At 40.2% G+C, this 72,089-nt stretch overlaps 4 protein-coding genes and 1 long non-coding RNA gene across 5 annotated transcripts in view; all 5 read left to right on the forward strand.

The window, feature by feature from the left end:
- Positions 1–12,842: 12,842 nt before the first annotated feature.
- LOC126016066 (caspase-1-like) lies at positions 12,843–20,410 on the forward strand. The gene is made up of 6 exons (XM_049778590.1): positions 12,843–12,864; positions 15,224–15,333; positions 16,158–16,334; positions 16,739–16,973; positions 19,725–19,834; positions 20,312–20,410. The coding sequence occupies exons 2-6, from the start codon at positions 15,232–15,234 to the stop codon at positions 20,408–20,410; spliced, it is 723 nt and encodes a 240-aa protein (XP_049634547.1). The 5' UTR covers positions 12,843–12,864; positions 15,224–15,231.
- A 4,307-nt stretch (positions 20,411–24,717) lies between these two features.
- Positions 24,718–45,595, forward strand: LOC126016054 (caspase-13-like). The gene is made up of 9 exons (XM_049778572.1): positions 24,718–24,762; positions 29,734–29,976; positions 35,178–35,293; positions 36,301–36,474; positions 37,502–37,736; positions 38,468–38,608; positions 40,255–40,364; positions 43,615–43,717; positions 45,442–45,595. Exons 1-8 carry the CDS (start codon positions 24,756–24,758, stop codon positions 43,711–43,713), a joined length of 1,125 nt encoding a protein of 374 aa, XP_049634529.1. The 5' UTR covers positions 24,718–24,755; the 3' UTR covers positions 43,714–43,717; positions 45,442–45,595.
- Positions 45,596–49,963: 4,368 nt separating this feature from the next.
- On the forward strand, positions 49,964–60,063 carry LOC126016453 (caspase-13-like). The gene is given in 8 exon segments (XM_049779023.1): positions 49,964–49,970; positions 54,847–54,962; positions 56,015–56,068; positions 56,070–56,198; positions 57,224–57,458; positions 58,168–58,308; positions 59,836–59,945; positions 60,043–60,063. Coding segments are annotated over 8 exon segments (813 nt in total).
- A 7,428-nt stretch (positions 60,064–67,491) lies between these two features.
- Positions 67,492–69,205, forward strand: LOC126016084 (uncharacterized). Its single transcript, XR_007498255.1, has 2 exons — positions 67,492–67,591; positions 69,004–69,205. It is a non-coding gene; the product is annotated as an uncharacterized LOC126016084 (long non-coding RNA).
- Positions 69,206–69,566: 361 nt separating this feature from the next.
- LOC126016454 (caspase-12-like) overlaps positions 69,567–72,089 on the forward strand; it is a 20,162-nt gene continuing 17,639 nt past the window's right edge. The window contains exon 1 of the mRNA XM_049779024.1: positions 69,567–69,654. Coding sequence (XP_049634981.1) covers positions 69,567–69,654 — 88 coding nt within the window. The remainder of the gene's footprint in view (positions 69,655–72,089) is intronic.

Genomic DNA, 72,089 nt, shown 5'->3' on the forward strand with positions numbered 1-72,089 from the left:
TACTGATGACCAAATATATGTCATGGTAGAACTATTAATTGAATGATAGATATTATAACTAAAAGACTCAGTAGCATGCTCTCTATCAAACATCTATTACATATAAAACTAATAGATTAAAAATACATGCAGTGAGGCAGGAGAACAACAAGTAAGGCTCTTGAGTTGACCTAGGTTAGATCCCCATCATTCTATATGATTCCCAAGCACAGTAAGCCCTGAGCATAGTCAGGTCAGGTGTGACCCCACCACACTAAAAAAACAATTTGTTGTACATTTCAGTAAATATTTTCTTTTCTGTTCTTCTTTATTTTTCTTTTTTTTTTTTTTTTTTTTGGTCCCAAATCATGATCTCAGAATCAAAGTACTGAATAATAGAGGTTTATGGCTACTTCATTAGGACTGTTAAAACATTTAGTAGCTTAGGTTGTTAAGGTCTGTAAGACATATTAACAGAACTTTATACTAAATTTAAATTGTGTAGCAGAGTTCTCATATTTGGGGTGATGCCATTGCTAGGAAGTCTGGCTCGCAGACCAGCAATGCCTTCCTGTTGTAGACTCATATCCAGATTCCCTCTTGGGACAGCACAGGCAATATTGGATTAATGTATAACTTCGTGGCCTGATTTTCCCTAACACTTTATAATACCTTGTCTCCAATTTGCTTATCACCTACATCCCTAGGAGCTGTGATTTCAATGTTGATTAATGGGGAGAATAGGGTGGTGAGTTCATATATGTAGAGTCCTGGATGCACTGGAAACTTGTTGAAGGCCAAGTTTAAGTTCTGACTTAATAGTGCCAGTGGGTGTTGTTATTTTAATGAAGGATATTTATTCTTTTTTGAAAATGATGTATTTCTCTTTTTTCTTGTTTGTCTCTAAAAGTTTCCACAGTTCTAATCATCTTCATAATGTTGGGGCCAGTGGTGCAAAGGTCAGGACCTGAGGTTTTCTCTTTTTAAAAAAAAAAAACTCCTTTGAAAACTCAGATTATATATAATGAAGATGCCCACAATGACAGAGAAAGTATGACCAAATGATTTTACCTTTTTCTGGGCAATTAAAAAAAAAAGTACCTCCAGTGATACTAACAAAGACATCAACACATCATTGCATAGCAGTGATGGCTGTTGGCCCAGGTGACCCAGAGGTAAATACTATTTGTTGTTTTATCCCTGCTTCTTTCTAATCTCTATAAAAAATAAATAACCACTTTGTATTTAACCATGAACTAGTAACTGATATTGTATTTCTGCCACAGATAATTTTTAAACTAGATAAAAATCTGAAATTGGACAACGAAAGGAAAAAGACTGCTTTGCTAAGAGAAGGGAAATAAATCCAGTAAGCCCTATGTCAAAACTTTTCTATATTTTCCAGCACAGAATGTCTGTATTTTTGGCAAGAATACCAAGCAGAATTACAATTTTAGCTGGACAGTGGGCCAGGATTTGGTCTGGCACACTGCTCAACCAGGCTAAATATCCATCTGGTCTCCAGAGATCACCAAGAGTGATTCCTGAGTCCAGAGTCAGGGGTAATTCCTAAATGCATCTAGATGTGTCTCCCCAACAAAATTTAAACAAAACAAAAATGAATATCATACGTCAGAATTCAGGGATGTCAAGGCATATGAATTGTGAGAGAATAGATTCCAGAAATTCAGTAGAATAACAGATTACCAGAGAGCTTCTGGTATAAAAAGACCAGTCTCGGGGCCGGGTAGGTGGCGCTGGAGGTAAGGTGTCTGCCTTGCAAGCGCTAGCCAAGGAAGGACCGCGGTTCGATCCCCCGGCGTCCCATATGGTCCCCCAAGCCAGGGGCGATTTCTGAGCACATAGCCAGGAGTAACCCCTGAGCGTCAAACGGGTGTGGCCCAAAAACCAAAAAAAAAAAAAAAAAAAAAGACCAGTCTCCATTGGCTGAAGAAGACACAAGTTCTTTTCCTACCTAGCTCTGCCCCTATAGTTCTATTAATGTAACTTTCAGAGTATTTAATGGTAGTAGCGTATGGTTTATAGAGCATGTTGAGTCTTCCATAACAAGTATATATTATAGAACCAACTGTACTTACATTGATTCACACAGAATTTCATTTTTTAGTTAACATCTTTGCTTTTAATTTTGCTAGATAATTTTTCCTTTTACATGATGCTAGTCTGGAGCTGGTTCTTAGAGGTCAAATACCTTCCTTGTAGGTCTCCTACAAGAAACCTTGGTGGCCTACCAGATCCATCTATTCTTCTAGTCAGTTGCACGCTTCACAGGATGAGGATAAGATCTCTTTCGAGAGTTTCACAAAACACCAGCCTTTCACAAAGACACTTCATGAAACATTTCACTCGGTTCCAAGGCTGCTGGTCAGTCTCTTGTTATCTTTCCCAACATGAGATTGTGGGATTAATCGGATCATGGGATTGATTCGATCCCCTGCCACTCAGTATAAGCCTTGTTACTCGCTGGGTGGAAATATCTTTAAATGTAGCACCTTGGATTGGTGTTTCCTAATCGCACTTCTGGTGTAATCTCTTTCTTCTTAATATACCCTGATCATTAGGAAAAAGCTCTTTTGTGTTTCCAGGTTTCCATGGAGTTTGCTGCTTCTTAGGGGCTGAAGGCTTACATGTTGGAATTCCTGAATCCATTTCTCCTCCACGTCCCCCGTGTGTGTGTGTGTGTGTGTGTGTGTGTGTGTGTGTGGGTGTGTGTGTGTGTGTGTGTGTGTGTGTGATTTCCTAGATTAATGTTTGCTTCCAAACCCACATCTCTCCAGTGTTCTGGCTTTAGTACATGAGGATTAATTCTATCAATAACAGGATAATCCATCTATACCACTAAAATCTCTAGATGGTTGTGGACTATTTTAAACCATCCTCCCAATAGACATAGAGTGATCACACTTATTTGTAGGATATTAGCAAAAAATGTATTATGGTAGTAATGTCCAAAGATAATAGAGATGAGGGCCAGGAGGATGGGTATATGGTACGAAGTTGCCATAAAGAGCAGGGAGCACAGTAAGGGCAGAGAGGGGACCAGTGTGACAATGAGAGTTGCAAATGATCCCTCTGGACAAGAACTGGGTGCTGAAAGGGCATAAAGTGATATGAATGATACCCCTTCCACAACAATATTGCAAACCAGTGTTACAAAGAAAGAGAAAAAAGGAACATGTCCACCATCTAGATACCCTAGTGGAGGGGAATGGGGAAGATGGGAGGGAAACTGTGTATATTGGTGGTGCAAAACATGCGCTAGTGAAGGGAAAGGTGTTGCATAACTGAAAAGCATGAACAATTTTGTAACTGTGTCTCTCACAGAGATTCAATAAAATAATTTATTTTTGAAGATGAAATAAGAAATTCTGTCCCCTATCTGCTGCTGTATGTATCTTTCCCTTGCATTTCAGTGGACATGCATATAATTTATCTCCAAATCTCGGCTTCTGCTGCAGTGGGAATCAAGAAAATTCTCATCAAAGTTTTCACTAGCACTGCCTTTGTCATGTGCTCACAGCTTCCCTGTTTCTCAGGGCTAGGTGCACTCAAAAACTCAGCCAATGTTGGATGCCAAGCTTTCTTGCGGGATGAATGCTCAAGAAATGCCCTAGATAGAAATTCCATTGCTGGAAATTCTTGAGGAAAGTCCTGATAGTAAACATATCATTTTAAGTTTGAAGGTAACAGAAGAACGAAAAGGTGGTTCTTGCCTGAACAATGATTTGTGGAGTCCCTAAGCATTCAGGACATGACCCTACTTGGCCTCCTTTAGAGCAAGGAAACAGCCTTTCCTTCTATCTGTGCTGAATTTCTCCTATCCTGCAGGAAGCCTAATCTTCAAAACTGTGGCCAAACTTCAATTGTCATATCACACCAGCTCCCCAAATCTCTGGCACTGATTGTATAAGACCCAGGAATTAAGGCCAAAATATTTACTGGCTATTCCAAGCTTGTGGGCTATACCTTGTGGGGGGGGGGAAATAAAACAAAAAATAAGTTATGTGAACAGAGCCACACACAGAAAATGAGCAAAGAGGGAACGACTAGCGAAAGAAAAGTGTAAAATTGTATTACAATAATTCTTTGAGCTTGTGGGAAGGAGCAAAGAACAGCAGACAGAGGAAACCCTAAGGAGAGAGACCAGTTATCAATATTTTTCATTTACCTGGCAAGCTAAATAAGACCGCTTATTAAGATCTTCTTTTTTATTCCTGACCTCTCTGATTCACTCTCTACAACAGTCTCAATTGTCTTTCCAAAGTGCCCACTTCTGTTGGCCACATCCAGTTGATGATAAGATCCTTGCTTCACAAGGCTCACATTGGAGGTACCTTTTATACTCCACAACATGTGTAATAGAATCTTCTGGAAGCTCAGAGAGAACAGTCTGCCACAATAAAGAGTGTGAACATCTTTCTCTGACCCTCATTGTCAGCACCCATGGCAGCTCTCCCAGCTGTATCCACAAATTCTGCCTCAAATTTTTGCTTATAATTATCCTCAGAGCTGGAGGGCAAAGTTTTCTCTTTGTAATTTCTCCTTTTCAGATGCAATTGGAAATGGGATCTTTTTTTTCATTTCCCTTTCTTCGGATTCACTATGTGTGTAAAAACCTTCCAGAACAGTTGATATTGACTTCTGCTCTTCTCACTTTCTAAGCCCACTGTTGTTCATCAAATTAAGTACAAATAAAAATGTTGAGTGTACATTAAGAATTTTAAGCACATGAGAACCAAAATATAAATAAAACTAAAGAAAAACTATTTGCAGATGATAATACCAGACCTCTAGTGAGAAGAGAAAGGGTATTTGGGATTCCTTATGTAGAGAATCACAATATTCCATTAATCTATGGACACATTCTACTTTAAAAGCAAGCTAAATTCAAGAAGTAACCAGAATTATAGTCTGAAACATAGATATACTACAAAATAAGAAGTCAGGACTGACAGAGGAAAAGGCCCAGGCAAGCCAGGAAACTAAAGAAACTCAGTGTATTGTCATCAATGCTGAAACCAATGACCAGAATAGAGGAGGAAGAGCCTAGAGTAAATCTTGCCCAGGCTCTGGGGTCTGAGAGTTACAGAGAAGGAACTGTGGCTCTACCTGCCTTGGGAAATTTGGGGTATCTTCCTGTTTCTCTGACCTTTTCCTGTACCTAGATCTCTGGAGGAGCACAAATTTAGAGATAATCCAGAGGCCGCTGGGCTGCAGGGACAAGCCCCAGAATTAGGCCTAAACTTGGCAGCCAGAGCCCTACTCTTTCAGTCACTTTAAGGGCCTTACTGATTAGCTAGCTGCATGGGAAAAAAAGCAGAGAGATGGAGGAGGTTGACTCAGGCCACAGGCTGTTCCCAAGGTGCATCTGAACCCCATTAGGCTTTGCATTTCCAGGCCTCATTGAATCTCAGGCATTGAAGGGCCTGGGTGAGGAGACACAGCCAGCATCACACTAAGAAAGGGGAATCTGACCACTGAGTCTGCCTCTAAAAATGAGAACTGGATACGGAGACAGCTCCTTGAAGGGGAACATAGAGGAATAGGGAGGGAGAAAGAATTGAGGTCACAATGCCTTGAAATTTCATTTTTCACTCCTCGAACATGAAAGCATTTTTCCTCTTAGGTCATTTCTCCTAAAAGGCATGCGTTACACGTGAAGAAATACATTAAGGTAAGTATGGCTACTGAATGTGCACACATTAGCTGGAAGCCCTGATTTTCAGGCAATCAGGATTCATTCCAGGCAGAGAATCACAAATAAAGAAGTTGGCAGTGAGATCTCTGATAATGACCTCATCTGTCGTAAACCTACCTGTTTTTAGTCCAGATTGGCCTTTAAGACTCTCTCGTGGGGGTGTGAAGAAAAAGAATGAAACAATGGAGTATCACAGACCCAAACTGCCCCCCAAATTTGTCCCCACAAGAACTGTTGGGTGAAAGATTTCCTTCCTTTGAAATTACCCTGACCTTTGCACTTTCTCATTCTTACCAGCAGATAGCTGTTAATGTTGCTCTCTGCAGGTGACAGAGTTGGCTTTGGAGCAAGGTGCTTATGGACTTTTGCCAGTGAGGAACCAGCCTGGGGCTCACTTCTCTAGTGCTTAAAAGTTGATAAGCTCATTATGCTAGAAATCTTTGGCCAGCATTGCTGAGAAGGCAGAATCAGTTTCTAGAACCTAGAACTATCCCAAGAAGGAACAGTTTCCTTTCCTCCTAGTGTCAACACAAAACCCTCTCTCCTGCAACCCATGGAACTTTCTCTGCAACCCCAGTCTATGTGGAATTAATTGATTATATTCTTAAAATCTTTCCCAAGCCTTTGTTTTTATACGTCAACTTGCTGCAATAGTTTCCCCCAATATTTGTGTTTTCTCTCACCAAATTTTATTTCATTTCATGATAACAATCTATGGATCCAGCCCTCTGTTCCTCAGCCACCAGGTCCCCAGAAAGCAGTGTCAGGTTGGGGCATTACACCCAATGAGTACTGATTGAAGCAGAGAATTTTGCCACACATGCAGCATGATCTCAGAGCCAGCTGTTTGCTGCTTGCCTTCTTCATCTGAGCAGGCAACCAGTGCGCCCTTCACCCAGGAGCTCACAAAATAAGATAAGAATAAATTAAAAAGTCTTTGAGAAGAAGTTTGCATTGGTCTTATCTTGCTGCCAGGATGTGATTCCTGGATTCTGTGGGCAGGATATTCTGTTTCAGGTCTACACCTGTCCTTGAACCCCAAAATGGAAGAATCACCAGCTGAGAAAAAACACTGCAAAAATTCTCCAAGATCTACAGCTAATGAAGTAATGGAAAGAGACTCCCTGTCCATGGGCAAGGCATAAGGCCTCGAACAAAGGAAAATAAAATGTCATGACATTGTTTAGTGCTCTCACTAAGAGATATGAATTACAGAGTCCCACAAATAAAAATAAAATGAGATTCTAGTGAGCTGAGAGGACATATCACAGCACATAGGAGCTACCAAAAGCTATTCTGACAGGAGGACTTGGAGATCTGCTCATGAATAGACATACTTTCTTTCCAATTGACTCTCAATTAATGAGAATGGAAATCAGGGGACACCACCCTATTGTGTCCAGTCAGTTTACCTCATAAAAAAGGCTCAGTTTCCATATACGGGATTGCAGGTATATAGCATTAGGTCATTCCCATGCTGAGACATATTCTGACTTGTATAACATTCACTGTGCTTTTTTGTGTATGTTGTGTGTGTTTGCGTGTAGTTTCTGCTCTAGATATCTCTGATTTTTTAAAATACAGGTCCATGTTGTGTGGATGCATTTCCTGAGCTAGCTCCCCAGGATAAGGTTATGGCTCTGTGTGGACCGTGTCTGCTGGACTCAGATTTCCCGGGCTTGTGTTCTTACTGTGTTTGCCTGATAAAAGACTCCCACGTGACACACTGGTGTTGCCGAGGGGGTAGCAAACCACAGATATGGAAGCAGGTTTGCACAGAGTTCTGCTTTTTGTCTGTAGCCAGACTCCTGAGGCAGAGAGCACAAATGGGCACACACACTGAATGGAATGAGGAGTTAAGAAAAGCAAAGTGAATGAAATCCTCACAGATAATTTGATTCTGAATTTGAATACATTTGACATTCAGCCCTCAGGTCAAAAGGAAGTATGTTTTTAACTGATTGGCATTAAAGCACTCTATTACTTTCATTCTCAATATTTCGTAGAGGCACTTCCTCTAGACGTGAGGACACAGCATATGGAGAATACACTCACACACACACGTGCAACCTTGGAATAGCACTGTGTCTCTGCTCTTTCTTTGTGCAACACTATTGCTGCTGATATTTAGAGGAGATTAAATGTAAGTGTGAAAGATTATGATTGGTATTTGACTATGACTCACTCGTTATCAGATACATCTAGAAACACAAGCTGATTACATGAAGTTGGTTTCCAGAACAAATGGTTGACTGTAAGTTCCAACAAAGAAGAGCAGTGTTGGGGTGCTTCTTTGAATGAACAAACAGGATGGGCAATGATTAATTTAGTATGGACATTCATACATTTTTAGCTATTGTTCTGTAGTTCAGAAAGCAAAAGATGGCCTTGCCCCTCCCAATGACGGTCCTGCCAGATGGCACTCACTGTGGCAAGATAACTAAGATTTGTTTTTCCTTTCTTAACTTTGAAGTCCCAGACACCTTTTTCTGGAATGCAGTGGGATCTAAGAAAGTACATTACAGTGGTGAACAGGAGACCCAGAGGCCCTAGGGTGCTGCTCAAGGCGCCCCATGGTTCTGAAGATTAACAGGACACCAATCTTGGCTTGGGTATAGACAAGGCTGTGCACAAGATCCTTAGGGGGCACACACGTATGCCCAGAGACACTCAGGAGGCTCCAGAGTATGCCCAAATATACTTGGGGTCACCCACAGTATACCTACAGGTACTTGGGGGCTCCCAGGGTGTGCCTAGAGGTATTCAGGGACATCCACACACTTACTGATGGCCTCTAGGATGTACTCAGAAGTACTGGGGAACTACTATGTGCCCAAGGGTACTAAGGGGCATCTTGGTTGTGCCCAACAGTACTAGGATGCCTCAAGGGTGTGCCCAGAGGTACTTAGAGGCCTTCATGTTGTGACTAGACATACAAGGGGCTTTGTTTTGTGCCCAGATGTACATGGAAGCATCCAAGATGTGTGAAGAGATTCTCAGGGCCTCCAGCGTGTGCCAAGTGGTACTCAGTGGATTCCAGAGTACACTCGGAGGGTATTTTCTTGTAAGGCCCAGGTGTGTCAAGAGGTACTTTGGGGTCTCCAGGTTTTGGCCAGAGGTAAATGAAGGCTTCCAGATTTTTGTCCAGTGGTACTCATCGGCCTGTAGTTTGTGTTCAGAGTTACAAGGGGACCCTCAGTTCAAAGATGTACTTGGGCCTCCAGGATATGCCAGGTCCTAGGAGGCTTCTTGGGTGTGCCCAGAGGTATGCAGTGGCTTCCAGGGTCTACTCAGAGGTACTTATTGGGCCCCCAAGTGTGCCTAGAGGTACTTGGTAGCCTCCAAGGTTTGCCAAGATGTAATTTTGGGTCCTCAAAGGTGCCCAGATGTACTCAGGGACTCCTGATTGTGCCCAGAAGTACATGGGGCCTCCAGAGTGTACCCAGATGTACTTTGAGGCCTCTAGGTGTTACCTAAAGGTATTCGGGGACCTTCAGAGTGTACCTTGAGGTATTTGAGAATCCTCAAACATATGCCCATCAGTACCTGGTGGCCTCTAGGAGTATTCATAGATACTCATTTGGCCCTGAGTATGCACAGAGATATTTGGGGGCTTCTAGGGTGTGCTATGAGGTACTCAGAAGCCTCTAGATTGTGCCAAGATATACATGGGAGTCTCCAATATATGCTCAGATATACCTGGGGTGCCTCCAGGGTATATTAAAAGGTACTTGGGAGGTTGCCAGCTTTTAAGTAGAGGTACCTGGAACCCCCACCCCCCACAGTATACCTGGATTAATCAGAGGCTTCCAGAGTGTATCCTGAGGTACTCATCAGCCTCCAATGTGGCCAGACATACTCGTGGGTCTCTTGGGTGTATCCACAGACACTGAGGGGCCCCCAGTGGGTGCACAGATGTGCTCAGCAACCAACAGATTAGGCCCAGATTTACTCAAGGGCCTCAAGAGTGTTTCCTGAGGTACTTTGGGGCTGCCAGGTTTTGCCCAAATACTTGTGAGCTTTCAGAAGTACCCAGAGGTACCCAGCTAACTCAAACATGGACCGAGAGGTACTCTTTTGGCCCCAGGTGTGCCCAGAGGTACATGAGGCCCTCCAGTTTATGTTCAAAGATACTTGGGTACCTCCTGATTGCACCCAGAAATACTCAATGGCCTCTAGATTGTCTCTAGAGTTCCATGGCAGCATCAAGGTCATATCCAGAGGTAATAGAGGTCCTCTGGGGTGTACCTAGAGGTATTTAGGGGCCTCCACTGTATTCCCAGAGGTACTTGGATGACCCCCATGATCTTCTGAGACATACCACTGTGGACCCCCAGTGTATTCCCAGTGGTACTTTTGAACCCCACTTCATACCTTTAGGTACTCAGGAGATATGCTGAGAGGTGTTTGGGGACACCACTTTTATAGGGCTTTTCTGCACACTATTCTCTGTTGTTTGGTTGTATTGACTCGGTTCTCTAGCCTGAGACATTTCTCTCCAATCCCTGTGCTGGAAGTTTCTTTGGGACAAGAAATCTTTCCAGTCTAAGGTTCAGAGCCTGGAGGATATAAAGCACTCATAAACAAGTATAGTGGGTATTTCTCAATCTTCTCCCCACACACCCAGCAGAACAGGAAGAGGCCCAGTTTCATTTCACAGCACACAATAAGGCTCACAGACCTGAGAGATGGCCGGTGAGTGTCTCTGGTGGAGAAGGAATTGCTTTGGGATTGCTGGGCATTTCTTACTGTTATTGTTAGTCTGTGGCAGTTCCAGAGAGCAGAGGAGCATGAGGAGGGTGAGCAAAGAGAAAGAGGGGAGGTTTTCCAGCAGACACTGATGGAAGTCAGAGAGGAAAACCAGGACCCAGAAAGGGAATGGAACTTTACCTTTGTCCTGTGGTGATTTGCAATATCCCCTGATTTCCTCGGGGCTCTTTCATTCCTGCTGCCTCCCACGTGTGCAGAATCCACACAAGATGGGACCATTGACACCATCCCCAAAGTGGGCATCTACCAAACCGGGTTGTATCCTACAGACTGAAATTGGAATGGGTTCTTGCTACTGGCTCAAAGGAACCTGAGCCATCAGCACAGAGCAACCTGGGGAGGCATGAGGGCCACGCAGTACACTCAGAACTCAACTGTGCAAAGCCAGACAAGCTGGTGATGAAGGATCCTGGTAGCCTTTCACCCTCCTTGAGCAGTCCATGTGCTTCTAACAGACGAGCTCCTGAAGGACAAGAGGAGGCCATTCATCCAGTCTGTGGGCCAGGAAACAATAGATGGCCTTCTAGATAAGCTCTTGGAGGAGCGAGTGCTGAACCAGGAGGAGATGGAGCAGGTGAGAGTGGAGTACGCCACCGTGATGGACAAGGCCCGAGCCCTCATTGACAATGTCATCCGGAAGGGGCCCTTGGCTTGCCAGATCTCCATCAACTACATCTGCGAGTCTGACTCATACCTGGCCATGAAGCTGGGCCTCTCGGGTGAGCTCTCGGCCTGGGCTCCTGCCAGGCCTCCCGGGTCTTGTTGGTTTTTCTCGGGTCATCGCGGTGCAGGTACCAGGTGTGGGTGCCAGGCACCATCTCTATGCCTGTGGCCCTGAACTCGTTCCTCTCTTTTCTCTCATTTCAGCTCCTCTGGGCCCAGGAATTACACTAAAGTCACCCTCAGAGGAAGAAGACATTCTCTTTTACCCTAGGGTTTGAGAATCTGAGTGGGGTGTTCTGCCTCAGGATGTGGGTGACAGATTTCTTGCTTGTCTTTCAATCCCTCTTTTCCCCTCTGCTACCTCTCCAATTTCACACGAGATCAAATTAATTTATAATGGTACAGTCAGAGTGTGGGAAAGGTCTGGAATCACAGGAAAGCATCTGTGCTTTCCTCTTTGTCCCATTCCAGACTCATGGAAATATCTCCCAGAGAACAAAACCCAACATGACAGGTTTGACACCTGGGTTCCAACTTCCTGTCTGGGAAGATGTGTCCTCAGCCTGGTGGACACATGCTTGGTCTTGTCCCTCACCTCTTCCCAATTCCCCCAGGACTATCTACAATGACAAGGGGAACATGTCAGAGTCCTTTTTATGGGAAAGCTTGGTCAGGGCATTTTCTTGCCCATTGTTTGGCCCTTAGATCAGGACTCCTCTTGGTCTTCATGCCTTTGTCCAGCAGCTGGAAGGGCCACACTGCAACCTTTTTCCTGGACTTTGAAGTACTGGGAGGGGCATCCTACAGCAGGAAGCTGAAGCCATATGTTGTTGAAGAAAATCTACTACTATAAGATTGTCTTCAATAGGCACCTATAAGAGAAAAGCAGCACTATTTCTCATTCTATAGATCACACAAATTCTGGAAGTTTCCAGCAAAACTCAGAAGGAGATTGATTGGTCTGAATAAAACCAGTGGCTCCACAGGATGTAGCACCAAGAGTCTTAGTTGGGACACAAATTCCTTGAAGAATTTTCCCCCTGGAATGTGGCTTTTGTCACTGGGTAGGGAGAACATGCATCACAGAGGCCATGAGCATCATTCCTCCAAATGGAATGATGACCTCAAGTGACAGCCAAGGCAGACCTTTGTCACACCCTGGCTTCAGGAGAGGTTTGCCCTCTCTCCTTTCCTGAACTTAGAAAACTCACTCAGCACTGATTGGGGCAGGCCATTGGGATCTCTCTCCATCATATTTGACCCTGATCAGTTTTGACAGGGTTAGGAGCCTATCTGCAGCTCTGGTCTTTTCTCCAAAGTCCTGATCCTCATTTACTTGGACACGAGTGCCTGTCATACACCTCCCCTCAGGAACCTCCTGGAAACATGCATATTAGCAGCATCTTCCAGGCTAATCCTATGCTCTCTTCCAAAGTTGTACCAGTTGGGTTTTGCTCTGTTTTCAGTCAAGAATATGACTGCTTCGGTCAGTCTGAATGTGGAGACTCTTTCATTTCCCACTGAGGACTGTAGCTATAGGTCAACCAATATAGGTCAACCAATCCTGGCTTCAGGTCCCAGGAATGTCACTCTGGCAGGAACTTCCTGCTCAGCCATTGGGAAAGTGCCTGAGAGATGACCAAGGTCAGTTTTAATGTTTGCATCCTTTTTCATAGGCCCAGAAGCTGTGATTCCTACGCAAGATGCACAAACACCTGCAAATGTCTTGCCAGGTAATGGGATTTTCCATTTTGTTTGAACTAATCCCCCTCCAGTAATAGGATAATTGTTCAGGGTATCAAATCTCAGATCTGGATGGATTTCTGAGCTTGGCTAAGGTTGTTCCTTCCTGAGACTCTGATGACAGAAAAGAAACGCTCTTCTCACTTTAATGACCTCATTGGTATTTACAGGGCTTGAACCTGTGTCTCAAATCCTAAATCCCCACAAGGGGCAAAGCCTTCACAGACTCTGCTGTGTGTGTGTGTGTGTGTGTGTGTGTGTGTGTGTGTGTGTGTGTGTGTCTGCATGCAGGGCCATCAGTGTCCCCTGCCCCTTCCACTTCTCCTGTAGTGTCCTCTTTCTTAGCCAGTAGCCAAACTCTTCCCATTACTCAAATCAGAAACCAGAAATGATCCTCAATGGTACTATCTCACCTCCAAAATTCAATCTTTCAGAGAAACACACAGCATCTTTCTATGCTCCATCCATGGAAGTGCTTCAAAGTCCCTGCTCACATCCCTGTGAGTCTGAAGCCATGGATCCACCGTATTTTCCTTGTAATTCTGTGTACATTCCTGGTTCACCTTCATCTCTTCCTCTTGCTCTGGATTTTACGTTTTCTGAAAAGTCAAACATGGCTGATTTAGTCCCAAATGGCACCTGCAACAAACAGTGGTTTCTCTCATGTGCATGCAAAAAAATGTGACTCAAAAGACCCTTTCCAGAAGCCTTTTATCACTAGGGCACTTATTCACAGCCATTAGAAAAATTCTAAGCACATGCCAACGTTGCACAGCCTGTTCTGTGGGTATGTGCTCTATGTCATAAGCACTCCAAACAAGGTCATGAGCACTCTATCAAGGCCCTTGCTCTGACTAAGCTTGTGTAAATATGTGACTGATGGTTGAATGGGTACTCAGGAATCTCTGGCATGAAATTTAGGCTAGTCAAAAATTTAGTCATGAAAATGACAACTCATTTATGCCTATTAGTTGGAATGTAAAGAATATGCCAGAAAGATAGTACAGTAGGCAGGGTCTGGCTCTGTCACCCAGAATTCTGCCAGGAGTGATTCCTGAGCACAGCGATCATGTCTGGAGTACAGCCAACTGTACCAAAAGACAAACAAACAACAACAACAAAAGGATGAAATAATGTTGTTTTTTAAAAATAAGGGCCAATCGTGTTTAAGTGCACGAAGGATAGAAATTTCTAGTCCATTGAGATTTTGAAGTAAGCAGCTGTTCTCTGTGTGTAACTCACATCTCAGCCACACTTCCATTCTTGAATGAAAAATGCCTCCCATGCAGTTGGAATATTTCCTCCAACCGTTCTTTTTCTCTATTGTTTCCGTAACTCTCTTATGAAGAAACTGAACATTTCTTCCCCAACATTTCTGCACCTTCCCTTCTCATTATCTCTGCTCTCCTCACAGCTCACTACAAGCCACTCTGCTTCCTCAACTGATTAATACTCACCTTCAAATTCTTCTTCAAGAATGAATTTAATTTTTACTTTTGAATATTCTATTTTTTCTGGCAAAAATACCTCTCAATTAAAATTTCAATTTAAAAGGACTACCTTCATTTCTTCAACCAGTGCTTAATGCTCATCTTGTTGGGTACTCTATCCCTTGGAAACCAACATTACCTTCTCACCCCTAGCCATCTCACTTGAACCACTGTAAAGAATTCTCCTCCTATGTGTGCAGTGGGTGTTGAGTTGCTGGGAGCCCCCCGGCGAGGGCCCTGGACTATAGCATTTATTATACTCTTTCACATATGACTTACTTCCTCATCACTCCTCCCGGGCTTGCATTGTAGCAAGATCTTAAGAACCAAGCAAAGGTTTGCTGTTGAACCTTCTCTGCTCTGTCTCTGTTTATCTCTGTCCTCAATTTCTCCCTCTCTTCTCCTTCCTCCTTCTCTCTCTCCCTCTCTCTTTCTCTCACACACACTACTAACTCCTATGTCTATTAAACAAGTGCATCCTTCCAAAATGTAGCAATCCAGTCATTCACACCTACCTCCATTAAATTTTATCCTTAGCTTTAAATCACTTGGAATTACTGTGAATAGTAACTGTCTTATCTCACCTACTGATTGCCAAACATAAGTCTCACATCACTCATGGTCTTGAACCCTGATCTTTAGAGTAAAGACATCTGCAATAATTTAGACCCTACAGTCCCATGGCCCACGAATAGCCTCTCCCCTGTTTACACTGAGTTGCATCAGCAGTGCATATGCCTCACTTAGGGCTGCTCTTGGGAATGATTACTCCTTCCTCCTCAAGTTCACACAGAGCTAATGTATAAGGGGTACCAGGAGGGATCCTAAGGCCACTCTTCTTGTTTCTTCTCTCTGGCAGCTTCTCTCATGGTACAAGCAAAAGAGACCACCAGCTGTGAGCCAGGAGGAATCCTCAAGCTTTGTCCTCTTGACCAAGTCCAAAGGATACAGCAGGAGAAGGCATCCGAGGTGCTGTCCTCAGTTTACAAGGAGCAGGGTGAAAGGCACATGGGAATTTTTTCTCTTTGTTTTTTTTTTGGGGGGGGGCACACCTAGCTGTGTTCAGGGGTTACTTGTGACTCTGCTCTCAAAGATCACTCCTGGTAGACTTGGGAGACCATATGGGATACGGGGGATTGGACCCGGGTTTGTCCCTGGTCAGCAGCATGCAAGGCAAATGCTCCTACCACTGTGCTACTCTGACCCCGTATGGGATCTTTTCACAGAGCCACAGTGCATCCTTGAGAGACTGAGGAAAACACTCTGATTCTTTCCTTCTGCAATGGATGTTTCTTCCCTCAGCATTCCTGAGTTACATAAAAAAATCCAAGGAACTGGATCAAAATGGGTTTCATCTAATTACTTAGGGAATAAGTATAATTATGATAAAATATTTGATTATTGCACTAAGCTGGACTCTTTCCTAAGCATAATGTAATGAAAATAGGTCTTCAAAGGAAACCATGCTAAAAGTTAGAAAAATGAAGACCTGGGTTGGCAAATAGTTTGGACAAAACAGTAAGTGGAGGAGTTAAATTCCAGTCATTTTGGATTTAGAGACTGATCATCTCATAATTTCACCTTTCAAAAATAGATATGGTAAGTGCTCTGTGACCATCTGGATTTGAATAAACTCAACTATCAGTCTAAGGGCAAGCCTTGTTTTCCTTCTCTGCTTTTAGCTTCAGTTTGGGGACTCAGTTTCTTGACCAGACTGAGAGAGTAGCAGGTGTTAGGTTCCGGAGATGAACACTGAAGTGCAGACTTAATCTTTCTATCTCCATGTTCCACAGATATATCCAATCAAGAAAAAGTCAAGCCAGCGTACACGACTTGCCCTCATTATCTGTAATATAGAGTTTGAGAATCTCTCTAAGAGGACAGGAGCTGAAATTGATACGAAAAACATGACAACGCTACTACAAGATCTGGGATACAGTGTGGAAGTGAGAGGAGATCTCACCGCTCCGGTAAATCAGTGTAGAAATGTATTCACATACTTCATGTTTCTAAGACATGTCAGGAAAAAATAGCCCCAGAAATGAAATAACACAGATAGTCAACAACCTATGTTTACCTCTTGCAGATGATTATTACCTTAATCCATTCTAACAGAGAGCCTTGTAGCAAAACTGTAACAGGACTGCTTATTGAGATATCAACCCCATCACACCCCACTGTTTCTACTCTATGTCCCTGAAAAACACCTCATAAGTTCTTCGTTCACTGTTCTCTGAATCCAAACATCATTTTTCTTTTCTTTTTTAAGTTCTACTTGTTTTCGTGGTCAGCCAGTGTATGTTGAATAGATTCCCCAGAGGTGCCATGAATGTGACTGAATCACAGTCCAACATGGCGTGCTGGTCTCTTCCAGGACATGGCCATGGAGCTGAAGTCATTTGCTGCCAGGCCAGAACATGCATCTGCTGACAGTACTTTTGTGGTGCTCATGTCTCATGGGATTCGAGAGGGCATCTGTGGAAAGAAATTCTCTAAGGATGTCAATGATCTACTAAGCATTGACCAAATCTTTAAAAGTTTGAACACTCAAAATTGTCCGAATTTGAAGGACAAGCCAAAGGTGATCATCATCCAGGCCTGCCGGGGTGGTGAGTACTCTTTTCTATTAGAAGACAAGCCACTCTGGTACTCACCTTAGCAACCATATGGGCTGGGCTGCATCTAATTTCTTTGTATTTGTTCCTCAGTGTTGAGAGGCATCTACAGTCAGTAAAATAAAAATAATCATAATAAAATAAAAATGTAAAATGTGGTAGACTCTTTGAACTATAAGACTAATGTCATGTCATGTTTCAATTTACATTTCTGATGCCTAGGTATCTTTAGGACTCATGCCAGAGTTGGGAGAGACAGGAGTTATTGAAAAGATAGTTCCTGAGATTTGGGAAAAAAGTTAGTGGAGAGATGAATATAAATAAAAAGATGTTCCGATGATTACAAATAATCAAAATTAAATCTTGTTTTCCCAGTCAGAGAAGGAATGACGTGGGTAAAAGATTCAGCAGAAGATTTTGAAAGAAGCTCTTCACTGAATTTAGAAGATTTAGAGGATGACTCCGTTAGCAAAGCACATATAGAGAAAGATTTCATTGGTTTCTGCTCCTCTACACCAGGTAACAGCTGTCTGTGTTGGACATTTCTGTGAGAATAACTGTCTAGAAACTTCCATCTGCCCTAAAACTTTTGGGGAGCTCCAACTTTCCTTCCGGTTAAACTCAGGTATCAGCAACAACAGAAAACAAAGGTATATAAATATATATATATATATGCATGCATATATAATTTAATTAGCAATTAGTAAAATCCTTCATAGTGTAAAATATTTTTCTGAAATGATAAGGGATAAATAGAAGAGTTATCTACTGGAATAAATTCCAAACCGATGGATGCATATAGAAAAGACTCAGTGTTAAAATCATTTATTACATATCTATTTTTATAACATTTATAAAATTCTTATTTTATTTTTATAAAATTTATAAAATTCTCATTTTTTCTTTTACATCACTTCTAGGCTTATATTTTTTAATCTTTGATGACAATTTTTACTTTTACTTTGTACAGTTTATATTTTTAAAATAGTTTTGATTTGGACCAGAGAGATAGCATGGAGGCAGGGCATCTGCCTTGCATGCAGAAGGACAGTGGTTTGAATCCCAGCATCCCATATGACCCCCCAAGCCTGCCAGGAGCGATTTCTGAGCATAGAGCCGGGAGGAACCCCTGAGTGCTCCTGGGTGTGACCCAAAAACCAAAAAAATAAAGTTTTTATTTGTATATTTTCTGATGCTATGCCATACCCACCAATATGCAAGACTAACCTGTGGTACTGGGGTTTGAACCCAAGGTGGGCCATAAGCAAGGCAATCCCATTAAACACTGCACTCTCTCTCTAGCCCAGAATTTAATAAAATTAAATAAATTATATTTTCTTTCTTTCTTTTTTTTTGTTTTTTTTTGTTTGTTTGTTTTTTGTGTCACACCACCAGTGCTCAGTGGTTACTCCTGGCTCTATGCTCAAAAATTGACCCTGGCAGCCTCGAGGGACCATATGGGATGCCGGGATTTGAACCACCATCCTTCCGCATGGAAAGCAAATGCCTTACTTCTGTGCTATCTCTCCAGCCCCAATAAATTATTTATTAAGCAAAACATTTGAAAAGTTATGAATACACACACTCTGTATTGACTGGGTGCTATATAGTCTATATTCTTCCTGACACTGGTAAAGCATCCTCAAATATACCTTATGGTTGAAATGATTAATTAAACCTTCTATAGACAAGACCATTTTCTTTCAGGGTTTTAAAATGAACATAAATCAGAGTCAATAGACTGCACCCTTGGGGTCCACACTCTGGTTATTTCTTGTTTTTGTTTTGATTTGTTTTTATTTATGATTTTGGGGTATCACCTAACAGAATTCAGGTGTTACTACAGGCTATATGCTCAGGAATCACCCCCAAGATACTCTGGGCACTGTGTGGTGTCAGAATTGAAGTCATGACATTTTCCTATACATGGATGTACATGGAATCTATGATGCTGAGTGACATAAGTCAGAGGGAGAGAGATAGACACAGAATAGCCTCACTCATTTATGGGTCTTTAAAAAACTTAAAAACATTATTGTAATAAGGCCAGAGATAATAGAGTTAAGGGCCAGATGGACCAGCTCACAATATGAAGCTCATCTCAAAGAGTGGTGAATGCTGTTAAGGAAATAACTACACTAACAACTATCATGACGGTGTTAATGAATGAGAGAAGTAGAATGCCTGTCTCGAATACAGGCTGGGGTAGGGGAAGAGAGATGGGGGCATTGGTGGTGGGAAGGTTGCGCTGGTGAAGGGGAGGTTTATGACTGAAAACCAACTACAATCATGCTTGTATTTATGGTGCTTAAATAAAAAAATTTATAGAAAAAAAAAAAGAACACAGAAGTGATTCGGATAAAAAGAAAAAAAAAGTATATTTTTCCATGATAAATGCCTCCCTGAGTAAAGAAAATGGAGCCCAGGCCTTCTGCATGCTTAGCCTGGGTCCATCCCACTGCACTAAACTGTCTCGTGCCCTCAGGTTATTTCTTCCCCAAGCCCCCGTGGAATCTCTCTGCCTATCAGATTTATTTCATGAACTCAGAGAAACGCTTGCACCTGAACATCTGCACCTTATGGCCCACTAGAGGGTTGGTTATTGGTAGAAATACCATTGGCTTGTGTGGTACAGAATGCAAGAGAATAAGCAGCATGCACCCACTGGGGTGAAACATAAGCACCCCTATCTCTGTGCTAATCAGGAACCCTGGCCTGAGCTTTAAAATATCTCTTTATTTCCAGACAATGTTTCCTGGAGAGACCCCACGAAGGGTTCCCTTTTCATTATAGCACTCATCAAGAATTTAAAAGAATATGCCTGGTCCTGCGACCTAGAGGAACTTTTCCGAAAGGTAGGAATCAGGATATCCAAGTTGCCTGAGATCTACTTTCCTAGGCATTGGCCTATTCAAACTAGAACTCTAAGAGCAGTTTCAGAGAATTTCCCCAGAAAGACCCCCAATTTTCTTCTTTCCACACCACCAGTATCAGGGCTTACTCTTGAGCTGGCTGACCTGAGCAGAATCTTCTCATCTGATACAAAACTCTCAATAAACAGGTTTTCTGTGTTTGGCAAATATACGTAATAGGTAAATAGGTGGACCATGCTTCACCTGTTCCCAGTTATCAGATTCTTGAGCAGAACCTTAAAGTGTGTGTGTTAATTCCCTTTTTTCACTGCACACATTGCTATTATTCTGACAGCAGAAGTAGATTCTTATGTGGTCAGTGATGCTGTGATGGTCATTACTCTCATTTTCCTGGTAGAGACATGATCTGCCTTCAGCTAGAGAGACTCAGGCCAAACAAGCTTCCCTTTTTCCTTTTAGGTCCGGTCCAGTTTTGAGCATATAGTTAGCAGGGCCCAAATGCCCACCACCGAGAGAGTGACATTCACTAAAGCCTTCTACCTCTTCCCAGGATACTGAATAAGTAAGTGGTGCCTCTCATATGTTTGTGTTTGTGGTGGTGGTGGTGGTGGTGGGGCGGATGTGAGAGCAAGCGCAGGTGCTGAAACAGTTCTGGGGGAAAGTATGGGGGTTCAGGGTCATAGCAGGTTGCTGCCTCTCCTGAGCCTATCTTTCTCCCTGACTCTTTTTCGTTTTGTTTTTCCGCCACACCCAGTGACATTCAGGCTACGTGACTCCTGGCTATGCGCTCAGAAATCGCTCCTGGCTTGGGGGACCATATGGGTCGCTGGGGGATCAAACCTCGGTCCCTCCTAGGCTAGCGCACACAAGGCAGATGCCTTACCTCTAGCGCCATGACTCCAGCCTCTCTCCCTGACTCTTGTTCGTCCAGGAATGATGGTTCTTTCTCCTGGTCTTGAAAAAAAGAAAAGACTATCTGTCTGGCTATGGGGTTTTCCCCTGCCCTGGGTCAGCTCTTCCCTTCTGAGTGATCGCACAACCCACAAAGGTGGCCATATCCTTTCTCTGTGGACTCTGTGTTTTTAATTCTCTTTCCTTGTTTTAACTTTTCCTCTAGGAAGCAAGGAGTCCCCTTGTTTGGTCCCTTCTTCTGGAATCATTTCTGCGGGAAATAGACATTTCTTCAGACATTCCAATAAATCAAATAAAAGTACAGGTTGTCATGTGTTATTTTGTCTTGTTTATCATCCTAAAAGGACAGGTAATAGGTTTGGATTGGGTGCTTCAGTCCTACTAGCTGACATGAATAAGGCTCCATTCTTTTGAGTGATTTAAAGGTCTCCTGCCCTGGGTATGCAAGTGGGATTCCTCCAGTGGGCTCCTCACTTCACAGATTTCTCCGTCAACCAGAAAGACACAGAGCTGCGTGTGACCTTCCTAACTCTCAGAATCAAGACCGCTTTGAGCAAAGCCAAGCAAGTCCATAAGTGCATGATTCTGTTCCAAGACACTAATTAGAAAGCAGATTTGATTCGAACCCAGACCACAAGCTATTTCCAGTGTAAAGGGACAAGAGGTTGTCGACAGCATGAAGTAGAGTAGATAGTACTTGGCAGCCTAGGAATAAATAACGTATGTGTGTTTGTGTGTATAGTATGCAGGACTAAGGCCTGGTGGTGGGTGGGGAAGAGAGAACTGGGGTGACCTCCAAGTTAGACTCGGGAAGCACAGGAGAGCTCAGGGTTCGACTTGGGAGCACAGGATGGACCAGCTTTCTTTTGGGAAGGCCATTTTCTGACCTGTGGAGGCTTACAAAGTTGAACTCTTTCTCTCCCTCTTCTTTCTCTCTCTTCTCTCTCTCTATCATCTCTCTTTCCTCCCTCTCCCTCTCTGGACATGTCCCCCTATCTTGTGCATTCACCCACTGCAGCCCAAGATGGTTCCTTTTTTGGTCACTGCTGAGCACATACCAGAAAGGGAAGTGAGTACTGAGTTTGGAGGAAGTGAGGAAGCCGTCAGTTACATATGAGGGAGTGCAGGTCAGAGACATTCAGGCCTTTTCTCCAAATTAAAAATTGTGATCATATGTCTTGAAAAGAAACCATGATGACAAGGATAGTCAGAAATGGTCACTTTAAACTGGGTGTTGAAAGGAGGAAAAGAGATAAACATCATACCCCTTTGAGTAAGCATATTGTAAACCACAGTATGTAAAAGGGGAAAAAGAAAGAGAGAGAAAGAAAGAGACAGAGGGAGAGAGAAAAGGCCTCCAACAGAGGGAAGCAAAGGAAAGGAAAGACAGATGGAAAAAGAAACTGGGGACATTAGTGGCAGGAAATGTGCAGTGGTGAAGGGCATTGAACATTGTATGACTGATTGAAAACACATTGGTGGTAGGAATGTTGCACTGGTGAAGGGGGGGTTAGTCTTTTTTTCTTAATAATTAAAACCCAACAACAAACATGCTTGTAATCATAGTGCTTAAATAAAGATATTTATTTAAAAAAAAAACACCTTTATACCTGTATCTCATGGTGACTCAACTAAAAAGTTAAAAATTCAATAAAAAATGAATGCTGCTGGGTGTGACCCAAAAACCAAAATAAATAAATAAATAAATAAATAAATAAATAAATAAATAAATAAAATAAATTATGATGACAGGATGATAGGGAGATAGGGAGGGAGACCATGGCAGTTCCTGTGAAAAACAGAAAACAAAGGTCATTTGGGTGGTTATTACCCAGAAACTTCTTTTATTGCCTAGAGGTGACTTGTTAAAGGAGGAAACTAAAGTGGGATCCAAGGAAGGAGCAGCTCTGCCACTCATGGCAAGGCTGACATGGGTCAGGACTGCCCGGTTGGCTCTAAGCTCCCTTGTAGCACAGACACGCACATACCACCAGGTCTATGAGGCAGCTGCCAAGCTGTGCTCAAAGCCCAAGTGTTCTGCTTAGCACTGAGAAGCACCCGGCATGCTGCTCAGCATAAACTCCTCTGAGCAAGGAACTGTTTTTCGTGTGAAATTCAAGTCAGTCCTAGTCTCACAAGCATCCCAGGTCCATTGCCTCCCCTCACTGATAAGAATTTCCAGGGCTGGAGCAATGGAATAGAAGGGGGAGGCACTTACATCTCATTTTGGCCACCCAGCCCATCAGGAAGAATTCCTGAGTGCAGAGTCAGGAGTAATTCCGAAGCACTACCAGGTGTGGCCCCAAATCAAAATAAATACATAAATATGGGGCTGGAGTGGTGGTGCAAGAGGTAAGGCGTTTGCCTTACATGCCCTGACCTAGACAGACCAAGGTTCTATCCCCAGCATCCCATATGGTCCCCCACGCCAGGAGTGATTTCTGTGCTCATAGCCAGGAGTAACCCCTGAGTGTCACCAGGTGTGGCCCCCAAACCAACATAAATATATAAATAAATAAATAAATAAATAAATAAATAAATAAATAAATTTAAAATAAATTCAGATGGAGGCAAAATAGAAAACAAGCTGGTTTTGGTTGAAAGAAAGTTACTTAGAAAAGTGTTAAAGCAGAGGAATGGAGGGATGTAAAAGAGTGTTCTTTGCACACAGCTTCTCCAGAGTGGAAATAAAGAGATCTGGGGAGAAAGAATATTAGGATTCCTTCAAAAAGTCCTGTTCTGGAATTTTTTTGCACACAGGAAAGTTAATCTGGGTGTTGTCACTGGGAAAACCTGATAAACTCTTGATGGTCCTTTCATTTGGGGGGTAGGGCGGGAGCACACCCAGTGTGGTGTTCAGGAGTTACTCCTGACTCTGTGATCAGAAATTACTCCTCACAGGCTCAGTGGACCATATGGGACGCCAAGAATCGACCCAGGTTTGTTGCATGCAAGGCAAATGCCATCCCTGCTCCACCACAGCCTTTTACATTTTTGTTGTGATTTTGGTCCATGCAGGATGGAGCTCAGAGTTTACTCCTGGCTCTGTATTTAGGGATCACTCTTAGGGATGCTCATGCAACCATATTGGATTACGGGGTCAAACCCAGGCCAACAGTGTATAAGGCAAGGACCCTCCCTGCTGTACTATCTCTGTATCATCTTTCCATGACCTTTAGTGTCTCTTGATCATCTTTATTTCTGGGGGTGGTTACCCTTCTCCGAATGGTGCCTCAATTTCTCCATCTTCTTGAGCTCAGGATTTGCATCTCAAAGGAATGCATGTGGTCTCCAGACCTTCTTTGAGCTACTTCAGATTTGATCATTTCTTCTTCCCTAAAGCTCGTTACCAGGGTGCTTCTAACTGTGTTAGATATGAATTTTAATTCTTCCAAGAGAGAGAGTGAGTGAGATAGAAATAGAGAAGAAAAATGTATGCTCCAGAGACAGGAAGGGGAAAGGGTATCTGGGAGGGTGAGAGGGAAATTGGGGACTGGGGAGAAATGTTCATTGGTGAAGGTTGTTGTATATTGTATAACTGTAACTCAATCCTGAACAACTTTACTGTGAAAAAAATGTTTTATGAACAACCTTGTAGCCAGTCTTTAAATAAAAAGAAAAATAATTTAAGCTCTTTCAGAGTGTGTTTTGAAGTACAGGGATGGATGCTGAGGTATGATAAAGATAAAGAAAAGGTGGAGTAGGTTGAGGGCAGACAGCAATATCCACCTATAGGTCAACATTTTGTCTTATCCCTTTTTCAGTTACTAGGAGTAAAAACTCTTGTTTGTACACATGGGAAACCTTTTTGGCCCCTGGAATTTCCTAACAAGGATCTGGGAAATTCCTGACTGAACTAGAAGCCCTGCCCTTAGGTTCCTGCACTGTTCTGAGAAACAGAATGAGGACTTTCTGTTTCTGTTTCAGTTCTGTGACCAGTAGGCAACGGGAACCAGGATAGACAGATAGCGGCAGACACTGAGCTGTGATCATGGCTGGTGAGTAGTGGCCAGGGCAGACTGGGTGGGAGGTCTTTTTCCTGCCAATCCAGGGCTCACTTTAAACAGTCTTGAGTTCACAGCTGTGTGGCAGTAGGTAGCTTGAGCACAAGCTGAGCATTGTCCCTTAAAACTCTGTGACTTGTTAGGGGGTTGGGGGGGGCACTTCTAGAAAGGCTCTGCATAGGGATTCCCCTGAGCTTCATGGAGAATAAGTTCATTTCTACATTGAATCTGAGCCCCAAGGCAGAAGGTCATTCCTTTTTCTCTTCTTGGATTCTGGTCACCAAAGGGTAAAAGAAAAACACAGCAAGTGGTGAAGAATAACCTGGAAGCTGAAACCACTGCTTCCTCTTTCTTAATTCCAGATTAGTCAGCAGGCTCATAGACAGCACTCCAAGAATCAGATCCAGGAGCTTGAGCTGTTGGCATCCAGCCACCCTTTCTGGGAATGACCCAGTGGGCCTTGAAAAGAAGGGGTTCTTGGGCTCAGCTTTCAGCCTAGGCAGCATTCTATGCACTGCTGTCTCAATTCTCTCTGAGACTCAGCCCTTCAGCTCCCCCTGAGCAAGCCTTCCAGGTCTTCTGAAACAGTGTAAAGTCAGAGACGGAGCCAGGAGTCCAATCACTTGCACCACTGCAAAGGAAGAGCTTCCCTAGCACAGTGATAAATCAATCTTGTAGTACTTCTGAATGGCCTACAGGTAATTCTTATACTCTGGACCCTGACTTCATCCCTTTTAAATCTGAAAATTTCTCCATTTGCATTGTAGGCATTTATAATCTCTGTGTGACTGATTTGGTCTGTTTGTCTGTAGAATGAATAGTGGTGACAGTAGCAAGATAACGTTCCATGATTTTTCAGTTCTCAGATTAAGGTGGTTGCCTGTGACTCAGCAAGCTGATGCTCAAAGGAGGGAGCCTGGGAAAATGGTACTTCACCCCCCATCTCTAGCCATCTAGGTGCCCTAGGAGCTCTCTTGTGCTTTCTGCTTGGGGTGGTTTCCTCAGCTTCTCCATCTCCAAAGGATTTGCATCTAGATAGAATTTGTTCTTCATGTCTTTGGGCTACTTCAGGACTACACAGTTTCTTCTTGATTTTTTTTCTCCACGCTCATCCCCAGAGCCTCACTAAGTATGTGCCTGCAACAATATCTAATACAATTTTCTTACTCAGCAACATTTAATGGCTTCCTAAGAACTATTTGTTGTTCTTTGGGTTTTTTGTTTGTTTGTTTTTGGGCCACACCTGGTGATGCTCAGGGGTTACTCCTGGCTATGCTCTCAGAAATTGCCCCTGTGGGGCTGGAGCGATGTTGCAGCAGTAGGGCATTTCCCTTGCATGCACTGACCCAGGGCAGACCTCAGTTTGATCCCCGGGCTTTCCTTATGGTCCCCCAAGCCTGCCAGAAGTGATCTGAAATCCAAAAAAAAAAAAAAAAAAAAAAGAAATATCCCTGGCTTAGGGGACCATATGGGACCATATAGGATCAAACCAAGGTCCATCCTGGGTCAGCTGTGTGCAATTGTATCATCACTCCGGCCCCATGCTTTATTTTATTTTAGTTTTTAATTTAATTTTATTATTTTATTTTATTCTATTTTATTTTATTTCATTTCATTTCATTATTTTATTTATTTTATAATATTATACATTATATTTTATTATTATATTTTATCTTTATTTCTTTTGCTTTTGGTCTACACCTGGCAGTGTTCAGGGTTTTACTCAAAGCTCTGATCTCAGGTTTCACTCCTGGAAGGCTCAGGAGACCTTAAGTGGCACCTGGGATTGAACCTTGATTGTCTGCATGCAAAACAGGCAACCTACCAACTATACTGTCACTTTGACCACTCCTAATAATTTCTTGTTAGGGTAAAATGGCTATGAATTAATATAGATTTTTTTCTGAGTTTTAAAATATATGTATTCACTGTAATCTTAATTACTGTAAAGCAGATTCCTTAGTTTTTCTGTTTGTCATAATTCTCCTAATATCATTCATTTTGTCAACATTCAACTACCATGTTCAGAGAAGTGAAACAGATGTCAGAAGACCTCATCTGATTGCTTCTTGTCATTCTTCAAATTCTCTCTTCTCATACTTGCCAGAAATTACTCAGCAGTATGGGGAGGGAATTGGTAGGGAAGGAGGAAGTGGATTTGACATAATATAAGAAAAGTCTTGGGCATGTTAGTGGTGGAGAGGGAAGTAACCAGGTATATCAAAACCATGAATATTATCATAACTGTACTCAACTATCTAAACTCTAATGAAAAGTAAAACACAAGGATTTCCTTTCATGACTCCTTTCACCTCAGCAATTCAGCACAGGCAAGCACGTGCCAGAAATACCCTGGATTCATGACAGGTTGGTTTTTAGTGGTGGAAGTTAGATTAAACTTCACAATGCTCAGGGCTTACTTCTGGCTCTGTGGTCAAGCATTACTCCTGTGATTGTTCAGGGGAATAGAAATGATGCCAGAAATAAAACCAGGGTTGACTGCCTGCAAGTGCTTTCATTCCATTCCTATCTCTCTGGTGCCAGCGGTGGTTGATTTTGTAGAAAGTCTTTGTCATTGCAACATTTTTTACTGTTGCCAAATTTTTCATAACTTCCGCATACAGTTATGTGCTTCCATATGGCTGTGAATCACAGTTTAAGAGACTTGGCCTTAAATAACACATCACAAAACATTGTATAGTATAGTGGGATGAGTAGGGTTAGACAATTCTAAACCCTACCCACTTAATATATATATGTATATATATACATATATATATATGTATATATATACTATCTACCACAAACATAATTTGGGTCAATTATTTAACTAACTTCTGGTGCTTTGTATAATAGATATATTCTTGCTAAATAGAATTTCTTTAAGCAAAGTATCTTTGAGAAGGTTCATGAAAATCATTTGGCATCAACAAGAGTTCCATAAATATGAGCTTTTATGGAAACAGTTATGGTTAATTGAATAGGATGTGATGTCAAAATAGGATTTAAAACCCAGTTTATTTTATTTGAATAGACTATAAAATAGAGACATATTTAACTAGCTCATTGGACCACTATGCAAATATTTAGTGCATGGATTTGTAATAATAATAATGTTAATGATAATTATTTATATTAATTTATATCTATTTTAACACTACAAATCCTAAGAGATAGCCACTGTTATTAAGCTAATGTTATTTTGTAATTCACTATTCCTGATTTGTAATTTCCAGGTTTTTTTCATAGTAGTTAACCAGTATTTGTGTATAATTCAAGATAACTTGGACAATGGATGAGGTGAACATTAGAAATTTTGGACCAAAGATTTTCTTCATGTACTTATGAATTTTTCTTTAAAAAATGTTATTTTCTGGGGCCAGAAAGCACGTACCTTAAAAAAAAGAGGCCATAGTTAAAAAAAAAGGGGGGGGGGAGCATGTTTCTTGCATTTAGTCAACCCAGTTCAATCTCCTGCATTCCATATGATCCCCCCAAACTTGCCAGGAGTGGTTCCTCAGCACAGAGCCTATAATAAACCCACAGCACTTCTGCGTGAGACCCCCAAACAAAGAAACAAAAGGTGTTTTCTATCTAGCTATGTTTACAACTAAATGAATTAGAAAAACCTTCTTTATAGAATTAACTGAAAATTGATGAGGTATCTGTCTTCTCATAGATCTGTGTAAATCTTCACTGTATTAAAATTTGGGACTGACATTAAAATATCTGACTTTAACTTATGACTTTAATTACTCCCCAATAAAAATTTTGTCAGCCCCAAATATTAATTGAGTATCAAGTTAATATACCATATTAAAAGATCATCATAAGATTATCTTTAATGTTGGCTTTTGATTGAGATAAGATTTAAAAGTCTTAGGACCCTAGATGTATCTGTTTATTTATTAATTCATGAAATCAGCAAACATACTAGTGCTTTTAAATGTCTTGGCACTGAGAGGAAGCAATAATATATGAATTCAAATATGTGGATCTAAAAACATAGTACACTAACCATGGAATTGGCAGAGCAGAGAAAAGATACCACAATTAGAGGCATTAGGGTAGAGTGATAGTACAGTAGGGAGGATGCTTGCCTTTTATGCTGGCTGACCCAGTTTCAATCCTCAGCATCCCATATGGTCTCCCAAAGCATCAGCAGGAGCAATTCCTGAGCACAAAACCCTGAGCTTTACTAGATATGGTCCCCAAATCAACATAACAAAAACCAAACACAATTAGCAAAATTGACATTTCAGACAAGAGATTGGGAAATACTTTGAGTCAATATTCCAAGGTGGGGAGGGAAGAAATGGGCATTGGTGATGGAAAGGCTGCATGGGTGAAGGGGGGTGTTCTTTTTATGACTGAAAATCAACTACAATTATGTTTGTAATCATGGTGTTTAAATAAAGAAATTATAAAATTAAAGAAAAAACATTCTTGGGGCTGGAGAGATAGCATAGAGGTAAGGCATTTGCCTTGCATGCAGAAGGATGGTGGTTCAAATCCCGGTATCCCATATGGTCCCCCGTGCCTGCAAGGGGTGATTTCTGAGCATAAAGCCAGGAGTAGCCCCCGAGCACTGCCAAGTGTGACCCAGAAAACAAACAAACAAAAAACATTTCAAGGGCATTATCACCACCATCATTATTGGGAGAAAGAGACAAAATGAAGAGAATTGTGAAGTTACTACTGTGCTCTTGGAAATTGAACCTCTCAATTTACAAAATAAGAGCTGAGAAGCTACTGGTAAAGTTGTAGGTGACAGTAAACTTCTTACCACATACTGGAATAATAGAATATTGGAATAACTGACAGAATTCTATTGGGAATAGTGAAGCAGTCAGAGGCTATTTTCAAGGATTTTTCATGATAGTATTATAGGAAACCCTCAATAGATTAGGGAAATCATTTTAATTGGTACCAGCTGCTAAAAGAATCTTTGTGTTTTTGATACAGGCAATAACACATTAAAAGTTCTGGAAACAATAGGCAAAAGTGTCATCACAAATGCCGTAGAAGAATTGATGCAAAAAGGGGTCCTGGAACTGGAGGAAAAAGAGAAGCAAAGATATGATGAAGCCAAACCTATCCAGAAGATTCAGGTGTTGAAAGACTGTATCCTGGAGCGACGTTTCGAGGTGGGCACAGCCCTTGCCAACGTCTTCCTCAAAGGCCACAGAAGTATTGCCAGTTCCCCAGGTAAGACTGGAACCATTCACTGGGCGTAGGTCCAAATTTCCTGAATCAATTTTGCTTCCTCCTTTAATCTCTTTAATCTGCTGTCCTCTTGTTATTCTTTCTCTGGTCAAGACACATTTCACAGAGGGTCTCGTTGGTCGCTAGAGGAGCCCCCTTGGGAGGAATTTTTTGTCCAGTCCTCTAAGAAGCTGGGTGCTAATAGGAACTGCTCAAGTGCAGAGCAGTGAGAGATGCCTGGATTGGAACTCAGGCTTTAGCATTGTGGATGACTTGTGACTTCAAGATACCTGACCTCTCTGGGCATCATCATCCCCTCTTCATCTTCATCATCTGAGAAATGGGGTGCTTTCAGCAGCTACTTCTTCCCATGCTCTGTTAGATGAGACTGGTGGTTATTATCCATGCAGATGCCCAGGTTGTCAGATCTCTTCCAGAATCTTCCTCTGGTACTCAGACTCACTTACCTCTAACTGCTTGTCTCAGAAAAATTACTGGATGCACAGAACTAGTATCACTATTTATTTTATTGAAACCAATGTGAAATACAAGTCTTTCATAGTTATATTTTAGTTGCATAATGACAGTGAATTAGGGTCATTCCCATCAACAGTGTTGACCTCCCTCCACCTTAGTTCCCAGCATGCATCTCATACCTCCACCCCTAACCCTCTGGACTACCAGTGTAACAGGTCCATTTTGTGTTTAGATTGTTGTAGTTTGGGTCTCGTGATTCTATTGTTGTTGACATTGATTTGAGTATTTAGGGTTGACCATTTTTTATTTTCACTCTAGCATCACTAAAATTTAACACTTGATTCCCGCTAAAAATATCTTTCAATTTTATCTCCTCTGTCTCATTATTACAACAACTCTCCATGTTTTGTTTGATTTGGTTTTGTTTTGGAGTCACACACAGAGATGTTTCAGATTCCTCCTGGCTATGCTCTCAAAAATTACTGTCTTGCATGCAGATGGATGGTGGTTCGAATCCCACCATCCCATATGGTTCCTGAGCCTGCCAGGACTGATTTTGGAGCACAGAACCAGGAGTAACCCCTGAGCACTGTTGGGTGTGACTACCCCCCAAAAAATTACTCCTGAAGACCATATGGTATGGAGATGGAACCTAGGATGGCTATGTGCAAAACAAGGGCCTTATCTGCTTTTCTATTGCTCTGACCCCTTCCACCACATTTCTTAACCTAGTATATAATTGCTTTATTATATATAGCTACTTTCTTCATTAATAAATAATTGCTCCTGGCAAGTGCTAGGCACCTTATGGCAATTGAAACATAAAGAATATGGGGCTGTAGAGATAGCATGGAGGTAAGGTGTTTGCCTTTCATGCAGAAGGACAGTGGTTCATATCCCAGCATCCCATATGGTTGTCCGTGCCTCCAGGGGCGATTACTGAGCATAGAGCCAGGAGTAAACCCTGAGCGCTGCTGGGTGTGACCCAAAAACCAAAATAAATAAATAAAGAAAGAATAGACTAATGAACAGGCATGAGATGTATTTGAATTACCATAATTACTATTTAGTTATGATTCTTTATGTCTTTGCAATATATTCCTATATTCTTTGCAATATATTCTTATATTTATATAATGCCATCAGATTAGCACCAAAACGATGTCTATAAGATTAAATTCTTCCAGATTAAATTATGAATATTAGTATAATTCCATTTCCTTAGGCCCCAAATTTACCAGCAACACATTCATTTTGCATTAGAATTCTACTAGAAATCCTAGCCCTATGTATTTATTTATCATCCAAAATAAGAAATAATCTTTAAAATGCAACAGAAATTGTAGAGAACTCCTTATAACCAGTAAACTTCTTTAGTAAGTATGTCTTGTGGAGAAGAGATGTCCCCACTATAAAATTGGACTATCATATCTCTTCTCTCCATTGCTTTTGTCTATATCCTAATCTGTCTTTTCATTAATATTGAAACTCATCATTTATAGAAAGAACCCAAGTACCCAAGAAGAGTTAAGTGGATAAAAAAAATTATGATATCACTTACATAATAGAACACTACATAAATATTAGGAAAAACAAAATCATGAAGTTCGCTTAGACATGGAAAGACATGGAGAGTATCATGCTGAGATAAGTCAGAGGGAAGGGACAGGCATAAAATAATCACACCCATCTGCAGAATATAAAATGGCAATTGTACTAAAAACTGGGATGATATAAAAAACTATAAAAACAATATAGCAAATATAAGTCATAATTGATATACCTGTTACTTCAAAATATTTTTCTTTTTTTCTTCTTTTTTTTACTTTTAGGGCCACACCCGGTGATGCTCAGGAATTATTCCTGGCTATGTGCTCAAAAACAGCTCCTGGCTTGGGGACCATATGGGACACCAGGGGATCAAAGTGCCATCTGTACTAGGTTAATGCCTGCAAGGCAAACACCCTACCACTTGTGCCACTGCTCTGGCCTCTCAAAATTAGTTTTAAAACCTCAGGTATTGCAATAAGTAAGAAACTGCTGCCTGGACAGATCATATAGAGGTTAAGGTACTTGCCTTGTATTTTGGCCAGCCCTGGTTTGATATCTGGCATCAGGTGGTCCTTTGAGCACTGCCAGGAGCAAATTCTGAGCAAGAGCCTAAAGTAGGCCCTGAGCAGCACTACATGTGGCTAAAACCCTCCCATACAGCACCCAGTTTAAACATGAAAACAAACTGAAACTGTCTAATGGGCAGGCACTGAGGCAGATAAGAGGAGGATCTCTGACATGAGGGGTCCGGGTTCTCTTGGAGCAACTACAGGACCCCAAAACATTCAAGAGATACTGACACAGCAAGACAGGTGTCTGGATGAGCTGGACTTAGAATAAAGATGCTGGCTAGTCCTTTTGACATAAATATAAAACACTTCCTATTATTCTATGGTGTGGGGATAAGAAGATCTTCGTTTTTTTTTCTTGATAAGCTTTATTTAGCAAATTTATAGGAATGTACCTACTCAAGGCCTGGCTCTGTGATTTGCCATTTGAAGACCTATCTCAGAGAGGTGAGGTCTTTGCCTTTACTCATACCAGTTTCCTACTTTCTGCATCAATTTCAGGGGGTTCCTTAAGTAAGTCTCAGATATGAACATTTTCATCTAAACTCCTAATTCTCTCATTTCTTTCTGCAGTCCTCCAGGCTAGTAAAAAAGCTCTCTTTGGGGAGCACTCTGTTCTGTAATATTTATTGCATTGTAATGAAAGGATTCATTTTGATTACAATTTTACATTCTGATGTAAGATAGAAGGCCTGACAGTTTCTCAGTTTTATCTGTAAACATGATCTTGGTACAGACACATAACAGTCTTTTTAGGATCTGGCATTTGTTAATGTAGAGAAAAATAACTGTAAATAATCTAGGAGCTAAGTGACTTTCAGCAAGGTGAAAGTATTTTCTGACAAAGAACTTTCAATGGAGTTCACATCTCTTTACTACTGTAGACTCTTCTAGAAAGAAAAGGGGGAAAACATGAGTTACTGTTTAATCACCAAGAAATGCTCAGTAACTTCCATATCCTCAAGGTACTTACGTTTTGCTGCAAGACTTAGCCTTTTAACTCTCTTTTTAAGAAAAGCATTGAAAAAAAGGAAGAAAATCTTTATTTAAAAGTTCATAGAAACAAATGAGTGAAAAATACTCTAAAACAGCCCTCATCTCAATCTATCTTTTGGTCACAGGTCCCAAACACCAAATCTGAGTGACTGGCCCAAAGGACCTCACAGCACCCATGCCAGACCAACAGTCTGAGGGAAACCCATGAAGGCCCAGGGGGGTCCAGGGAGGATCTGGGGCCCTGACAACCAAGGACAGCACACAACTGCCCCTTCACTGCATGTCTCCTCAGCATGACTCCTGTCCCCTTCAATAATGACGTTTCTATGGTTAAAAAATACTCCAAAACATAAAAACTACGAAGGATAAAATATTTTAACAGATAGTACCTGAAAATTTGATCAAGGATAATAGGAACTTTATCCTGGTAACAAGAGAAGGCCCATCTGGGTTGTACAACTAAAAGTAAAGGTCTGCACCATTCATGAACACAGATCTTGTTATGTCTAGTACATATTTCTTTCAATTTCTGCAGATGGAGTGCACTTCCCCCTACAGGGAAAATTCTGGGTTTTTCCAGTCCCTTGCACAATCATGCACTCTAGCATTCTATTGCATTTCTATGGGACTTTGGTCAAGATGAATCAGAAATATGTTCCAAAAGGAAATATATTTTCCTCACCCTTGAAGCATTGCTTAAAAAACAGTGTGTCAGATTTTCCGCAGTTTCAAAATACAAATATGCTAGAATCTAGAACCAACAGTGCTTGGGATCTGGGAACAGGAATAGTTAGACAACCCTTCTTTATCTAACTAACCAACATCACTCCATAGTCAAGACTACCTGAAGCCACTCTGCTCTGGAAATGTTGAGACTTCCAAATGAAGTTGCTGGAAATCTAACAGCTGACCTGCATAGTTATCTTCTAAGTGTTCGATATTCATGACCAGTAAGTGTTGTGTGGGTTAGCTATAGATCACAAGCATTCAATCTGATCACTCCCAGCCAGACAGGGCTAATAAGAAAGTATTTGAATTGTGGCTATGAAATGATTCAACAATATTACTCTGCATATAATATCTCAAATTGAATATATTATTTCTGTTATCTCTGTGTGGGTCCAAGAACATATAAAATCATACCAAGAAATATGATTTCTACTAGACAGTACTTAGCCATTCAGTCTTCTTTGACTTACAGACAACTGAAAGTACACATGGGTGACCAAATATTTTGGAGGCAAATAGTTGGAAAGTTAAATGTTATTTCCCAGGACATATAATGCCCAAAATTGACCACAAGTTATTGAGTTGTCTTTTTAGACTTATCAAAATCTATTCCAGAATCTTTCAGTAGATTTGCTTCCTTGAATAAGAAGTTTGCCTATCTTTCATCAACAGAGTACATTTTCTCATTTTAGATAGCAGACATACCTAGAAGTTTTACATATTAAACAAAATTATCACCAACATTATTGATTTAGTGTTTTTTATTGAGACACACATTTGATTTACTACCAAATAAATTATTTTGATGAGAACATTATCTCCTGTAGATTTCCTTTCACAAAGGCAGAAATTGCAACTTCTATTTTATTTATTATTCTGCAGAAATTACAGAAATCCAAGACACACAATCTGAGCCTGAGCCTGTGGAATCTCTGGACACCATTAATCTTTGTCCTTATGAAGAATACCAGAAACTTTGTAAAGAACGAGATGGAGAGGTATTATACTCTGTGCATAAAATAGAGAGGAACCATTGTTTTTATTAAATAAATTCTTAAAGAAAACAATTGCGGTAGGCTGGGAAGTGCTAAATATTCTATAAGTGCTTTTATTGGGAGAAAATCATATGTGTCCGTCAGATTCAAATTCTCTTTCAACCCCCCCACCCCCCGATGACAAATCAGAGACCTCTGGCTTGGTTCACTTATTTTCTTTTTATCTATTTGAAATTTATGGCCACTTTAACTGTAGTCATGGAATCAAAATATTTATGAGATACCATGGCTGAGTAGTAATTGTTTGCATTCCAGATGAAAGTCTTGGATATTAAGCACATTTTAAAACATAAAGTCTGCAAAGCATTATATAATGATGTGTTAAAACAGTTTTAAAGTAGTAAAGTTATTGGAGCTGAAGAGACTGTGGGAATAGGGAACGTAGTTGTCTCACATGTGGTCATCAAATTCAATCTGTGGTACCTCAAATGGGCCTCTGAGTCAATCCAGGAGTAATTCTTGAGAATAGAACTGGAGTAAGACCTGAACACCATCCCGTATGGTGCTCAAACCGAAATAAAGAAATTAATAATAATAGTAATATTATCGTGACACTGGACCTTTGGGTATATTCATTTATTTAACTGGAACCAATAGAAATTGTCCTGGATCTTATAAAAGTTATAACAAATATGCCTTTTATAAAAGATAACAAAGAGGCAAGGGAGAGTGGATTGAAATAGGTGAAGATGGACCGTTTTGAAATCTTAAGATTATTGATAAAAAAAACACTCCTAGCTATGTATTGGATCTTGCTGCAGCTTTGTGGAAATCAATTTTATTCCAGTTCTCATTGCTCTCTATTTCCAACTCATGTCTGAAAGAGAGAGCAAGACGGTGTCATGAGGGACTGGCTCAAGAAGGGGGCATCCAACCAAATCCCTGTTGTGGGGATATTGATGGGTTGAGGAACATTGGTAAGGAGACTTACTGGCACCCATGCACTGCAGATATACCCAATAAAGGAGAAAGAAAGCCGCACCCGCCTGGCTCTCATCATCTGCAACACATTGTTCGATCATCTCTCTCCTCGGTTGGGAGCCGAACGTGACATTGCGGAGATGAAGATGCTTCTGGAGAGTCTTGACTACACAGTGCATGTAGAAGAGCAACTCACAGCCAAGGTCAGGGTTTTCCCCTATCCCTCAGCAAATAGATCCAGAACCCCAGATTTCTCACCACAGAAAAACTCTGCTAAACCAACTCTTGTCTACTCAACTATCTATATGTAGACATGTGTAGGTGTAGTTACAAAAAAAAAAATAAAAAGAAGAAGAAATAATTACATGTAACCAAAGTATCTTCTGTGCTCAAACATGAGATATCTGGGTTTCAAAAAGTTCTGGAGTCAGGAACATCTAGAAGGAGCTTGCTCTGGTCCACATGCTAGTCCTGGTACTGGGAAGGAAAAGAAGTAAATGATCTGGAAAATTCCTAATTCCTGTGATCTTGCTAAACTTGAAAGAGGGCACCCAAGGTACAGAACAGGCTATTTCCAAAGGGTGGTGTTGATATGTCTTCGTAGGAGTGAACACAGACTGAAAAGAAAAAGAAGAAAGAGATGTCAAGGCATAGTAGTCAACAGCAGGTTGAGGTGAGGCCATATGTTAGGTACCCAGCATGTAAATACAGAAAAATAAACACACAGGTTGGAAGTGAGGAGTAGAAAGGACTGACAGAAAAAAATCAAGAACAGCTATCTGGGGGTCAAGGCTCAGGGCTGACACAGCCACCAGTGACCATCCCTGAGACTCTAAGCTAAGACAGATGTGGTACTGGAGTTGCACAGGAGGTTGGCACCTGTTAAGGGAGTACTAAGTCTATGCCAGATAGTGAACTGATTTAGCACCACAGGGAAGGCCTGTAAGGAAGAGGTACTAAGCACACAAGACTTAGAACTCTTAATCCACAATTGGGGAAAAAGTCTAGAGAGAAAAGAAAAAGCAGGTAAGTAACAAGAGCAAATGACAAATGCATCAAGGAGAGAGTGTGAGTGGAGAGCCAGGAGGAGCTGAGGGTTGAACCTTGTTCCGTGACCAAAAGCAACATGCTAGTGAATCATCATTATGGAGTGTAGGCTGGTAGGCCTACACTGTGGTTCCAGGGCTGACTGGGCATAGGTCTTAACAAAGAACCCTGGCACTGTTGTAGGACATGAAGTCAGCTCTCCAGGCATTCGCTGCCCGCCCCGAGCACAGCACCTCAGACAGCACATTCCTGGTGCTCATGTCCCATGGCCTGCTGGAGGGAATCTGTGGAACCACGCACTGCTCAGAACAACCCGACATGCTGCCTTATGACACTGTCTTTCGCATCTTCAACAATCGTAACTGCCTCCACCTCAAGGACAAGCCCAAGGTCCTCATCATCCAGGCCTGCCGCGGGGGTGAGTCCAGGACGGCTGCCCCAGCTCACTGTCCTGCCTGTGGGGTGATACATATGAGATCAATATTAGTTTAAGCCCATTGGGCCAGACCTGGCAAAAAAAAATGGGGTCATAAATTGTAGAAAACACCACAGAGTACAGGCCGATTTGCCAGCTGAGAAACTTCTAGTCAATTTATCCACAAGAGGGACTGAGGTAATGAACCCAGATTCCTGAATCAGACTAGTAAACACTTCAGTTCCTGGGCTAAGTGTTTATGTTAGTGCCACTGCCTCTACAGACTTTGGCTTCACTTCACTTTGGCTTCACTTCAGGAAGGAGGGAAAGGACAGGATGGCAGCACCCTCGTAGTTTCTCAGGTCTTCCTAAAAAGGAACTGAGTCAGGGAGACAGAAACATGGGGCCACAGTCAAAATTCTCTGTGGCTTCAATCATCTCTGAGTTTGGGGGAATTGTTTGAGTTTGGAGGCCAGCGATGAAGCAGAAATAACTTCAATGTAAAAAGGAACCATGCTCTGGTGTTCTGTAGTTAAAATGAAGCCTTTGGCTCTTGAGGAAAAGGGAAGTTTCGGGGTACTAGTGCACTTGCTTCCTGACACCGTGAGGTCACTGTTAGGGGCACAATACATTGGCTCATGACAGCAAACAGGAAGACAGAGAAGGTGGGAGAGACTAGAACTCCCATAAGCGTTGGCTTCTGATGCTCAGCATGGCCTTTGTTGTTTTCACAGTGAACCTTGGGGAAGTGAAAGTGCCTGACAGTGCAGCCTGGACCGACAGTCCTATGCCACTGCTCGAAAACTTGCAGGAAGATGCTATTTCCCGAACCCACATTGAAAAGGACTTCATCGCCTTCTACTCCTCAACCCCACGTATGTGCCCAGATGTGTGTGTGTGTGTGTGTGTGTGTGTGTGTGTGTGTGTGTGTGCAACCCTGGGGAATGAAGAGTCTTATGTAGGGAAGCTAAGAGAGAGGTGTTACATGTTCTTGAATATAGTTTACATTTTATGTTAGCTACAAAGAAAGGTTTCCCCTAACTTTTTAACATTGTACATGTATTTTATGTGTTAGCTTTCATAGCTAAAGAGGTACAAAATACTAAAAATCATCTATTACAGGACCTCCTCATCCCCCTGTACCATCTATCACTAATTGGTTGCTTTGGTTTTCTATTACATTTAGTTAACATTCTACAAAGCATTTTGATAGGAACTTGTTTAACAGCACTTTCTTCAGTGATTATCTCCTGCTCTGTCCTCTATCTTTTCCCCTCTGTGAGCATTTAAGATTCTTCCAGCATTATTCTGAACACTTGCTTAAAAGAGGTAAAAAATAATATGCTAGGGTTTACCTGATCAGCTTTGCTCTAGATACTCAATTTAAGCCTTAAATTATGGGTGCCTGAGCGGTGGCACAAGCAGTAGAGCATTTTTCTTGCATATGCTAATCTAGGATGGACTGCAGTTCGATCCCCCGGCATCCCATATGGGCCCCCAAACCAGGAGAAGTTTCTGAGTGCATAGCCAGGAGTAACCCCTGAGCATCACTGGGTGTGGCCCCCCCCAAAAAAAAACAAATAAACAAAAAAAGAAGCCATAAGTTAGGATTTTTCTTTGTTATGAAGTTTGTTTTAAGTCGCCTTTAAAACCACTTGTTAGAGGTACAATATCCTCCACTTTAGAAACTTCCTTTGAATATGTTCAGGTGTTGGGTTTTCTTTTTTCCTTCATTGTATTTTTCCTTTTGGCTTCTGGAACACATTCAGCTATGCTGAGGGGTAACTCCTGGCTTTGTGTTCAGACATCACTCCTGGAGGTACATTTGAGACCACTTAGGGTACCAGGATCAAACTCCAGTTGTTCATTTTGTATGCCTTCCCACTGTACTATCTTTCTAGTCCCAAATGACCCATTACTTTTTGAAGGGCAGCAATGGAATCCTCTGTAAATGCCCTTGAAGCTGGGTTTGTTTTACTGTTTATTCACTCAGTAAGCATGGAGACATTCTTTAACATTTGAGATATTCTACTTTCTTGTGTAAGACTTTCTGTCTTTATTTTTTTCAAATCCCCTTTCAAAACCAAATAAAATGCCTGGTAGAAATTAAGTCCCAAGTACTCAGTGCACTTGCTCTGACAGTCTGCAGTTCTGAGATGCTGTCTCCTTAGCTCAGTCTTTGACAGGTTTTTACTGTTGTTTCGTTTCGGTAGGAAATGAGTCAATGTCAGTTTATCATGGTTTTTCTTAAACATGTCAGCATAATTCAGAAGCTAGGTTTTTTTTTTGAATGTTAAAGTAACAAGAGCAAAAGAGATAGAATATGGGTAGAAAACTGGGTAAAAATGATTTGGGTTTGATCTCTGGCACTGTCAATGGTCCCCAACACCATCAGGATCAACCCCTAAGCACAGAAGTGTGAAGTGCCCCAGCACTTCTGGGTATGAAAAAGGAAAGAAAAAGAGGAAACCAATACTACAAAAAAGATCACAGCCTGTGACTGTCCTCTGTCTCTTTGTAGATAACATGTCCTGGAGAGACATTGAGATGGGCTCTCCTTTCATCACGCAAATTGTCACCTGCTTTCAAAAATACGCCTGGCGCCTTCACCTGGAAGAAGTATTTAGAAAGGTAGGTGAGCCTTTCTGGCCCTGTTTTCTACCTTTATTAACTCACCAATGTGTCACTTGCATCTGCCTTTCAAGTGACAGTGGAAATTTTTGTCAGGCAATCAAAAGCTTTCCTTCATCATTCAGGGGACAAAAATGGGATTTAGAAAAGGAAAATAACAGTGTGGCAACATTGGAGACTAGAATAAACAGAACAAAATTATGAAAATAAGTACTTCTAGGGTATGTGTTACATTACTATAATTATAATTGTAATAATAGGGTCCAGAGGGATAGCCAGAGGGTAGTGCCTATTACTTGCATGCAGCTAACCCTGTTACATCCCTGGCATCTCATATGTTTTTCCCAGCCTGCTGGGAGTGATTTCTGAGTGAAGAGCCAGGAATAACCCTAAAGCATCAATGGGTATGGCCCCGCAAACAACAAAATCAACAAAAATTGTAATAATTACACTAATAAAAACAACAGTAACAATAAAATGATGGTGGGAATTTTGAAGAATAAAAATGTATATTTAATTCTTCATTTATCTTATTAAATAGAAATTGTGTAGTCTGCTAAATAATGGAATATATCTTGCTAATGTAGGAATAAATAAATAACACATGGGGCTGAAAGAGTAGATTGAATAAGGCTAATGCTTTATGTGCAATTGGCCTCAGTTTGATGCATATGCTCCACATATGCACTGCCAAGCCCTGCCAGGAGTGATGCTTAAGTACAAGGCAAGGTGTTAACCCTAACTAACTAAGAGAAAACTGGGATAAATGTTATTCCAATAGAGTGGCTTGATATTACATGCCCTCTTCTTTCTTTTGCTCCACTGTGCCGCCTCTATATACTGCATATGTTTGGATTTGACCTGTTATCACTCATTCAAGTAAAGACTTCATAAACACATTTTCTTCACATATCAATGTGTTGCCACATCATATTTATGAAGATACACAAAAAATAAACTTATCTTTCCTTCCTTTGTTAGAAAAATACTGGTAGCAAGAGAAAGTGTGACCTTATTTTTAATTTTTATTGAAACCAATGGAAATTTCTACTCTTTCACAGTTATATTTAAGGCACAGAGAGACAGTAAATTAGGGCCATTACTACCACCAGTGTTGTCCTCCCTTTACTGTAGTGCCTAGCATCCCATACCCCCCACCTTAGTGTATTGGACTGCTAGTGTAACAGGTCAATTCTGTGTTCAACTTGTTATTGTTTGGGTATCTTGATTCTATTGTGATTCTATTGTTGAATTTGGTTTGGATTTTTAGATCTGAACATTTTCTATTTCCAGTCAATGCTCCTGAAACCACTTGGCACCTGGGTCCAATCACTATTTTTTTTTCTTTCCTCAATTTGTAGGAAGACATATGAAGCAGAACAAGATTATTCATGTTCTATGCTTCTGTAAAAATGGTAGAAGCCCCTATTAGAAGCTATAAGTAAAATTATAAGAAGAAAAGAAGAAAAATAATGGGGGCCAGGTGTATCAAGTTTTTTTTTTTAGTTTTTAAATAGGCACAGTACATGTTGGATAAATTAGAAAGAAAATCCCCTTGGTCTAAGAGATACAGGGTGCTTCTACCATGAAGCATACTGTCATAAGACTGTCTACAGGCTCGAGCATGTTAATTCTCAAACCCCAAGGTCTTTCTTTAAGCCCGAGGAATTGTTCTGCTCAGTAGTCAGGGTTGTCATAGTAAGTCTTCTGTAATTAGAAATCTTAGTATTTGCACAGATCCTAGGACAGAGTTTCTTCTCATTTCATCTAATTCTTAGGTGGTGAGGTAGGCCAACATGCTCTTAGATCAAATTGTTGCTGTTCCCTGTCATTAGGGAGTCATATAATCCTGCCCTGGAGCAAGTTGGTGCCAGGGCAGTACTAGGGACTGGGGCCTTCCATAGGGGGAGTTTAATTCCTGGTATGAGTGCAGGGAACAGGTTGAGATCCATGGTTCATGGTTGGATAGTTGACATCAGATCAATTGAGGTCTAAGTCAAGCCCCCATAACAAATGTTCAGGGTGGATGGCACCATGGATCATAAAATTTATGGGTTCTTATCCCTAATCGATAAGAACTTCTTTCTATGCATAATGTTTTTCCATTTTAGTGTGCCTTTGCAAAAAGGAATGATACCATATAATATTATTGGCACATTTGTGGGTAAAAATAACAAGCTATACTATACTGTCTCTGTGCCCTGGTTTTGACCTGAACTTGTATCCCAAGCAAGACTTTTCTACTAGAACTTCCTACTAAGCAGAACCCAAACAAGCAAAATAAAAAAAAATAAAATAAAATAAACATAAAATGTGTTGAGGGAGACTATCTCTGGAAATAAACACTAAGGTTATAATTATTAAGAAAATGCACCCACAGAAACATTCAAAGAAAATATAGATATTAAGTCTTTTGAGATAGTCTGAGGGAGGATAACATCTAGGGCACATTTTCATCCTTCACCATGGTCTTGTGGAGTCTGAGAAATGACTTGCAGCAGTCATGGATCAGGTAGTGTACTCGAGCTGGGGTCACTCTGAAGCTGAATCTATTAGCAAGCAACAGTCCACATTGAGGGAAGAGGGAAAAAAGGGGCCACATAGAATTAGTCAACAGGATGGATGGCTGCAGCTTCTTCCCTGGGCAAGAGATAGGGGACTGAGAGGATATTCTTTCACTTTGGGAGCTGAGTGGCAGCTTGCTGGGGCTTGGGAAAGGTTCTAGTTCCTGAGTAGTGAAGAACTGAAGATAAAAAAAATTAAATAGCTAGAAATAACGGATCGAGTTGAGGAGTAAGAGGATATCAGGGGTTTGGTAAAATGGTGAAGGTGGGGGAGAATAGCAAATAACAGGGACTAATTACAACATAGGCAGGAATTATGTACAATACATATTAACAAGCATAAAGGAATCCACCACATACTGACATCTGCTTATAGACAGACATTGGCCATCCATGCATAGGTTGTAGTTGGAAGACTGACCCTTAAAGGGTGGGTCAGAGTGATTAAAATAAGTGGGGCTATCACAGTTGTGGGGTAGGTAGGTTTTACAATTTCTAGGCACTTCATCAATAGTGGGGGTAAAATTTGCTAAATAAAGTTTCCAGGATTAGGCACTTAGGGATAAAAATAATTTTCACTTCTAGAGTACTAAGAAATTCAGAATATCAGAAAACAGACACATTTCCAGGGACATGCTATGAGTAGATATAGGAATGTCTTATCTAGACTTACTTTTTATTTCTAGGTACAACAGTCATTTGACAAGCCAAGTATTAAAATCCAGATGCCAACTATCGAGCGGCAGTCCCTGACAAGATATTTCTACCTCTTTCCTGGCCATTGAAACAGTTAAGTATGAAATAAGTGGGAAAATAATATTAGTGAGGAGGTTTTATGAAAAGGACAGCTAAATAAACTGCATGATTAGACTAGTATTCTTTGTATAGTGATTTGATAATTAGATATTATTATTATTTTGCCAATAAACTTATGTATTATTCTACCAATATTCTGTATTATTCTACTTAATAATCTCTCAATGGAAGATCTGTATCAACCTGTAACATTTTTAACCTATAAATCAAAGAGATGAACCAAACCAAGACAAAAAATAAGAAACAATGAAGGATTAGCATAACAACTGTTAAAACAAACTGATTCAGACTAGGACTATCACTTATGCCCATCTCTGCTTTACTCCTATTCACACATTGAATAACCAAATACCATCCCTGGTTCTGGAAGAACTGAGAACAGAAACACTGACTGAAGGGAACAAGAACTTTGATGCTGTCAACACAGGGGCCACATCACAAAAATCAGCTACCCTGAACAGGCAGCATGAAGCAGGGCTTGGACTAAAAAACTGGGATCAGTACTGAAGGGCTTCCTGACTCTTTTCATGTTGGACATCACAAGCCACTCTGAGGCTGGATCCAAGCTAGGTCTCAGAATTGAATTCAAGCAGTCATACTATCACTTGAGAATGGTACAACAGGTTTAGACTAAGCAATTAATTTACTCAGGACTATTTCATGTGACACAACATTAAATCATATCTTTAATCTTCACAAATAATCAAAATTATATTTTGATATTTATCTAATGCCTTTTTTCTGTTTTTTTTTTTTTGACCATACCCAGTGATGCTCAGGGGTTACTCCTGGCTATGCACTTAGTAATTGCTTCTGGGTTGGGGGACCATATGGGACGCCAGGGATCGAACCAAGGTCCGTCCTGGATCAGCCTCGTGCAAGGCAAATGCCATACTGCTGCACTATATCTCCAGCCCCATATTCATCCCAATATTTTACCCATTCCATCTCTTCATCATTATATTTAGATAGATCTATCAACAAAATAGGTTTTAGTTGCTAATTAGCTCACAGAACCGTATTAGAGGTTGCATTATTTAATCCACTATCAAGCATTTACTGGGTTGCAGGTTCTAGTCTAGTTGCTTAGCAAATATACATCCACATCATAGTGAGTGCAGATATATATATATGTACATATATATATGTACATATATATGTAGCATATATAGAGAACATATGTCAGATAGCTAAAACCTAAGGAGAAAAATAAAGGAGTCAAAAGACAGAGAAAGATGGACTATTCATAGGATAGTCAATTCCAAGAATGGAAACTGGAAGGGGAAAGAGGGCAGTATTCCATGTGAATCTACATGGGGAGGACAGCCCACTCCGGGAAATGATTTTCAAACATCTACAATCTGCAAGAAGGTAGTAAGCTTAAGGCATATAGAAAGCTTATTCTTTCTAAAGAATGGACAAGTCCAGAAAGATGTTGAGAAGCATGACCAGAAGGGATTAGAGAATAGCATGGTAAACTTTTACAAATCGTTGGCTTGAATGAACATAAGCTCTATCCATGATCTTTTCAGCACAGAGTATAAGAACTCTTCCGAGGGCTCTCTGATATCCAGACAAAAGGGTCACCAATAGAATCCACAGGAAGAGGCAGATGGCCCAGGAAGACAGTGAAGTATCTCACCAAGAGCTGATCTGAGTTGTTAAGGCATGACATTGTGCTTTTTCTTCTCTTTTAGGAAACCCTGGGTAGTCCAGCTCTTCTGTATAGCTTCTAAAAAGTATCTCAATAATGAGATAGAGAATAAAATGGAATGAAGGTGAACAAAAGGGACTTCTAGTATAAAACAAATTTCCATTGAAAATGGTCAAGAAAAGTTCCACTGTGCAGCCGTGGAAATGGAGACAAGCAGATGCTATGAAGAAAATGATGCCAGCAGACACATACATGCTGCCTGGCCATGTATCTGTATGTAACCAGCCTGCTCTCTGCAAAGCACAATAACCTTAGTCACGTAAAACAAGGCACACCTGGACTTCTCTGTGAACAGACAGACGCTAGGCTGGCCTCATCTTTTTCTTTAGTAAATTATTATTATTTTAGCAAATGATTTCCTGTATTTTCTTTTGCCCTTCCATAACCGAATTTACTTTTCTTTTTCTTTTTCCCATAATTTTCTTTTCAAATACGTGCACATTTTCAAGCGTATAGGAAATATTATTCTCTAGTTTATAGCCAAGATTAATTGTTTTTTGGACATTTTTTGGGGTCCAAGATGGTGCAACCTTGGATTATTTGCACAGGAAGGCAAATATTTGCTCAGGGGAAGTGAAAGCAATGAGGAATTTCATTTATGGAAGAGAGAAAGTTGCAATTTAGAGAAGTCAACAGAGTGAAATAATCCACAGGTTGGGGCCCAGAGCATGCATGACCCCCACTGAGATGAGATCCCAGCATCATATGACTCCCAAAGACTTCCAGATAAGGTCCTGGTGGTCCCGAGTAATGCCAACAAATTACAGTGGGTTGCTAAATACTGCCTAGGTGTCTTTGGTGGTTCTTTAAATGATAGGATGCAAACAGAACCACTTCCTCACCTCCTTGGGCTCATCCTTGGCTCAGTAGATAGCTTAGTTGGCTAAGAGTTCCCAGCAAAGAACAGGAAGACCTTGAATACCTCTGAAGAGGTCTAAGCAGCTTCCTTGTTAATTTAAATTTTGTAAAGAACTTTATAAGGGTTGGGGGAAGGAGATGCTTCCAAAGAAACTTGAACTGGAGAATATTGAAAACTTAGGCACACGGGCTGGGAATGCTGGGACCAGATACATCAATGCTGGGCAGTGCCTGGGTCATTGGTGTGGGACAACAATCAAGGGCCTCATACAAAGGTGGAAACCCTACAGTACACCACTCCATGCCCCACCTGGTGTCATGATCTCTGACTTTCTAAGGGTTTGGTTCTGGATATATATCACATGTAGAAGGGTTGTTAAGTAATAACTGACTGAAAATAGAAGCTCCAGATTTAAATAGAACTGTAATGGCATATTTTAGATTCATAGTACTACAGAAGTTTGACTGTTGGAGAGGACTTTGTCTAACTCTCACAATATCTACATTTATTTATTTTTTTATTTATTTTATTTTATATTTTTTTGGTTTGTGAGTCACACCAAGGCAGTTCTCAGGGGTTACTCCTAGCTCTATGCTCAGAAATTGCTCCTGGTAGGCACGGGAAACCATATGGGATGCCGGGACTCAAACCACCGTCCGTCTGCATGCAAGGCAAATGCCCTACCTCCACGCTATCTCTCCAGCCCCTCCATTTATTTTATTTTGTTTTATTATTTATATTTTATTTAAACACAGTGGTTAGAAGGTTGTTCATACTACAGTTTTGTCCACAGATAAAGTTGTTCATGATTGAGTTATAGACATACAATGTATAACAACATTCACCTATGCACATTTCCAACCACCAATTTCAACAGTCTCCCTAAGGCCCTCTTCCCTATTCCCTCACTCCCCCATTTCCCTTCCTCCCATCTGTTTCTGGGCAGACATTTTGTTCTCTTTCTCTCTCTTTTTTTTTGACAGTGTGGTTTGTACTATTGTTAATGAAGGGGTGGGGGTGTTCTTTACATGACTGAAACCCAACTACAATCATATTTGTAATCAAGGTGTTTAAATAAAGATTAAAAAATAATAAACACTTCTCTACTCTAAGTGCACTCTCTGCTCTTTGTGACAAGATTCCTACCATGGCCTGAGCCTCCTAATACACATCTCTTATTTCTGGATATCATCCCCACACTGGTTTTTATTTCTGTTATATTCCACAGATGAATGAGATTATTCTACGTTTATCTCTCTATCCCTCTGACTAATTTCACTTAGCATAATAATATCCATATCCATCCATGAATATGTAAATTTCATGACTTTATTTTTCCTAATGACTGCATAGTATTGCATTGTGTTTCTTTAGCCACTCATCTGTTGCCAGGCACTGGGTTGCGTACAGATTCTGGCTATTGGAAATAGTGCTGGGATGCACATATGGGTGCAAATAAAATTTTTGTATGTATTTTTGTGTTCCAAGGATCTATTCCTAAGAGTGACATACATTTAATACACGACAAGACTTTTAATAACAACAGAATAGTCAGAGATTGTCCACAGCTAGTAGGTAAGCACAGTGGGACTTGAATAGAATCTGAGCCATCAGACACTATATATCACCTTTTGAGGCAAAGAGAGATTTAAATGATAAGGGCTTTTCAAGTGTTAACAATACTACAGCTTATATTATATAGGATATTTATTACATATTAAAGGTACTAGCTGATTTTTTATTTATCATTTTTTCTGTGTTTAATTTGTTTTGGGGGTCACATTCAAAAATGCTCAGGATTTACTCCTGACTCTACACTCAGAGATCACTCTTGGCAAGCTTAGGGTAACACATGGGGCACCAGAGATTCAGCCCAGGTCAGCCAAGTGCACCACATTACCTATTGGACTATTGCTCCCCTTTCAGGTTTATATTTACTTGCTTAGTACATGAGACACATCACAAAGATCACCAAACTCATATTGATAAAGACCTTGTCCTCCAAATAATACACAAAAGTATTAGAAATCCAATAACATAACTACCATATACCTCCCTTTGGTTGGAAAAATATTTTAAAGCACATATGCATGCACACAAAAACACAAATATAACCATGTAACGATGCACACAAAACTTATTATTCACAAGTGTCAATATAGGGAAGGAATCCAAATTTCCAGAACAGATGACTAGATCAAGAAATATGGAACTACTTTTTGGCTGTGAGAATTAAGAAAGCATGCAGCTTCCAGCTTCTGGAGGGTTCTGAGAGCTGAGTACAGTCAATCGCCAGAGGGACAGACCTTATCTAGGGATTATAAAAAGTATTATAAGGAAATAAATGCTCAAAGGCAACAGAAACTGGTAGTCTTTAATAGTAAACGTAACCATAGCAGGGCAGGGGAGCTGGTGTGGATGGGTGGGTGGGTGGGTGGATAGGAGTGGGGTAGGATATGGAGGAACTACTGGGCCAGTGGTGGAGAGTAGCAGAGACACTGGTGGAGAGTCGAGTGCTAGAATGTCTATACATAAAGCCCTGCCAGTAACCACTGTGTGATGATCATGGACTCCAGATAAAATTTGAAGTAAACAGATCAACTCAGTATAGACTGGAGAGGTCACAAAATACCAAGTGATCTGAAAATAGCAGAAACCAAAGAATAAAGATTAAAAAGAAAAAAATAAATATGATGATAATGAAACTTGTGTTGGAGTTCTGCACTCTGTGGGTGCTCCTATCCCCAGAGAAACCCAGCCAAGGGCCAGGTGAAGAGCACTTGCTTCTGATCCTGGAATTGGCTGTTCTGCTGTGGCTCCTTGGCCCAATCCATGTCCTAGATCAAGTCTGTAGTTATTAGAGAGGGTAGATTCCAGGAGCCAAGAAAGTACTGTTCATAGAATTAGTGTGGTCCTGGCATTTTAAAGAAGGCAAAACAAACAAAAACAAACAAACAAAAAACCGAGCAAACTATACAGAACCTCATGTTCCCCATACAGAGTAAAATCCAATTCCCTTTTAGAGTTTCCCATGATTTCCCTCAAAAGCCAAAGAGCTATTTGTTCCTCAAACACAATTTTGAAGAAAGTGGATTCATCCCTGTGTACTAAAGTTTAATAAAATATACTAAATCCTTCATTAAAAATATTCAAAATACACTTGTAAGGTTGGGGATAATCAAAACTATCCATATGTGATAAGGAAGCAGATTAGCAGACAGAGACAAAAATAGGTGATTAATATGAGTATTTATGTTTTCAGAAGAACATTCACTCCACTCAAGTCTTTCAGGCTAACTCCTGGGATGTGCAGTGATTGTTAAGTGACCCTTCCCTGCCACATTAGCCAAGGCCAAAGTGACAGGAGGGCCAATGTGATTTATTCACTGCATTTCAAGATATCAGTAGAACACAGATCACAGGCATCTGGGTGTTCATTTGATTGGGCTCTGGAAATTCCGCAATCTTAGAGCAAACAAAATGATTTTTGCTTCCTGTGTTCTGAAGCCTAGTAGGTCCAAGAACATGAAAAACAGTTGCCTTTTCAAACCCTTTAGGTTTGAGCAAGCTACAGCCATTTCCTCAGAGAGCAAATACGAAAGTTACTTTCTTTTTCATTCCTTCCCTGCCCAGGAGCTGAACAGCCATGGATGGTGAGTAGTTCCACTTTTCCTGTTTGTGCTTATTTGGGGGGGGGGAGGAGTTTCTGCTCAGGAGCAGATCTGGGGAGAGGACAGAGCGTCCCTAACTACAGAGTCTGGTTCTAGCCTGGAGAGAGGTTTCTAGAAGCTGGCACTGAATGTATTCTAGTAAACTTACATAACTTCCTGGAAGAAAGGACCAGGCAGAGACATTCTGTCTTTTATATTTTCCCAAGATTTCAGGCTTTTCTTTAGATTCCTACAAACTCCCAACTCCCTTCCCCACTTGATATGTAGCAGGGTGAGAGGACAGAGTTGAAGGAAGTTGGGTTTCCTGCTCCACATTTCTGCTCTGTTCCCTGCTCAATCTGTGTCCACAGGGCAGTCCTGCCAGCTGCCAAAGGAAACAAAGGAGCCTTCAAGCAGTGAAAAATGGAGAGGGATCCAGCTAAGGGAGAGGGAAGGCAGCTGCTTCCCAGGTCTAGCTCAGTTCTCCCCAATGGTAAGCAGACGTGACAAAGAGGAGCTCTCACTTGGGCTAAGACCAGCAGCACTTGTTGTCTCCTGAGAGATAACTTCCATCAAAAACCCTGGCCTTACCTTAGCCAATCAGGTTAGAATTTTGAAGAATGAAGTGTAAGAAGTGGGTTTTTGTTGGCTTTGGATTTGGTGTTTAAGTCTGATCATTTTATTTATTTATTTATTTATTATTATTTATTGTGACTGAAGTTCATTTACATAGAATTATTCATGATACATAGTGACAATGAATGAAGGGCATTCCCACCACCAATGTTATCCTCCCTCCACTCTTGTTCCCAGCATGTCTCCCACATCTCCCTCCTATACCCCCCAGAATCCTACTGCAAATGGTCGCCACCTTACAGCTTGTTATAGGTTGGTTATCTATTCTGTTTGGTGTTCCACTCTGGTCATTTTTTTAATTTATACTACATGTTCATATGACTGGTCCTGGTATCATTTTCCCCCCCTCAATTTATGAAGCTGAATGATTCAAATTATGCTATTCTGTTGGAGGTTAAAAGGTTAAGGAAAAGAGGAGAAAGAATTTGGAATCAACTACTAAAAAATAAAAAATAAGATAAATAAAAAATAAAAAAATATAAAAACATCACATAATAATATCCACAAAAGTGGAAAATAAAGAAAAAAGTGGAAGAAAAAGAAGGAAGATAATATCAAAAAACAAACAAAAATAAAACAAAACAACACCAGAAAAGGTGCTGCAGTGGCAGGGTTTGTGTTACCCCACCTTTTTTTTTTTTTTGTATAGGCACAGCAAGTATTGGGGAAGGAAAGAAATTCCCGTGGCCTAAGAGATTCAGGGTTTCTCCATTCTTAAAGTATATTGTCATGGGAACAACCACTGGCTCCATACCTTCTCATTGCCATATCCCAGGGTTTGGTTTTTTTTTGTTTGTTTGTTTGTTTGTTTGTTTTTGTGGTGTCAGGAACCTTTCTTCTCTGTTGTGGATGAGAAAATAAGGCCACTATAGCAAGCAATCTTGGTATTTGCGCAGGTCCTAGAACAGGGCCTAGGATAGAGTCTTTAAGGTTCTAGAGGTACTGTTCCACCATTGTTGGCATGTCCAGTTTTCTGTATCATGTGCTCCATGTTTTTGCTCATTCCCTAAGCTGAAGTCTAGGAAATTATGGTTCCAATGGTTCTGCTCAGTCTCTGTTGTCAGAATTGGGCCTCTGTACTAAGAAGTCTTGATTTTTGTAAAAGACCTGGGCTATAGCCTAGGGTAGGGTTTTCCTTAATGGTCTCCAGGTAGGTCCTGTTCAGTCACAGTTGTCAAAGTCAGAAATTTAGGGAATGCACAGGTATTAGACCTGTAATCATTTTTACAGGGAAAGTTGATCCACTACAAGAAATAAAATCAAAGGCCAAGAACGTGATGGATGGTTTCTTGGATAACTTGGTAGAAAAAAAAGTGGTAGACAAGAGAACTTTACAAAATTTAGGAAGTGCATCAGCAACATTATAGCAGGAACCCAAAATTTCATTGAGAGGTTCGCAGAACAAAACCAAGACAAGATATACCTGGTTGTCAGCAACTCCAACAAGCAGCTAAGTTTACGTGAGTATCTTTGTCCCTATGTAGTTTCTGGCTTTTAATTCTTTTGAGAGATAGCAAATAAACTGACACACTCTCCTCTCCTACCTTTCCTGGCTGGTTAGGAAGGTAAATTCCTACTGCAAATGTTCCCTACTCTGTGCTAGTAGCTTAGTACACTTTCTACGGCTGCAAGCTTCACTTTTCCTTCAGTAGCCGCCATCTTGCCATCTTCTTTCTGTTCAATGGAAACTGATGTTTTAGTTGATCTAGCCACAACTAACCTGTAGACTGTATGTGGTCAGGGTCTTTGCTTTCTTAGTGAATATATCCCACCCCACAAGAACAGAAGCTGACACAGAAAGTGATGAGAAGATACCCATGGACTAAATTTACTGTACTGATCCTGAATGATGGGAGTGTTAGTTCTAAGCATTCTAAATTCCTATGCTTGGGATTTTAAAGTCAATTTGAGATTAAGGCTGTTCAGCAAGAGAAAACTGACTGTCCTAACCTGAGTCTGAGCTCTGGAGATACACTTTTAGGGAGCCAGATTACTCTTTGTTCAAAAAAGACAGGAGGAATTTAAGAATTGGTATATCACCATATTTGTTTTTATTGTTGTTGTTGTTTTTTGTTTTTTTGGGTCACATCTGGCAACACTCAGGGGTTACTCCTGGATTTATGCTCAGAAATCGCTCCTGGCAGGCTCAGGGGACCATATGGGATGCCGGGATTTGAACTGATGACCTTCTGCATGAAAGGCAAACGCCTTACCTCCATGCTATCTCTCCGGCCTCATATCACCATATTTGTAACTAAGGTGTTTAAATAAAAATATTAATATGATAAAGAATTGGTAGATCTTTGATACGTGATCCTTTTTAAAGTGTGGGTCAATACACCTTTCCTTCAAAGAAATACTTTCTTTAGAATTTGATTTTAAGATGCTATGTTTAGAAACAGGTGTCAGGGAGAGTTTACTTTCTCTAGAATAAAATACAAAGCTGAGAATAGTCCCAATTCTTAGGAATTGGAAATCCCCCTGGGATTAATTTTTTTAATATTTCAAATTTAACTTGTAAAAATGTTTAATCAGTATGTGATTGACAATACTCTTAATGACAGGTTTTCATGAATATACCATTTCAACTACACATCCTGCACCGAAATGTTTGTTGTTTTTTTTTAAATACAGAGAATGTACTTCCTTCCTCAATCTGAAAAGTTCTACATTCCAACAAAAATCTTTACTTAATTTTTTGTTATTTTTTAAAGTACTTTCTTTATTCATTCCCTTTGGTTACAAACTTGTTTGTAATTGGGTTTCAGCCATAAAGTGCCTACATTCTTTGACCAGTGCAACTTTCCTGACACCAATGTCTTTCATTTTCCTTCTCCAACATCCCCTGCCTGTATTCCATAGAGGCATTGTATTTCTCTGTATTATTGTCATGGTAGATGTTAATGTAGTTCTTTCTGTAACTGCACTTATCACTCTTTGTAGCAAGCTTCATAGCATGAGCTTGTCCTTCCTACCCTTAGCTCTATTGTCTCTAGTTATTATTACCATACTGTCTTTTATTTTTCTTAAATCAAACTGAGGAGTAAGATTATTCTGTCTTTATCTCTCTCCCTCTGACTTGTTTCATCAATGAAATAGTTTCAATATATACTCCATGCATAGATAGGCAAATTTTGTGGCTTCATTGTTTATAATAGCTGCATAGCATACCATAGTATAGATGTACCACATTTTCCTTAAGCCATTCATTTGTTGTCAGGTATATGAGTTGTTTCCAGATTTTGGCTATTGTACATAGTGTTGCTATGAATCTAGAAGTTCAGAGGACATTGTTATGCTGTGCTTTTGTGATCTGTGCTTTTTTTTTTTTTGTGATGCTGTGCTTTTGTGCTTTTGGGGAATATCCCTAAGAGTGGTATTGCTGTATCAGATGGGAGCTTAGTTCAGTGTTTTGAAAAATCTCCATATTGTTTTCCATAAAGTCTGAACTCGACAGCAATCACACAAGCAGTGAATGGGAGTTTTCTTTCTCTACTTATTCATGACAGCAGTGGTTATGTTTATCCTTTGTGATATGTGCCAGTCTCTGTGCTGTGAGATATTTCATTGTTGTTCTAATTTGCTTCTCTTTGATTATTAGTGATATGTAGCAATTTTTCATTTGCCTTTTGACCATTTGTATTTCTTCTTTGAGGAAATGTCTTGATTGTGTCTATGGAATGATTCAACAATGCTATTTTGGATATACTACCCTAAATTGAATATGTTATTGCTGCTATCACAGTGTGGGTCCAAGAACATATAAAATCATACAAAGAAATCTGATTTTTTTTTTTACTAGAGAGTACTCAGCCACTCAGTCTTCTTTGGCTTAAAAACAACTGCAAGTACACATGGGTGAGCAAATATCATAGAGGGAAATAGTTGGAAAGTCAATTTTTCAGGCCAAATTTGATAACAAATTATTAAGATGTTTTCTTTAGACTTATCAAAATCTATTACTGAGCCATTTGGTAGATCTGCTACCTTGAACAAGAAGCCTGCCAGTCTTTCTACATCATAGTACATTTCCTCATATTAGATAGCAGATTATATCTAGAAGTTCTAAATATTAAAAACTTATCACCACACATTATTGATTTAGTGGGCTTTTTATTTATACACACACTCGATTTACTACCAATTAAATTATTTTGATGAGAACAACAAAGAAATTATCTTCTGTAGATTTCCTTTTACAAAGGAAGAAATTGTAACTTCTATTTTGTGATTTATTCTGCAGAATTTACAGACATCCAAGACACACCATCTGTGGTTGAACTTGTGGAATCTGTAGACAACCTTAATCTTTGTCCTTATGAAGAATACCAGAAACTTTGTAAAAAATGGGCTGGAAAGGTATTATACTCTGTGTATAAAATAGAGAGAAACCATTGATTTTATTAAACAAATTCTCAAGGGAAAAAATTGGAGAGGCTAGGAGATGGTAAATATTTTATATGTTCTTTGATCAAGGAGAAAATCATGGGGTGCCACTCAGATTCAAATTCTCATTCAACCCAAGACAAATGAGAGATCTATAGCTTTGTTAACTTATTTTCTTGTTATCTCTTTGGAATTTATGGCCACATTAACTGTAGTAATGGAATCAAAATATCATAAGATACTATGGCTGATTAATAATTATTTGCAGTCTAGATAAAAGTCTTGGATATTAAACAACTTTTTTAATATATAAAGTCTAAAAAGCACCATAGAATGATGTATTAAAACTTTAAAATAGTAAAGTTATTGAAGCTGGAGAAACTATGGAGTAGAGCACATATCTTCGTGTGGTTAATCAAATCCAATCTCATATGGGTACCTCATATGGACCTCCAAGACTTGCCAGGAGTAATCCTTGAACATAGAGCCCTGAACACTACCTCATATAATGCCCAAACCAAAACAGTGGCATGAATAATAATAGTAGTAATGGTATTAATGACAATAATAGGAATAATAATAATATGATGACAGTGAACTGTTGAGTATAAAATAGTAATAATAATAGTAATAATATTTATTTTACTTATTTATTTTGACTAGAGCCAATAGAAAATTGTCCTGGATCTTATAAAAATTTACAACAAGTATGCCTTTTATAAAAGATAAAAAAAAGGAGTCAAGGGAAAGTGGATTGAAAATTGTGAAGATGGATCACTTTGAAATCTTAAGATTATTGACAAACACTCCTAGCTATGGAGTGGATCTTGCTGTAGCCTCTTGGAAATCAGTTCCCTTCTAGTTCTCATTGCTCTCTATTTCCAACTTATTCCTGTCTGAGAGAGAGCAAGACAGTGACATCAGGGATGGGCTCAAGAAGGGGGCATCTGGCAATCCCCTGCTGTGGGGTCATTGAAGGGTTGAGGAACATTGGTAAGAGACTCACTGGCACCCACTCACTGCAGATATACCCAATAAAGGAGAAAGGATGCCACACCCGCCTGGCTCTCATCATCTCATCATCTCAACAACACAGTGTTCCATCATCTCTCTCCTTGGCTGGGAGCCAAACGTGACATTGCGGAGATGAAGAAGCTTCTGGAGAGTCTCGGCTACACGGTGCATGTGAAAATGCAGCTCACAGCCAAAGTAAGGGCTCCCCAGCTTTCTCACCAGAGAAAAACCCTGTCAAAACTCTTGTCTTCAACACTGGCTATATGTAGATCAGTGTTGGTGCAGTGGTAAAAACGAAGAAATAATTATGCATAGCCAAAGTATGTTCCAAGATCACACATGAGATATGTGGGTTTTAGAAAATTCTGGAGTCAAGAACTTCTAGGAGGAGCTTACTCTATTCCATGTGCCAGTCTTATCATGGGGAAGGAAAAAGAGTAAATGATCTGGGCAACTCCTAACTTCCTTTTTCTTGATATATGAGGAAGAAGGCACCCAAGATACAGAATAGGCTATTTCCAAGGTGTGGTGTTGATGTGTCTCTGTAAGAGTGAACACAGAGTGAAAAGAAAAGGAAGAAAGAGATGTCAAGTTATAGTGGTTAACAGCAGGGCACTTGCTTTGCATGTGTGAGGCCCCTTATTAGATACTCAGCACACACACATACACACACAAGCAGTTGGGTGTGTGAGGAGTAAAAAGAACTGACAGAAAGGTCAAGAACAGTCTTCTGGCTCAGGGCTGACACAGCTACCAGACATGAGTCAACTGTTTCAGGAGGCAAGTGACCATTCCTAAGAGTCTGAGCTGAGTGCAGATCTGGTGCAGGAGCTACACAGGAGGTCTGGCAAGTGGCAAGGGAGGACTAAGTCTATGCCAGAGAGTGGGCTGATTTAGCACTACAGGGAAGGTCTGAAAAGAAGAGGTACAAAGCATACAAGACTTAGGGCTCTTACTCCACAATTGGGGAAAGGGCTTAGAGAGAAAGAAAATGGCAGATAAATGACAAAGGCAAATGCCAAATGCTCCAAGGAGAATGTGAGTGCAGAGCCAGCAGGAGCTAATGGTGGAGCGTTGTTCCATGATCAAAAGCAACAGGCTACTGAAGCATCATTATGGAGAGCATTGGTTGACAGGCCAGGCCAGAAAGGGTGGCCTGTGCTGTGGTTCCTGGGCTGATTGGGCACAGGCCCTTAACAAGAAATTCGGCTCTGTTGTAGGAGATGGATTCAGCACTGATGGCGTTCGCTGACCTCCTCAAACACATCACTTCAGACAGCATGTTCCTGGTGCTCATGTCCCATGGTCTCCTGGAGGGAATCTGCGGCACCATGCACAGCGATGCCCAGCCTGACGTGCTGCCTTATGACACCGTCTTTAGCATCTTCAACAATCGTAACTGCTCCCGCCTCATGGACAAGCCCAAGGTCCTCGTCATCCAGGCCTGCTGTGGGAGTGAGTCCAGGACTGCTGCTCTTGCTCACTGTCCTGCCTGTGGGGTGATGCGTGTGGGATCAATGATCATGTCTGAGCCTTGCTGGGTCCATTTCCTAACCAAAAGCCAGGGTCAGAACTTGTAGAAAACACCACAGAGGACTGGTTGATTCTGCCAGCTGAGAAACTTCTAGTCAGTTTATCTACAAGAGGGACTGAAGTAATGACTCTTGGTCCCTAAGTCAAACCAGCAAACACTTCAGACCCTGGAATAAGTGTATATGTTAATGCCACTGCACCTGTACAGTCTAGGGCTAAGGGAAATTTCACTGCAGGAAGGAGGGACAAAATGGCAGCACCTTCTTAGTCTCTCAGACCTTTCTGAAAGAACTGAGTCAGGGAGACACAGGAATCTGGGGCCACAGTCAAAACTCTCTGTGTCTTCAATCATCTCTGAATTGGGGGGGGGTGTGTTCGGAGGTAGGATATGAAGCAGAAATAACTTCAGTGAAAATAGGCAACCGTGCTCTGGCGTTCTAAATTAAGCTTTTGGCTCCTGAGGAAAAGAGTACTACTGTACTGGCTTCCTGATATCGTGAGGTCTCTGTTAGGGACACAATTCATTGGTTCATGACAGCAAACAGGAAGACAAAGAGGGTGGGAGAGACTAGAACTCCCACTAGAGTTGGCTCCAGATTCTCACATTGTTCTCACGTTGTTGATCCCACAGAGAGCAGTGGGGTAGCAAGAGTGTCTGACTATGCAGCCGGGTCAGACAGTCCAAGGCCACTGCCAGAAAATTTGCAGGAAGATTTCATTTCCAGAACCCACATTGAAAAGGACTTCATCGCCTTCTACTCCTCAACTCCACGTATGTGCCCAGAAGAGTGTGTGTGTGTGTGTTTGTGTGTGTGTGTGTGAGTGCGTGTGCAACACTGGTGAATGAAGAGTCTTATGTCATGAAGATAAGGGAGGTGTTACATGTTCTTGAATACAGTTTACATTTTCTGTAAAGAAAGGTTTCCCCTTTTTAACATTGTACATATATTATATATGTTAATTTTTATAGCCAAAGATATACAAAACATTAAAATCATCTATCACAGAACCTTCTCATCCCCTTTTACCATCTACCACTGATTGGTTGCTTGGGTTTTGCAGCTAAGGTTCTGCAAAGCATTTTGATGGGAACTGGTTTGATAGTACTTTCTCCTGTGATTAACTCCTGCTTTTTTTCTTCTTCTTTACCCCTCTGTGAGCATTTAAGGTTCTTCCAGAAATATTCTGAATGCTCGCTTAAAAGAGGTAGAAGTAATACTCTAGGACTTACCTGCTCAGTTAATGCTCAGATAATCAACTTCAAAAGCCTTCCATTTGGATTTTTCTTTGTTGTAAAGTCTGTTTCAAGTCTCCTTTAAAACCACTTGTTAGAGATATAACTGATGTACCAGATAGTGGTATACCTCTACATAGATACCTGGATGAATAATAGAAAGAGAAGTATATTTCTGTGAAACCAGCATCAAAATTTATGCCAAAAACAAAACCCTCCACTCTAGAAGCTTCTTTTGGATTCATTCAGCTGTTGTTGTTTTTATTTTCCTTCATTATCTTTTTTCTTTTTGATTTCTGGGACACAACCAGCTATGCTGAAGGAAAACTCCTGACTTTCTGTTTAGATGTCACTCCTAGGGGTACCTTGGAGACCATCTGGGGTACCAGGATCAAACTTCAGTTGGCCACGTTGAAGGACTTCCTGCTGTTTCTAGGCCCAAATGGCCCATTATTTTGTGAAGGGCAGTAATGGAATCCTCTGTAAACGACCTTGAAGTCAGGTTTATTTTATTGTTTATTCATTTCGTAAACATGGAGACATGCTTAACATTTGAGATGTTCTATTTTCTTGTGTAAAAGAAGATCCATTTTTGTGTTTATTTTTTCTAGCCCCCTTTCAAAACTAAGTAAAGTGCCTGATAAAAATTAAGTTCCAAGAACTCAATGTGATCACTTTGATGGTCTGTAGTTCTGACAGGTTGTCTCCTTAGCTCAGTTTTTAACAGGTTTTGACTGTTGGTTCTTTACTGTAGAAAATTATTCAATATTGGGTCGTTAGTTCTTCTCTTCAACATAATTCAGAAGCCAGCATTTTTAAAGGTTAAAGTAACAAGAGCCGAAGAGAAAGAACATGGAAAAAATGCTAGATAAACTTGACATGGTTTTGATCTTTGGCACTATCAGTGATCCCCAACATCACCAGGATCAACCCCTTAGCACAGAAGAAGGAAGTACTCAAACACCTTGGGTGTGGCCCAGACATGCAGCTTGTGAAAAAAGAAACAGGGGAAACCAATACAGCAAAAAAGATCACAACCTGTAGCTATCCTCTGTCTCTTTATAGATAATATGTCCTGGAAAGACACTGAGATGGGCTCTCCTTTCATCACACAAATTGTCACCTACTTTCAAAAAAACGCCTGTCGCCTTCACCTTGAGGAAATATTTTGTAAGGTGGGTGGGCCTTTCTGGACCTGGTCTTTACCCTTATTAACTCACCAATGTGTCACTTGTCTCTGCCTTTTAAGTGACATTGGAAAATTTTTTTCAGGCAAGCAAAAGCTTTACATGATCATTCAGTAGCTGAAAATGGGATTTTAGAAAGGAAGATGACAGTATGGTACTATGGGTGACTAGAGTAAGCAGAACAGAATTATGCAAATAAACACTTTTATGTTATAGGGTTAGATCACTATAGTAATAACTGTAAGAAAGGGGTCAGAATAATAACACAGTGGGGATCATATAAGCCTTCCATGAAGCAAACCCAGTTTCAAACCCTGGCATCCCATATGGTCTCCTGAGCCTGCTGGGAGTGATTTTTGAGTGCAGAGCCAGGAATAACCCTGGAGCACCGATAAGTATGGCCCCCAAACAAAAAGAACAACAAACCCCAAAACAGTAATAATAACACTTATAATATCAATAGCAACAATACAATAATGATGATAGCAATTTAAAAATGTATATTGAATTGATTATTTGTTTTAATAAATAGGAATTTCTTAATTTGTTAAACAGTAGAATTTATCTTGCTAGGGGCTGGGAAGATAGCATGGAGGTAATGTGTTTGCCTTGCATGCAGAAGGATGGTGGTTCAAATCCCAACATCCCATATGGTCCTCCTGAGTGTGTCAGGAGCGATTTCTGAACATAGAGCCAGAAGGAACCCCTGAGCGCTGCTGGGTGTGACTCCAAAAACAAAAAATCAAAACAAAAAAAATTATCTTGCTATATAGGAATAAATAACAAGTGGGGCTAGAAAGAATATACTGGATGAGGCTTATGCCTTATGTGCTGCTGGCCTCAGTTTGATCTTCTGCTCCACATGTAGCCCCCTACACCCTGTCAGAAGTGTGATCCCTTAGCACAGAGTAATATGTTAGCCCTAACGAAGCACAATTGAATGTGGCCAAATAACAAAAAGAGAAGAAAGAAGGAAGGAAAGAAAGAAAGAAAGTGTTGTTTAAATTCATTAATAAGGCCCTTATGATGGGCTTTCATGATGGATGGATGGATGGATGGATGGATGGAAGACTTTTCTCCTTCAGCTCAGGACCATGTGGCTGCATCTCCCTCTAGCCAGTATCTGGGTTCAGGAGGATGGTGGGTAGATAACTCACTCACAGGCAGGCTTCAGGAAGTTTCAGCTTTATTTATGCCCTATCCACCACATGTGTGGCCTATCATAACCATTTATGCTAGATCCTTATTCAGCCCTGCATAGTACCTTGGTTCTTAGTCATCTGTCTTCTGACCTCCATCCAGGCAAAATTCCTTGCCCTTCGGGTCCAAGGCCTTATCTAACCTTTCCCAGACCCCTCCCAGAAATGGGGAGGAAATGGGGGGTGTGGTTACAATGAAGGAAGGAAGGAAGGAAGGAAGGAAGGAAGGAAGGAAGGAAGGAAGGAAGGAAGGAAGGAAGGAAAGAAGGAAGGAAGGAAAGAAGGAAGGAGGAAGAAAGGAAGGAAGGAGGAGGAAGGAAGGAAGGAAGGAAGGAGGAAGGAAAGAAGGAAGGAAGGAGGAAGGAAGGAAGGAAGGAAGGAAGGAAGGAAGGAAGGAAGGAAGGAGGAAGGAAAGAAGGAAGGAAGGAAGGAAGGAAGGAAGGAAGGAAGGAAGGAAGGAAGGAAGGAAGGAAGGAAGGAAGGAAGGAAGGAAGGAAGGAAGGAAGGAAGGAAGGAAGAGAAGGAAGGAAGGAAGGAGGAAGGAAGGAAAGGAAGAAGGAAGGAAGGAAGAAAGAAAGAAAGAAAGAAAGAAAGAAAGAAAGAAAGAAAGAAAGAAAGAAAGAAAGAAAGAAAGAAAGAAAGAAAGAAAGAAAGAAAGAAAGAAAGAAAGAAAGAAAGAAAGAAAGAAAGAAAGAAAGAAAGAAAGAAAGAAAGAAAGAAAGAAAGAAAGAAAGAAAGAAAGAAAGAAAGAAAGAAAGAAAGAAAGAAAGAAAGAAAGAAAGAAAGAAAGAAAGAAAGAAAGAAAGAAAGAAAGAAAGAAAGAAAGAAAGAAAGAAAGAAAGAAAGAAAGAAAGATGAGGCAGATGTGACTTAACATTGTACTGGCATGTGAGGTTTAAGATTGAACCAGAAGACTTGTCACCCTTTGGTAGGTCCAAAAGCCAAGATCGCGATTTACAGATGACTGGCTGCTAGAACCATGACCAGACTGTATATATCTTGGGACCAATAAAAAAGCCCTAGTTTAGGGTTTGAACTATGACCTTCACAATAAACATGATCCCCAGTTCCAAAGGTCTGACAGAGACAATTGTAACGGAATGGGGCTTCTGGAAGCACAAAGAAAGACGCTATCCTAGGTGCCATCCTAGGTTCAGCACAAAGACCAAGATCACCAACCACAGAAGATGGATTAAAATGACACTGAAAGAACAGAACCTCTAGAACCACAAAGACTGACTTCATCATAAGTCCCACCTCAGGATCTGTGCAGATACTGAGACCTCTAGACACAGAGGTCTGATTGTATCACCCAGGACAGAGCAGAAGTCTTCCACACACCACAAAAGCACCACTGGGAGAGTAAATGATCCTGAACAGAGTCTATAGTTGATCCCATGACAATATACTCCAAGGACGGAGAAACCCCATATTTCTTAGGCCAAGTGAATTCCTTTTCGAATGACCTCAATATTTACTGTGCCAGGGCAGGAGGGAAAAAACAAAAATACAAAAAGCCCAAAACCTTGGTTATTTTTTATATATTATATTTTATCTTCATTTATTTTATTATTTTTTATTTACCTATCTATCTTTGGTCGATTTCTCTGTTTGGGTGTGATTATTGAAATTGTTGTCCCCAGTTATACTTATTTTTTTCTCTTCCTATCTTTTCTTTCTTTATGTGCTATGCCATGTTTCTTATTTCAAGACTATGGCATTTTTGGTTTTTTTTTGGTTTTGTTTTTTGTTTTGTTTTTGTTTGTCTGTTTTTCTTTGTTTTGTTTTGTTTTTTTGTTTTGTTTTTTTTTTTTTTTTTGTGGTGCTTATCGATATAGCTGGAGTCCTCACTGGATATTTGACACTTCTTCTGGTACTGGTGGAGTGTTTCACCTTCTTTATCTCCTTCATCTCTCAAATCGTTGAAGAGAGCCCCTAGAAGGATTCCACCCATTTTCGGCATATTAAACTCTTACCCCAGTTTATTACTTTTCGCTTTTTCAAACAAAACCATGCATCTTGAACTAGCTAGTCCTGCCTCCAGTTAGAGGGGGAAATAAGGGAGACATCAAGACCAAACAGGTGCAAGACTACTAAGTAGTAGGTCAGATACAGAGGGGACCACATATTCTAGCCGCCCTGGGGGTGAGGGAAGAGGAAATGGGAGGGAGGACAAAAATGGAGGTATAGGGAGGACAATTTGGTGATGGGAATCCCCCTTGATTTTATGTAAATATGTACCTAAAATAATACTGTCAACAATATGTAAGCCACTATGATCAAAATAAAAATTATATTAAAAAAAGATTAAACTTACGTGTTTTAAGATCAACCATTCTTGTGCAAGAAAAATGGATGGTAAATAACTAGTTAAAATTAAACATGGAATTATAGAACATGCTAGTAGGTGAAACTAAGACATGGGAAAGAGAAATCAAGGGTAATGTTATTTCAACTGAGCGGCTTGATATTCCTCACCCTCTTCTTTCTTTTATTCCACTGTGCTGCCTCTATATACTCAGTATATATATACTGCACCTGTTTGGTTTTGACCTGTCATCAGTCACTCAAATCCAGGTTTCATAAACACACATGTTCTCCACATCTCAACTAGCTGTCACATCATATTTTTGAAAATGAATAAATGAATGAACTCATGTTTCCTTCTTTTGTTAGAAACATACTGGTAGTATGAGGTGTGACTTTTTAAAATTTTTTTATTGAAGCCAATGTGAATTACAAGTATTTCAAAGTTATATTTCAGGCACATAGAAACAGGAAATTAGGGCCATCCCCACCAACAGTGTTGTCCTCCCTTTACCATAGTTCCTAGCATACATCCCATAGCTTCACCCTTAGTCTACTGTACTGCTAGTATAACAGTCCATTTTGTGTTTTGCTTGTTATACCTTGGATCTCTTGATTCTATTTTCATGCTTCTGTTGAATTTGGTTTGGGCATTTAGATTTGACTATATTTTATTTCTACTGAATGTTCCTGAAGCCACTTGGCCCCTGGGTCCCATCCACTATTTTTTTTATTTTCTCCATTTGTAGGAAGGCATAGAAATATGAGGTAAAGCAAGGTGATTCATGTTCTGTGGTTCTATAAAAAACTGCAGGGGCCCCTATCTAGAAGTTATAAAAAATGAAAAGAAAACAAAAATGGGGCAGATGTGTCATTTTTGTTTTTGTTTCTGATTGTTTACATAGGTGTTGTAAACATTGGGGCAATTAGAAAGGAAAGCATGTTAGTTTTCAAACCTCACCAAGTCTTTCCTTTCTCTCTTTTTTTCCATTATAAATATTCACTTTATTTTAAAAGAAGTGGAGAATGTTACATATATTACATACTACTTATAATGGCAGCCCTTTTAAGCTTAAAAATAATCTTTCCCCAAAAGGGGTTTGACTTAGACTCCAAGTATAAAATGACTCTTGGCCTAGAGCACCGACCCAAGCCCAGAGGAAAGCCAATCATGAAGTTGTCTTTCCTTTGGCATTGGGCTTCCTGATATATGACATGGAGGGTCCTCTCCCTTGGTTTGATTCCCTGGCAGTATTGAGGCCTGGCATAAGGACCCATTAGACTGTACTGAGCAGGCCCAGGAAACCAGGGCACCTAGAAAGGGTAGGGTTCTCTAACATTGACAATGAAAAAACTTAACGTATGTACCTTATTGTTTTTCATCTACATAGCTTTAACAAGACACTACAAGACAAAAAAATATTAGAATTCTTGAAATACCATTACTCTGCTGGTTTTTCTCTTTGGAAATTAAATAGCATGATAGGAGAGCCTTGAAAGTTAGCTCGTTCAATACTGACCTACTCCACAGTATCTCTCTTTTCCAGATTTATATATAATTCAGATTCTAAATACTATCCATATGCAACTTTGTCAGATAAATAGAGCAATTTAACAACACTTTTTCTTTTCTTAACTCATGAGGACAATTCCTCCCAAATGTTCTAGCTTATGGCTCTCCTCTTCATAGTATATTTAAATTACACATTAATAAGCAATATAACTAAAAACAAACAAAAAAACTAAACCTACTATGAAAATTTTATAAGCAGTGCCTGATTAATCAGTACAACACAACGCAGTGTGAAAGTTTTAATTTATTCCCCACCCAAGTATTCAGAATACCCCTTGGCTTTGAGAGCTATGATAATGCAAGTACCTACAGAATCATTTATATATAAAGGGGGAAGAAGGGTAGAGAAGAAAATGTACATAGGAACATCAAAAAAACTTCCTTAACCTGGTAGTCCAAGTTAATGGTATGTTTCTGGCAATGTCACCTTTCACTTCATTTCTAAAAAAATAATATAAAGGACAGAATTTAAAAGACAGCATAGAGAGGTATCTCAATTTTTTTAATCCAGCAGATATTTTTAAATGAAGATATATTAATGATATAGTAATGACAATGCAATGACAATTTTTAAACAGATTTTTTGTTATGTTTTTGTTTGTCTTGTTTTTGTTTTTTGTTGTTGTTGTCATTGTTTTTGGTTTTAGGATCATACTCGGTGAAGCTCAGGGGTTACTTCTAGCAATGCACTCAGAAATCGCTCCTGGCTTGGGGAACCATATGGGAGGTCGGGGAAGGGGGTCTTGAACTGAGGTCCATCCTAGGTTAGCCGCGTGCAAGGCAAATGCCCTACCACTGCACCGCCGCTCCAGCCTCATGCCGAGGTCTTTCTTTATGGTTACAGAACAGTTCTGCTCAGTGATAGTCATCTTAGTCAGTTTTCTGTAGTTGGAGATCTTGGTTTTTGTACAGATTCTGGGACTGAATGTCTTCTGATTTCATCTAATTCTTAGGCAGTGAGGTAGGACAATATGCCCTTTGATCAAGTTGTTACTGTTTCCTCATCATTAAAGTGTAATATGAACCTTTTCTGGAGCAAGTTGGTTCCAGAGCAATATTAGGGCCTCCTAATATTGGGGGAGTTTGATTTCTGGTACTGGTGTAGGAAACAGTGCCAGTATTAAGGTAGAGAGATCTGGGGTTCAGGGTTGGATAGTTGATATCTGATCAATTGAGGTCTATGTCAAGCCCTTATGACAAATGTTCAGGGTGGAAGGCACCCCTGCATTATAAAATGTATGGGTTCTTATTTCTATTGGATAAGAAATTCTTTCTGTACATAAGGTTTTCCCATTTTAGTGTACCCATGCAAAAAGGAATGATACCATATAATATTATTGGTGCATTTGGGGGTAAAAATATCAAGACTTACATTCTCTGTGCCATGGTTTTGACCTGAGCTACTATTAACCAAAGCCAAAACGAGCAAAATTAAAAAAAGAACAAAACAAATCAAACAAACAAACAAACAAACAAAAACCAAAGGGATGAGGAAGGCTACTTCTACATATGAAAATAAACACTAAGGATATAACTATTAAGGAAATGCATCTACAGAAACAAACAAACATATAGATATCCCCATTAAGGCTTTTGAGATAGTCTGATGCGGGGATAAGATCCAGGGCACATTTTTATTGCACCATAGTCTTGTGGAGTCTGATAAATGGTTTGTGGTAGTCATGGATCAGGTAGTTTTCCTCAAGCTTGGAGTCCCTCTGAAGCTGAAGCTGGTAGGGTAGCAAGCAATAGTCCACATTGAAGGGTGGTGGGAGAAACAGGGCCACATCAAATGAGCCAGCAGATGCAGTGGCTGCAGCTTCTTCCCAGGATGAGACATGGGGGTCTGTGAAGGTATCCTTTCACTTTGGGAGTTTGATGGCTGCCTTCTGGGATAAAAGGAAGGTCCCAGTTCCTGAGGAGTTAAGAATTGAGGGTAAATACGGTTAAATAGGGAGAGAAAATGGATCAGAGTTGAGGGGGTAAGAGGATGGGAAGGGTTCTGTAAGGTGGTAAATGGGGTGTGGGATAATATATCACAAGGAATATATTCAATATTGGCAGAGAATATATAAAATACAGATTAGATAAACATAGAGAAATCCATCATTTTCAAACACACCCATTATAGACAGACATTGGAGATCTATTTGTAGGTTGTAGTTGGAGGCCTGACCCTTATGGGATGGATCAGAGCACTTAAAAAATTTAGGGTCTGCACTTCAGGGTAGGGGTAATGTTTTCCAATTTCTAGCCACTTCATCAGTGATGGGGTAAACTTTGCTAAATAAAGCTTTCAGGGTTAGATTGTGCATGGAGCATTTTAGGATAACAGAAATTTCACATGTAGAATATTAATCAATGCAGAACTTCAGAAAACAGTCATACTTCGAGGGACTTGCTATGAGTAGATACAGGAGTGTCTTATCCAGATTTTTGTTTCATTTTTAGGTACAACAGTCATTTAACAAAACAGATAATAATATCCAGATGCCAACTATTGAGCAGAATTCCCTGACAAAAGATTTCTACCTCTTTCCTGGTCATTGAAAACAGTTAAGTATAAAATAAATGGGAAAATAATATTGGTGGGTCAGGTCTATGAAAAGGACAACTCAATGAAGTGCCTGGTTAGATTAGTATTCTTTGTATAGATAGTGATTCAATGATTAGATACTATCATTTTTCTACCAATAAAATTATATATTATTCTACCAATATTTTGTGTTATTTTACTAATAATCTCTCAATAGAATACCTGTATCAATCTATAAATTTTCTAACCTATAAATTGATCAGTCAAAGAGGTGAACCAAACCAAGACAAAAAGTAAGAAACAATGAAGGACTTCATGTAATCAGTGTTCTAACAAAGTTATTCATGCTTTGACTATCGTTTATGCCCATCTCTGCTTTTCTCTTTTTCTTAACCTCACCCATATTCACACATTAAATGACCAGATACAGTCTCTGGTTCTGGAAGAAATGAGAACAGAGACAATATCTGAGGGAAACAGTGATTTTGATGCTGTCAGCACAGGGGCCACATCACAAGCATCAGTTACTTTGAACAGGCAGCATGAAGCAGGGCCTGGACTGAAAAGTGGCATCAGTACTGAAGGGCTTCCTGACTCTTCAAGATGGACATCACAATACACTCTGAGGTTTGTACTTTGTCCAGGTCGGGTCTCAGAATTGAATTCAAGCCTCCATGCTATCATTTGAGAATGGTACAACAGGTTTAGACTAAACAATAAATTTACTCATGACTATTTCATATGACATTATATTAAATCATATCTTTAATCTCCCTCACAAATAATTAAAATTGTATTTTGACATATATCCCAAAATTTTTTTACCCACTCCATCTCTCTTACCTCATGCTTAGGGAGACATATCAACAAAGAAGGTTTTCAACACGAATTAGCTTGCAGAACCATATTTGGGGGTTTCATTATTTAATTCCCTATCAAGCATTTACTGGGTTGTAGGTTCAAGTCTAGATGCTTATCAAATCTGTGAACATCGTAGTGAGTGCGGACAGACATATTCAAACCCATATATGTTGCACATGTCAGATAGCTACAACCTAAGGGAAAAAAATAAAGGAGTCAAAAGAGACAGAGAAATGTGGATCCTGTGTTACAGATCAACCATCCACAGAATGGTTATTTCCAAGAATGGGAACTGGCATGGGAAAAACAGACAGTATTGCATGTGATTCTCTAAGGGGAAAGCAGAGAGTATAGCATGGTAAACTTTTACAAAATGATATCTTGAGTGAACATAGGCTCTATTCATCACCTTTTTAGCACACAGTATCAAAACTCTTCTGAGGTTTTTCTGATGACCAGACAAAAGAGTACTGATTGAATCCACAGGAAGATAGGAAGATAGTTCAGTATCACGCTGAGAGTTGAACTGAAATTTCAAGTCATGACATTGTGCTTTTGCTTCCCTTTCAGGAAATGCTGGGCAGTCCAGCTCTTCTTTATAGCTTCTAAAATTATCTCAATAAAGTGATAGCAAATGAAATGGAACAAAGGTGAACAAGGTGGTCTTCTAATATGAAACAAAGTTCCCTTGAAAATGGCCAAGTAAAGTTCCACTGTGCAGCCCCGGAGCAGGAGACAAGCAGATGCTGTGGAAACAAACAAACAAACAAACAAACAAATGATGTAGACTCATGCATGCAGCCTGTCCATGAATCTGTATATAACCAGTGCAAAGCACAATAACCTGGATCAGGTAAAGCATGGCACACATGGACTTCTCTGCCAGCAAAAGCTGGCCTCATTTTTTTTCTTTAATAAATTATTATGATTTAGCAAATGATTCCTGTATTATCTTTTGTCCTTCCATAACTGAATTCAGTTTTCTTTTTATTTTGCCCATAATTTTCTTTCCAAATACTTGCACATTTTCAAGCAAAAGGGGAATATTATTCTCTACGCTATTGCCAAGTTTAATTATTATTGGACTCTTTTTTTGGTCCAAGATGGCGCAATCTTGAATTATTTGCACAAAAATGCAAAAATTAGCTCAAGGGAAACGAAAGCAACGGGGAATTCCAGCTATGGAAGAGAGAAAATTACAATTTAGAGAAGGCAGCAGAGGTAAGTAATGTAGAGGTTGGTGCCCTGAGCAAGGACGTTCCCCACTTTTGTGAGATTCCAGCTTCATGTGTCTCCTAAATACTTACAGGTGATGCCCAAGTAGTGATCCCTGAATAGTGTCCAGGTATTCCAGAAGCTCCCTAAATACTGCCTAGGTGTCCTGGGTGGTTCTTTGCATGATAGGATCCAAATAGCACCACCTCCTTGACTCAGTGGACAGCTTAGTTGGCTGAAAGTTCTAGCAAATACTATGAGGACCACTGAAGAGATCTAAATTATTTCCCTTGTAAATGTAAATGTTTTAAAGGAATATATAATGGATGTGAGATGGAGATGTTCAAAGAAACTTGAACTGGAAAAACTTCAAAAGTTTAATACCTGGGCTGGGTTTTTGGGGCCAGATTCATCAATGCTGGACAGTGTTTGGGTCATTGGTGTGGGGTAACAATCTGGTAACAATCTCACACACAGGTGGAAGCCCTAATGTCCACCACTACATGCCCCCACCTGGTATCACAGCCTCTGTCTCATTAAGTGAATGGACCTGCAAATATATCACATGTAGAGGGTTATCAAGTAAAAAAAAAATAGAAGCTCTAGATTTAAATAGAACTGTAATGGCACATTTGAGATCCATATTACTACAAGAGTTTGTAAGCGAGGACTTTGTCTAACTCTCACAATATCTACATTTATTTTTGTTTTATTTTGTTTCTATTTTATTTAAACACCATGGTTACTAGGTTGTTCATATTACAGTTTTAATCACAGATTAAGTTGTTCATGAGTGAGTTACAGTCATACAATGTACAACAACATTCACCAGTGAACATTTCGAATCATCAATGTCAATAGACTCACTAATGCCTTCCTTGATGCCCTTTTCTGTTGCCACCATCTCCCCTTTCTCCTGTCTGTTTCTAGGGCAGGCATTTTCTTCTTTCTCTCTTCTTTTTGACACTGTGTTTTGCACTACTGTTAATGACATTGTTCCATGCATGCCCCTTTAATGGTAGACCCTTCTCTACACTAACTGTATACACTTCTTTTTGTGGCAAGATTCCCAACATGGACTGTGCCTATTAATACACATCTTTATTGTTTCTGGATATTATCTCCAAACTGTCTTTTATTTCTTTTATATCCCACAGATGAACGACATGATTCTATGTTTATCCCTCTCCCTCTGACTAATTTCACTCGCATAATAATATCTATAACTATCCATGGATGTGAAAATTTCATGACTTTATTTTTCTAGTGGTCTAGTGGCTGCATAGTATTGCATTGTGTTTCTTTAGCCAGACTGTTGCCTGGCACTTGGGTTGCTTCCAGATTTTGGCTATTGCAAATAGTGCTGTGATGCAAAGGAAATTTTTGCACTGCATTTTTATGTTCCTAAGGTATATACATAGGAGTGACAATACTTAGATTTAACAACCAACAGAATAGATAGATACTGTCCACAGCTAGTAGCTGAGTACAGTGGGACTTGAATAGAATCTGAGCTATCAGACACTGGATATTTCCCTTTTGAGGCAAGGAAAGATTTAAATGGTAAGGGCTGTGCAAGTGATGATAATACAACAGTATATATAATATAGCATATTTATTACATTATATAATAAGAACTAGCTAAGTTTTAAATTATTTATTGAATGATTAATTATGGATTCAATCATTTAATTACCTGTTTATTTTTATGTATACATCATAAACATTTGTTTATTATTTTAATTATTTTTGTTTTATATTATTTAATTAATATTTTTATTTCTTATTCTTTTTTGTGTGTTTTATTTATTCTTTGGGTCACATTCAAATATGCTCATGGCTTACTTCTGCCTCTGTGCTCAGGAATCACTCTTGGCAAACTCAGGGAAACACATGGTACACCAGAGACTGAGCCAATGTCAGCCGAGTTCAAGGCAAGCACCCTACCCATTCGACTATTGCTCTACTCTTGGGTTTATATTTATTTACTTAGTACATGAGGCACATCACAAAGATCCCCAAACTTGTATTCATAAAGACCTTGTCCACCAACTAATACATACAAATATTAAAAATCCAATAACATAGCTACCATATACCTCCCTTTGGTTGGAAAAATATTTTAAAGTATATATCCATACAAAAATCATTTATAATTATGTAACTATGCACAAAAACCTTATTGTTTACATTCTCCAATAGATGGAAGTAATCCAAGTTTCCAAAACAGATGACTAGATGAAGAAATATGGAACTACTCCTTGGCTGTGAGAAAAGAAGAAATGCAGCTTTCAGCTTCAAGATGGATCTGAAAGTTGAATGCAGTCACACACCATAGGGACAGATATCATCTGGGGTTTACAAAAAATATTATAAGGAAATAAATGCTCAAAGGCAACAGAAACTGGTAACTGGTCTCGAATAAAAAACATAACCACAGC

Source organism: Suncus etruscus, chromosome 8 (assembly GCF_024139225.1).
Source record: "Suncus etruscus isolate mSunEtr1 chromosome 8, mSunEtr1.pri.cur, whole genome shotgun sequence".
Taxonomy (NCBI): domain Eukaryota; kingdom Metazoa; phylum Chordata; class Mammalia; order Eulipotyphla; family Soricidae; genus Suncus; species Suncus etruscus.

What these genes read in the sequence shown, in the direction of transcription:
- LOC126016066 (XM_049778590.1), top strand. Translation starts at nt 15,232, where the DNA reads ATGGTACAAGCAAAAGAGACCACCAGCTGTGAGCCAGGAGGAATCCTC. An exon ending in AGCAGGAGAAGGCATCCGAG is followed by an intron (nt 15,334 to 16,157) that starts GTGCTGTCCTCA and finishes CATGTTCCACAG; the next exon opens with ATATATCCAATCAAGAAAAA. An exon ending in GAGGAGATCTCACCGCTCCG is followed by an intron (nt 16,335 to 16,738) that starts GTAAATCAGTGT and finishes GGTCTCTTCCAG; the next exon opens with GACATGGCCATGGAGCTGAA.
- LOC126016054 (XM_049778572.1), top strand. An exon ending in CATCCAGGCCTGCCGCGGGG is followed by an intron (nt 37,737 to 38,467) that starts GTGAGTCCAGGA and finishes TTGTTTTCACAG; the next exon opens with TGAACCTTGGGGAAGTGAAA. An exon ending in CTTCTACTCCTCAACCCCAC is followed by an intron (nt 38,609 to 40,254) that starts GTATGTGCCCAG and finishes GTCTCTTTGTAG; the next exon opens with ATAACATGTCCTGGAGAGAC.